Here is a 72,089-nt window from a genome sequence, read left to right on the forward strand (position 1 = left end):
CAGGGCACATCTGTGCTGTTGTTTTATGGACGGCCCAGGTTGTTCTGCCCTGTGCACCCACAACCATGGCACAAAGCCCACACCATTCCCCCAGGCTGCCACAGTGCAGCCATCCCCATCTACCACCCAGCTCGGGCAGCATGGCCCTGTCCTCAGTTTCCAGGCTACATCATTTGCTGGGCCTCACAGGGATCCTCTGTGACTGTTTATCATAGTTCTGTTAGTCAACTTATACTTTGTACAGGTCCAAGACTTGAATGCTCCCCCTCCATCCTACCGAAATCTCAGTTCTAGAGAGGAGACTTAGTGAATGAGCACCAGTCCTTCTTTGCTTCTCCCTCCCCGAGGTACCTGTCCCACTCTGTTTTGCCTTTTCTTCTTTCTTTCTTACTTTTCTACTGCCAGATTTTTTGCATCTTTATCTATTGAAGAGGACAATGTACTGTCAGAGTTCTGCAGGTTCTCTTGTTAGCTTAGTGGATCTGTGGATGTGAGTCTTGGTGCATTTGTGGGAAAGGGTGAGCTACAAGCATCTTTTTGCTCCACCATCTTTGCCTCCCCCCAAAAAATTCTCACTTTATGGTGGAAGATAAACATAGTCTGGAAATAAATGGAAAAGATATACCATGGAATTGACAAGAAAGTGCAGATAGCAATGCTCAAATCATACAAAATAAATTTTAAAATAAGGGCCAAAATGAAAGAGATATGAGATAATATAAAGAAATTTACATCAAGAAAAAAATTTGGGAATTACGTTCAGTAAATTATATATGGCCCAACAGCATAGATCCTAAATATAAAAAGAAATTTTAGTAGACATGAAAGAATTAATTCATTATAAAACAATAATAGTAGATGAGTTTAACACCTCACTCTTCTGATGATCAGATCATTCAGAAAGAATATCTGTTAGAAAACAGAGGTCTTAATTGCATATTAAATCATTTGAACCTAACTGAGCTATTGGACACTGCATCAGAAAAGCAGAACATATAAACTTTTCAAGTAAGCACAGGATTTTATCTAAGGAATTAACCACATATTAGGACATGATATAAGCCTCAGAAATTTTAAGCAATTATAGATTATATCAAGTATTTTTCCATACACAAAAGTATGAAGCTATGCATCAACTCTAGAAAGAAGAATAAGAAGACACAAACATGAGGTAAAACCACATCTTTTAAAAAAATACAATAAAACAAGTTCAATGGTGAAATCAAAGGGGAAATAAATTCATACCTGGAGACAAATTACAATGAAAACACAGCTACATAAAACATTTGGGATGCATCAAAGACAAATCTAAGAGGTAAGCTGAGAACAAATCAAGCCTTCTACAAGGAATAAGAAAAACCCCATACAAAAGTCCAAGCATACCACCCAAAACCACAAGAAATAAGAACAAACAAAACCCAAAGGCAGTAGAACGAGAAATCTTTAATGATTAGGTCGAAAATAAATAAAAAGTTGAAAAATAAATTACAAATCATAAAACCAACAGCTTTAATTTTTCTTAAAATGTTAACATACAGGAAAGCATTTAGCCAGGCTTATCAAGAAATACAGAGACTGCACCCAAACAAAATGAGTAATTAAAAAGTAGAAATAATATCTGATATTATAGAAATACAAAAAAAGATTATGAAAGCACTATAAGCTGTTACATGTCAACCAAATGGATGACCTAAAAGAAATGGACAAATTTATAAAAACGTACAGCCTGCCAAGACTGAATAGAGAAAACTGAGAACTTGAGTAGAGCAATCATTATAAGTTAAATAAAATTTATAATTTTAAAAACACCCTTTGAACAAAATGCCTGGATTCCTTCACTAAAACCCCTTTCCCCCTAACTAGTTTAACAAATGAAGGAGTAAGGACATTTCCCAATGTTATTCCATGAGGCCACCATTACCCTTATAACAAAACAACTCAAAGACAATCCCCCCAAAAATAAAAATGAAAATGAAAATCCAATACCATTGATGAATAGAGATTCAAAAATCCTCGAAAAATTTCAACAAATTAATCCAGCAATTCATATAAAGGATTATACATGATGATCAGATGGATTCCTTCCAGATTCACAAGGACGGTTCAAAATACACAAGTCAAGCAGCATGACACATATCTAATAAAAGAAGGACAAAATTCACAAAACCATGTCAATACACAAAGAAAAAGCATTTGACAAAATTCAACATACATTAATCATCAGAACTCTCATGAAAATGTGTACAATGGGAACATTTCTCAACATACTAAAGGACATTTATAACAATTTATAATATTCAGGGGAAAGGCAGAAAGCCTTCTGTGTAAATTCGGGAACAAGACAAGGATTCCTACTCTCACCACATCTGTTCAATTGTAATAGAAGAAAGGAAAAGGGAAAGAAAAAGAAGTAACAGAAACACAAAATTGAATGAAAGAGGTAAAATCGTCACCAGTACTGAAGTCATAAAAATCTACACAGAGAGTCCTAAGGGCTCCACACTGACTATTATGAACAAAAAATAATTTCATCAAGGGAGCAGAGTACAAGATTAATGTAAAGACGTCTCTTGCATTTGTCCACATTAATCATGAGATACCATAAATTGGACTTTGAAAGCAAAAACATTTAAAACCCCATTCCCCTGAATATCTTAAAATAAATGTAATCACATATGTGAAAGATCTACACACTGAAAATTATTAAACATTGACAAAGAAATTAAAAATGATTCAAAGAAATGGAAAGATGTCTTGTGCTCTTGGATTGAAAGAGGTCATATTGTTAACAAGACAGTACTACACAAAGAAACATAAGGATTTAGTGCAATTATTGTTACGAAGCTGTATTTTCCACATAAGAAGAAAATAAATACCTCTAAGTTTTACATGAAACCATTAAAAATTGCCAAAATGATCTTGAGAATAAACAACAAATCTCGAGGTATAAACCTCCTGGATACATTACCCTACTAAAAACTTACAGTAATAAAAACACTATGGCATTGGCACAGAGATATAATCAGTAAAAACAGATAGAGACCCTAGAAATAATTCCAAACTCCTATGAGCAATGAATCTATGATAAAAGAGGCAAGAGTTCACAATGGAGAAAAGACAAGTCTCGTCAATGGATAGTGTTGGGAAATCTGGACATTTACATGTAAAACAGTGAAATGAAAGCTTTCCCTGACATCATATACAAAAATAAACTCCAAGTGTATTAAGGACCTACATGTAAGACCTGATACTATAAAACTGCTAGAAGGGAGTATAGGTGATACACTTTAGGATATACATCATAGGAATATTTTCTTATATCAGTCTCCTAAGGTAAAAGAAATAAAAGCAAAAATAAGCAAGTGGGACCTAAACAAACTAGAAAATTTCTGCACAGCTAAGGACACTATCAATGAAATGAAAACACTGCCTATGTAATTGGAGAACATATTTGCAAACAATGCAAGTGACCAGGGGTTAATAAATGTAGGTTAATAGATATAACATGGATTTAGGTTACACAGCTCAAGATGAAAAACAAAAACCCAATCAAAAACCAAAGTAGAGTACCTGAGTTAATATTTTTCCAAAGAAAACATTCAGATGAGTAACAGGAAAGTGATAAAATTTCACATTACAAATTATTACATAATTGCATATCAAAACAACAATGAGGTATCACTTCACTCTGGTCAAACGGCTATTATCAAAAAGTCTACAAATAGTAAGTGTTGGAGACGATGTGGAGGTAAGAAATCTCTTGTATACTCTTGGTAGGAATGTAAATTTGTACAACTTCTAAGGAAAACAGTATTCAGATTTGTGTAAAAACTAAAATGTTTACTACCATATGATCCAGTAATAACTCTCCTAGGAAAAATCTGGGGAAAACCCCCTAAATTGAGAAGAACCAATGTTCACAACTGCACTGTTTATAATATGCAAGACAGGGAAGCAATCCAAAAGTGTACTGTAGACTATGGACTTAAGAAGATATGATGTTTCTATAAATAAATGATGGAATAATACCCAGCCATGAAAAAATATAACACATTGTTATTTCAGCATCATGAAAGGACTTAGTAAATATTGTGCTTAGTGAATTAACTTAGACAAAGACAAAAGTGTATAATTTAATTTATCTGTGGAATCTAAAGAATAACAAATATCTGTGTACATCTATCTATAGCTATTTATTGATATATGACAGATAAATAGTTAGAAGTATAGATATATACATACATGATAGATAGATATATAGATAAATGATAAATAGATAGATAGGTAGATAGATAGATAGATAGGTAGATAGAGCTATAGAGAGATAGATAGAGACATGATGGAGAGGTAAAGAGATTAGATAGACAAGACTTAAGCAGACTCTAAGATATGGGAAGAATTTATATTTACCAAAGTGGAAGGGAAAGAGAATTTAATGGTAGGAGATTGACAGATGCAAAGTAGTATATATTAAGTAGAGAAGCAACAACGATAATCTGTATAGATTAGGGAATTATACACAATAGCTTAAAATAATTTTATGTTACAATTATTGTAATAATTCATATTGCAATATAATCTACAAATTGGCTGGAATCATTATGCTATACATCTGAAACTATGCAATATTATACATCTACTGTACTTCAATAAAAAATAAAACATATCATATATAATTTAGTCCTTTCTCCATTGATAGAATCTTCCTTTAATATTGTTTTATTTCACTCTTTGCTTTTAATGATTACTGTTTCAAATTATTTCTTTTAAACTTCTAAACATGATACCAGTTTGAAGTATCTATATTTATTGCCCCTAATTCTTATTTTTCTCTCTTTAATCCATATAGTATAGTAGCATTTAATAACATAACCAAAGAAAAAGTTGCAACTTTCTCATGGTCTCTTCTTAGAATTTTGGTCAATGTTTTGCATATTTCTGCCATTTTATATTTCTTAGAAGACTTCTTTTCTACACCTCTTATAGGGTGTCTCGGTTTTGTTTTTTCATCTCATTCAGGTTTTGTTTGTCTGTTAAAGTCTTTACTTTCACTTTATATCTAAGAGATAACTGTGTAAGTATTATTGTGTGAGTGATTTCTTATTTCTGTAGTTTGAAAATACAATTTTATTTACCCTTGGCATATGTTTTCTGCTCAGAATTCTGCCGAAAATCTAATGGTGGTTCCTTTGTAGATTATCATATCTTTTCCTGGATGCCTTTAAAATTTTACTCTTTCATTGACTTGCCAATTTGCATATGACGTATCTTGAAGGAGGTCCCTTTGTCTTAAAGTTATTGGTGTTTTTTTGGCTCACAGACTTGTATATCAGTTCCTTACACAGGTTCAGGAAGTTATCGACAATTACTTCTTTAAATAAACCATCAGCTGCCTTCTAACTGTCTTCTCCCTCTAGGGTTACAGTCTAAAGTGCACTTCCTGAGGAAGTCTGATGGCTACTGTAGAATTTCCTCACTTTTTAATATCTTGAATCTCTGCCCTCTCCTATAATTTCTAGTTTTGTAATGGTGAGTTTGCTAATCTCTCTTCCACAAAGACAGTCTACATCCAATGCTTTCTGTTGTACACTTCATCTCATTTATTAAGTTCTCCTTGTCCTCCAGTAATGTTTGGTTATTTTATAGTTTCAGTCTCTTAGGTAATGTATTCCTTATCATCATTTCATTTATTCCTGAGCTCACTAAACTGCTTTCTCAGTTATGTATTTTGTATTGAGTTTCTGTATGACATCTATTTGGATTCTCTACTAGATTTATGGCAATATACCATGGCTTTAAGTTTGTTTGCTGCAGGGTTGTCATTGTGTGTGTGTGTGTGCAGGTGTGTGTGTGTGTTCATGTGTGTCTGTGTCTGTCTCAGTGTCTGTGTGTGTCTATCTGTGTGTTAGCATGCCCTATAATGTTACTGTGATTGGTCATGATCTTGATAAATTATTGCTCTGATGGCACTTAATAACAGATTGGGAGTTGGAGTCCTTGGTTATGTTTTCTGGTAGCTTGCACACTTTTTCGTTTTATTTACCTGAGCTACCTCTGATAATATTTCAAAATGGCACTTTCCAGTCGCTACTGTCTGGATAAAAGATGTGCTTCCATTGTCACTTCTTAGAATTCTCTGGTAGTTAATGCCTCTGTTGTCACGGGGCCTGTGAACCCTTCCTTTTATCTGATATCCCTTGAGAATCAGTGTACACATTGAGGAAATGTGTAAAAACAGGTGGGTATTTGGAATCAGACAAGTGCCTTTGCCATGTCCAGTGTTGCAAGATAACTTGTCTCCACCACTGTGAATGGGGAGTAGGGACAGTTTCATGAATGTCTGAGTGTCTGAAGGATGGAAATTCTGTCTCCAATGTTGGCTCCCTCCTAGTTACCAGTGATCATGATACTGGTACAGTTGGAGGCCGAAACTCTGTGAGCCACTGAGACTCTGTTTCTACTGGGTTCTATGAACTTGTGGACTCAGATATCCTGCTCTGGTGGCCTTGGTTGCAGACACCAACACTGATCTTTCCTCAGTTCAGCTTCCAATGTGTGTTTTAGTCCACCAAACTTCACCTGTTCACATGTGTTGTGGAGTATTTTTTTGTGTTGTAGTTATTTTTGTTCAGATGTCAATGTTTTACTGACTGTAGATGTAAGGGGAGAGTCAAAAATAGTTTAAACTTATGTCAGTTTTAAAAGTATATACCTTTTCAATTAAAAGCTTAAATTCTAATTAGTACATTATAAGAACACTAAATAAAGTGAACAAAACACCTCCCTTAATATCATAGTACTACAAAATATTTTGATTTTCCTGGGTTTTTTCTTCAATGTTTTTCCCACCTACATGCACATTTTACTAAAATATATCCCTATAATCTCTTTAAAATCAATTAAATTATTAAAATAATTCTCTGTGCTGCAAATATAGCCCTTTTGGTTCTCTAATTTATTATTTGTACCTTGCACATTTCTGTCTTCTCCATCCTTCTTCCCTTTCCCCACAGGAAACCACTATTTGTTACACTACACATATATATGTCATTCTTTTTCTGTTTTTTTATGATTATTTCTCTTATATCTTTATTTTCCTCATTTAAGTGACAACATAGAGTGTTTTCCTCTGTATGACTTATTTTCCTATATGCAACAATTTCTGGGTCCAGTCACATTGTTTCAAATGGCAGAATTTTACTTTTTAATATACAATGATGAAGTATTTATTATGTTATCAATATCTCACATCTATTTCAGTCTATCATCTGTTGATGGGCAGTTGAGTTGTGCTTCTACCCTTGGCTACTATAAATGATGATGTTAAAACATTTGGGGTAATATATCTTTTAAGATAATCTTTTCATTTTTTTCTCAGATTTATATTGAAAACAGGAATTGCTGCAACAGATAATGCTTATATTTCTAGTTTTCTGAGCACTGTCCACAGTTTTATAATAGTGAATGCATCAATTTATGTTTTCACAATCAGTGTACCTGGGTTCCCTCTTATCGACATTCTTATTAATGTTTGTCATTTGTAGACATTTTGTTAATTTCCATTTAGGTTGCTGTAAAATTATGTTTCATTCTGGTTTGGATTTATGTTTCCTAATTAATAGCAATGTTGTGTTTCTTTTTATGAGCATGAAAATCATCCACATGTCTGTTTTTGTAAAGTTTCCATAAAGATTGTTTAACTGTTTTTACTTTGGGGTCTTTATTTTTAAATATCGAGTCTAATATGCTATATATATATATATATATTATTGATATTAACATCTTGTTGGTCCCATTGTGTGAAATTCTTCCTTCTATTCTGTCTGTTATATGTCTTGTTGAAGGTTTCCTTTGCTCTGCAAAAGATTTTGTGCTTCACACTAATACAAGAAATAGAATCCCTGTATCGCATAGTACATCTATTTTTTCCTCAGTAAACTAAAAATTGTAACTATTAGTGTTTTTTTCTTTAATTTGGAGACAGATCAAAAATAAAGATTGCTATGATTTATCTCAAAGTCTGTTCTGCTCATGTTCTTGGTCAAAAATTGTAAATTTTCAGGCTTTACATTTAGGAAATTAATCCATTTCTATCTCATTTTTTATACTATGGAAGGAAGTGCTCTTACATCTACCAATTACATGTACTGTCCTGTTATCTCAGAACGACTTTTTGAAGAGACTGTCTTTTTTCCATTGTATACTCTTGCCTCCTTCTTTGTACACTAATTCACCATATTTTTGTGGGTTTATTTTCTGACACTTTATTTTGTTCCATTGATCTATGTGTTTCTTTAATTGCCATATTTTGATGTATTGATTACTGTAGCTTTGTATTATGTTCTAAATTCAGGGAGGATATTACCCACAGCTTTGCTTATTTTTTAAAATAATTTTGGAAAATTTGGATCTTTCAGATATATGTATAAATTTTATTATTTTTCTCCTTGTTTGGTGAAAAAACTTATGGATTCTGTGAGAATAGAAATTTACTAAAAGAAAAAACCTGAGAAAAATACTAAATTGTAGAGGATAAATTATTCAATATTAACAACAACTGGATTGCTGTATAAATCAAAGAAAATATATAAAGAAAAATGACAACAAAAACAAAATTCATGGGGTATAACAAAAGCAGTATTAGAAGGGATGCTTATAGCAAAATAATCCCACTTATACAAATAAGAACAATTTCTCTCTTATATTCTTACAACCAAAAGATGTCACATAATAATAAAAAAAAACTTGTTAGTAGAAGGAAAGACAGCTGAAAGGACAGAACATAATTAAATAAAATACGGATTAAAAATATAAATATTTGATCAATCTAAATAATGGCTTTTGAAAGATAAATAATGTTGGTACAGTTTAACCAGACACATGACCAAAAAAGAGAGTTACAGATAAATAAGCTGAGAAATAAATGAGGAGTTAGAGCTTATATCAAAGAAATACAAAGCATCATAAGATGATACAACAAATTATATGCCAATAAAATGGAAACCCTAGAAGAAATGGACAAATTCTTAGAAAGACTTAATCTCCAGAATGGAATGATAAATAAAATATGAACAGATTATCACTAATGAAATTGAATAAGTATTTAAACAAAATCTCCCAAGAAACAAAATTCCAGGCCTAACAGCTTCACAGGTGATTTCTCCCAAACATTTAAAGAAGAGCTATCATCTATATTTCTCAGAGAATTCCAAAAATTTCGAGAGGAAGGGAGGCTTTCTACCGGACATTTCTGTATCACATTGCTACTACAGCTGGAACAAATACCTCAAAAAATTACAGGTTAAATACTACTGATAAGCATAGATGCAAAAATCCCCACTAAATTGTTAGCAAATCAAACAATACATTAAGAAGATTATACATTATGATTAAGTCCACTTTATTCCAGGGATGCAAAAGTGATTGAATACCCAAAAATTAATCAGTATGATACACCACACAAACAACCTGAAGAATAAAAATTATATGGTCACCTCAATAGACTCATAAAGTGTTTTGACAAATTCAGTATCTATTTAAGATTATATTTCTCTTCAAAGTGGGCATGAGGAAACATACCTCAACACAGTTACGGTCTTATATGACAAGAACTCATCTAACATGGCACTCACTGATTAAAAGCTGAAAGCATTTCCAATAAGAGCAGGAGGAAGACAAGAATGCTGACTCTTACCACTATTATTCAGTATAGTATGGAAATTCTAGCCATAGCTATCCAAAATAAAAGTAAATAAAATTTAGCTAATTAAGAAAAGGAGTAAAAGTATCTGTTTGAAGATGACATACTTTAAACAGAAATCCTAAAAAGAGTGCCACAATACTACTAGGGCTTATCAATGCATTTGGTAAAATTTTCAAATGTAAAATTAACTTACAGAAATCTTGCATTTCTACACACTAACAAGAAGCTAAATGATACAGAAAGTGAGGGAACTGTCTCATTTACAGTTGCATTACAAAAAAAATCAAAAAATGTATCCAACCAAGGAGGTAAAAGACCTGTACTCAGAAAATTATAAAATATTTATAACAGAAATTGAAGGTAATGCAAACAGATGAAAGGATATAGTGTGTTCATAGATGAGGAAAAATATAGTTTTTAAATGACAGCATAAGCCAAGAAAATGCACAAATTAAATTCAGTGCCTATCAAAATACCAAGGGCATTTTCAGACACTTAAAATAAATAATTCTAAAATTTACATGTAAACACAGAAGAATTGAAATCACTAAAAAAAAGAAAGAAAAGAATACAAACAGACTGAAAACAGAAACAACTTTAACAAAGAACAAAGAGGATATATCACTGTCCCTCATTTTAAACTATATTACAAAGCTACAGTAATGAAAAGAATATGGTAGTGGCACAGAACAAACAGAATAATAGAACACAAAAATGCCTGAAATTGGAAACAGACACTTATGGTTATTTAGCCCATTACAAAAAATGAATATACAGTGGGGGAAAGGAAACCAACAGGCACATGAAACCGATCAACATCACTAACCATCAGAAAAATGCAAGTCCAAAAACCAATGAGATTTTATGTCACTCCTGTCAGAATGACTATTATCAAAAAGAAAGATAACAAACGTAAATATTGGTGAGGATTTAAGAAAAACAACCCTGATGCACTGCTGGAGTGAATGGAAATATATGCTGCCACTGTGGAAAGCAACATGGAGATTTATCTAAAAATAAAAAATGAAATATAATTCTACATTTAAATATCTGGATACTAATTCCAAGAAAATAAAGATACTAATTAGAAGAGATTAATTCAACCATATATTCACTGCAGCATTATTCACAAAAGACAGGATATACAAGCAAATTAATTGCTCAATAGATGATGGATAAAGAAGATAAGAGTTTATAAAATATGTATCTATCCATTTAACTACAGATTTACATATATATATATATATATATATATATATATATATATATATATATATATATACACACACACATAAAAATACAATGGGTTATTATTCAACTCCAAATAGATTAAGTTTTTGTCATTTGCAGAAAATGGGTAGACCAAGAGTGTAATATGCTAAGTGAAATAAGTCAGAAAGAGAATTACAAATACTGAATGATGTTATTCACATTTGGAATTTTAAACAAATGGACTTAACAACACAGAAAAGGAGTTATACATATAGAAAGAAAGAGTTTGTTCACAAGAAGGAGGGAAATGGGGTAAGGAAAAGAAAAAGTTGAGGAAAATTAAGAGAGAAATTTTTCCAGTTGCAAATTAAATGAAACACGGACAAGAAATATACTGTATGGGGAATAGTCAATAACTATGAAATATCTTTAAATAGCAACAAATCATAACTACATATATTCTGGAGAACAGTTTGAAATGTATTAAAAATAGTGAACAGTATGTTGTGTAGGGGAAACTAACGCAGTGTTATAGATTAAAGTACACTTCAAAAACAAACAAACATGCTTACGGTAAATGAAAATAGATTTCTAATTAACAAAGGCAGGGGTTGGAAAAGGAGAATTTGATTAATGCACTCAAAAGCTACAAACCTCCAGCCGTAAAATAATCGTGTTCTAGGGATGTCCCATATTAACTTGAAAATTACAAGCAATACTGATTTATGATCAATATAAATGTTGTTAAGAGAGTAGACCATAAGATTTCACATCACAACCAAAGACAAATTATATTTCTTTAAAATTGTATCTAAATGAGATAATGAATTCTCCCTAAAGTTGCTATGAAATTTATTACATGATAGTTGTATATCAAATCACTATCCTGTGCACCTAAACTTACACAATTTTTTATGCCAATTATATCTCAATAAAAGCAGAAGGAAAAATGGAAATTCAATGGTAATTTTTCCCATGTCATTTCTCATGTTCGTATTTGCAGCAAGTAAACTTATGTCATGATATACTTATCCTAGATAATGATACTAATAAATAGGTGATTCTAATAAGTTATAAATAAAGATAGTAATAAAATTAGTGTTTTACTATGCCTAAACTTTCTTCATTTTAACAGCCCACTGCTTCTGTAGGCATCAAAATTTCAATTTGTGTATTCATCTGAGATTAGGGAATGGATACAAATTTTAAACTGGATGCTCTTGCTGTGAGTGATAAAGTTCACTGTCTCTGACCGATGGTCTCATCTCCCCGACAGCATCTGTAAGAAATGAACATGCTAGGTTGCTAAAAATCTCAGCATGGTTAAATCTCAGAACTCCTACAATTCTTAACTGTTTTGCAATGGGAATGCAATACTGACAAAGACTTGATTTTGGATAACAATGTGGTGTTTTCTCATGGTTGCATTACGGAATGTGAGGATAATCCCTGAGATCCACAACAAATATTCTTGCTCAAGTGCTGGGCAAAGAAGTGTAAAACTTCTGCATTATTAGGACTGAGGACTGCTTTCAAAATGATGACTATGCTCACTCTATTCCAGGTAGTCCAAGGGAAGAAAAGTTATTGCAATTTCTGTGTGAACGGGAATAATTCAGTGGTTGAGACTCTACAAAGTATTCAACGTGTGTTCAAAGCCAAAATATGTTGTGTAAACAATGAGAATTAAAAGAAAAAAAGTTAGACATAAGCTTAAATTAAAAAGGTGATACAGTCCTGTGCTGGGCTCTGGGGACTGGAGAATATGTATGCCTCAATCCCATTCAAGGGTTCAGAGGCATGGCCCTAACATCAGCTCGGGATTCAATGAGCAGATAACAATTAGTATACTGGGAGAAATATAACCTACCTCTCCCTGATCGGAAGAAAATCTGGTGGCTCAATGAAAGTCTTAATTCAGAGAGATTCTGACAGATGCAGAGGAAAAATTCACTGATGACTCAACTAAGACAAACTTAGTTACTGCTTAACAATCCATCTTCACACACACACACACAGTGTTTGAGAGATTTGTAGTATTTTGTGGGAAGAATTCAATGGGCAGAGCTCAGAGAATAGATTTCATAGCAACAGCAAACTTTTGTACTTTGATCAAAACTCTAATTTTCCCAGGTAGAAAACTACAGATGGACAAACAAACAATATTCTTCTTTACGATATCTAATTTTGAATGTATACTGTAGCTTTTAACTTATCAGTATAGAACCTTGTTAAGATGATCACGGTAAGACCCACTGTCTTATAAGTGAGCTGGAAACTAGCTGCTCAACCAGCCCATCTGAACCCCAGACGACTAATGTAAGCAACAACATAGCCACCATCAGAGATCAGCAGACAAACTTAAAAGCTTGATGTATCTGTTGTAGGAAGAACCACGGCTGTCCTGACACAGTTCTCCAGCTGCAAGTGGTCTCTATTGTTCTCTTGGTATAGGTCATATTGGTGAGATGTTGCTAGAGTTCACCCTGGCCCATTTGCCCATTCTCCAGAATATCAAAAGCTTTCTTCACAACAGGTGACAAATTTTCAGTACACAATTCTGCCATTCTAGACTTATCAGCTGACACTGGCTGCATCATCGTGAGTAGAAGTCTTAGGGTCCCTGACCTTACCTACAATTTTCCAGTAATTCAGGGCATTTCACATTCTGAAAATGCTTCGTGTTTTTTTTTAAATTAATGGGAAAGAGTCAAAGACTTCCATGAATATTTTAAATATCCTAATATCTGCAGAAATTTGGTATTCTTGCAGTTGGACAAATTTTTAATTCTATTACCCTCACCTCCTTCTAGTCCATACATTTTACATCGCAATTTGATTACTGAATACCACCACCCCATCCAAGGGTCTAGTACATCTTAGAAATTTCCCGTGTGAAGGTAAGAAGGGGCAAATGTTATGTGGGGTATATAAACCTACATTAAATGTTTGCAATGGCACTGTCTCTTCTGGAAAAAGCTCTGATTCTAAGAAGTAAATTAATTTGGAGTCAGTATAGTTATTGGTATGGGGAAGAGAATCAGCTATTTTGGGATGGGTGGGTGATGAAAAGACAGGAAAATATCCAGAAAATGAGAAAGGAATGATTTAGACTTATGGAAGTATGAATTGAGAAGACAATGATACTTTGTCTTCTGTACCTACCTCCAATTACAGTCTTGAGTGACTAGTCCTTGCGCTGTGAAAAGAGCTAGTTTGTGGTATAGAGTAAAGACCATAACGAAATAGTTTGAAAACCATGACAGTTTTGATCTTTCAGGAAAGTAGATTTTGCTTAAAGTCAACATGTATTTTTCATTCACTAAATACTAAAATGCATCCTGTGGCATGTGCTGTGCTTACTGTGCTGGTATCCAAGGCCGACAAGGAAAGCGGGATAGACATAAAACATCTGGAGGAGGTGGTTTCTGTGCTGAGAGGAGGATAGTCTAAGTAGGTAAAAGGAGGACACCCAACGTCCAAGGATGAGCTGGAATAAAACTGTTGAGTTTGGAGCTAACATTGTTGAGAAACATTTGGCTGGATATATATCCAGATACAGTGAAACATAAAGATATGCCAAGGTAGTCAGATGCCAGATTTATAAAGAAATGACTAAACTAAATTGAGTTAATTTTGTGTGATTAGAGTTGGAAATGCATTAAATGCCATCCTGAGAACGTAAGCTTTTCTTTGGCTGGAAGATAATAGCAACATAAATTATTAACTAGAAAATATAGTGTAGACTGTTGAGGGCAGGAAATGAAAGCACCAACTGGAATGCTTTGAGAACAGCACAAAGAAGACCATAGATAAATTACTACTTAAATTCTACCACATGCTGAATGTGCCATCTGAGACTACATCATGTGACCTTTTTGATTCCAGGGATGACATATTAGAGAACATGATCCCTGGGTGGTTCCTGCATGTATCTCCTGTTCCAAACTATCCTAACTTAACACATTTAATACTTTCCAGGAAGAACCAAAAACCACTTATTACTTTTCCCTCTCTCCATGTTTTATTATTTTTCCAAATTCTTCCATTTTTTTCTTCTTCCTTACAAGAAATTATTTAAATTTACTCCCATATTGTTCCATCAAAAGATTTTATCAATCAAATATCTCTTTTTTTTAAATGGCAAGTTAGTCTCCTGTTTAAATCTTAACTCTATTAAGAAATATTAAGGAAAATACAGGTACACATCTATGTTTATTGTTCAAATAAGAAAATAGCAGATAGTTGTCGACATTTGCCAACATCATTTATAATTTTTGTTTCCTACATAATCTGGTAGTTCTCTGGTAGATCAGTTGTAATTAGGATGACATTCATAAACTGAAGATGGCTGATGAGTTGGCCTTGAAAGAGAGTTAGCTGATGTATCAGCTATCACTGGCACTGGAAAGCGTGGGTTGCACCCTGGTTGAAGTTTAGGAAAACGACCTTCATTTGCAGATATGTTGTGATATGTATTTGGAAAAGTAGAAGGCTCCAGCATCAGTCCATAATAATTGCCCTGTATGGGAGATAAGATACTCTACTGAGAAATAGAAGTTGTAGTTTAAATGGAGTTCACAACACGGCCATTTGTTTCATTGTAACTGCTTTGAGAGTGCCAGTGGAGAGTGGTCAACTTATTTAGAATAGCTCGTTGACCCACTGCAATTTGTTTTGGTGGTCTGACATTGATGATGGAGGAGAAAAATCACCTCTGATCGGGGTAGTTGTATCACCAATTATGTGGCTAGTAGAGGGCTTTCTTTTTAGAAATTTGCAGAAGGTAATCATGGACTTTCTCCAATAGTGTCAGCCACAAATCCAGAATTATTATTATCCACATTATACCCTGCTTTAAAGTGCTGCTCTTTGAAGTCTTCAGCCAATGAAGACACCAGAGAGGCATTTTTAATCCCAACTCTTCTTTTTATTCTCACTAAAAGCTGGGGACAGCCTCGTTTAAAATTTGGATTATGATAAAAGTGCAGCTACAACCAAAGGAGAAACATTTTAGTAATATTTATACCAAAATACAAGACTACAATAAGCCTAAAGTATAAAACCTGATTCCACGTTTACTATGTAAGGATAATATCATCAAAATATGAACATTGCTAACAATATTTTGAAGTTCCTTATTTGGAAAATACACATTTAAATATTATAGTCATCAAATTTAAATGTTAGCATTTGCGGTAACGGTGAATGACACTTTTGAAAAGCAGCTTTATTACCTTTATATGGATTTCTGGAATGATTCATAGTTGTAAGCAAAGTTTCTCATAATCTTGAATACTTAAGTCACTGTCCTCATTTTTTAGAATAAATAAAGAATTTTAGACTTAATAGTTTAATACAATTTTCAAAATCTTGCTTTACTTTTATATTACCATTGATTGATGTGCAAAATAAAATTTTATATATAAGTTACCAAGTGGTAACTAAAATTTTTTATATCTTTCTTAATACAGACACTTCTTTTTCTTCTGCTGGAAAGTCAGCTAGACAAGCACACATTTGAAAATTCTGCCTCACTTTCCTAAACCCATAAAAGTTAAGCTGTCTAAGTAAACTTTTCATGCTTCCAGTTTCAAATATTCTGAAAGGGGCCTTTCTTTCCAAAACTTCCTTCTTCAAGACATCTTCATCAATCACTACGGAAGACCCCATGATCACCCCACCAGATGGATTTAAATTGGTCACTCCAATCTATTTTCCAGAGTTTTCTTGGAAATGTCAGAGAACGAAAATCATTATCTTCTTCTGGTTCAGAGACACAATATGTGTAACATGGTGTTTTTATCAAGGATTCTTCAGACAAAGTCTGAAAGCATTTTCTTCAATCATAAAACTCATGTCCAAATCCCCAGAGAATGTTTGATCACACAATAGAGATCTACTGGAGTTTCCTGAGCCACTTGGTCCATCTTTATGAGACACATCTTGAATTTCTGAAGAAACATGTGCCATCTCAAATAACTTTTTCTACAGCTCCTTTTCTAATCTGCATGATTTTGACAACTGCAGTTTCATATGCTGCTTTGGCAGGCCTGCACAGATAAACTGCTAGGCCTTCAAAATGGTTCTCAACCTGAGTAGCTGTGACATCACAAAACGACTGGTATCCTAGCAACTCAAGTGTAACATTCAGCCAGTGTTTACTTGTCATTCATCCAGTTAAAATGAAACATATATGATCCTTATTTTTAAAGTGTGATTTGCAAATATTATCCCAACAAAATCTTTTTAAATAATTTAATTTTGGGGTCTATGAAATAAAACCAATCTCCATCCTTTTGTATTAAAATTTATACCAGATTTGTGAACAGAGTATAAATATTGCACAAAATATATAGAATAATTTTAAAGTTTTGGAATTTAAAGTGAAATTCGTGTAAAACATGTACAGAGAATATATATCTATTTCTATATCATTTGTAATTAAAGTGAAACATAATTTGATTAGGAAATTGAAATACGTATTTATCTGTGTACTATATAAGAAGTAATTCAATATTCAAAACATGAGCAGATTAAATGTCAGTTTATTTGTTTTGTATATAAATAAATGTTTAATAATTATGAAATAAAATAAGATAAAATAATGCATCAAATTAAGAAATCCCATAAGGCGGAATTTTTGTTTTAAATTGTAATTCATTTCTATAAGTAAAACAAATTTAATTTAATAATCTACTCTAAAATTACATAAGAGAAAATCTTATTGTATATTTACAAATGTTTATTTTTGCCATTCTTTCAATCAGAGGTTTTTCATTCCCTAGAAGCAATAAATTTTCTTTATATCTTTATAATCCATTCACTTGTGTCTTCTGTTAAGTGTTCCAAAATGATGTTGATAAGTACAATTATGCACAAGATCCTGGGTTCAATAAGCAGTGTCTCCATTAAGGGTCAAACAAACAAACAATCAAAAAACAAAGAAATAACACTATATGTGATTTGGGGTGGAAAAGGCCAGGTAATGCATTTTTGGAAGGAATATGTATCTCAGTCCTGAAACAGTTGACATTGTTAGTAAAATACGGCATTTTAAGGCAAGTGTTTTGTTCACTAAATGTAAATAATAGCTATGTTCTGTATCAGTAAACTGTAGTAAATCCAGTTCTACCAAAATTATATTCTTTATTTAAAAATAAATTCCATTAAACATAAGCCAAATTCAAAATGAGGGATAAATTTTTTAAATAAATAAATGTAAACTCAAGCTGTAATGTAAATTTTTCTTTCAGTATGTGAACATTCCATTCTAAATAAACACTAGCAACCTGAATTCATTACATATTACAAGTATTATAAACTATAGTTTAGAGGGATTTAGTCCTGATTCATAAATATTACTTATCAAATTCAAATCAATATATGTGATACAATCCCTTAAATAGCAGAGAATTCAAAAACATCAATCTCAAAAATTGTAGGAAATTTATTGACCGATCTGATCTTTACATTTTATAAAAATATTCTTAACAAATTCACTTTTAATACATTTCAACTAAACATAATAAAAGTCATATATGAAAAGCCCATGACTAACATCAAGTTCAATGTTAACATACAGGAAACTTTTCCTCTGGTCCACTAATAAGAAAAGGTAGCCCATTCTCACAAGTACTAAATTACACTATTTGAAGACCTAGCCAGAACAACTAGTCAAGAAAAAAATATAAAAGGCATATAACTTGTAAAAAAGCAGTAAAATTTTTAGAAATGGCATAATTATGCATAGATAGAAAACTCCATAGACTCCTCCAGTGACTGTTAGAAATAATGAACAAACTTAATAAACTTGCAGAATACAAAATCAATATACAAATATCCGTTGCATTTTTATATATTAAGAACAAATTATCAGCAAGAGAAATTAGGATAACAATTGTGTATATATTTATACCAAAAAGAATAAACTAGGAATACATTTGATAAGTGAAATAAAAGATCTAAATATAGATCTATAAATTACAGGTGCAAGAAATAAAAGTAAACCAAATAAATAGAAAGATATTCTCTGCTTATGGATTGTAAACAATGTGAGGATCTATTCTAATCAATCTTTTATATGTTCAATCTCCCTTGCACTAATTATTGAGGAGAATGTCTATTTTCATTTTATACTCTTGCTTCCTTTTTCATGGGTTAATTGATCATAGGTGTGAGGGATTATATCTGGTTGCTCTATCCTCTTCTATTGATTGGTGTCTGTTTTTGAGCTAGTTTCATGTTGTTTAAATTACTAAAGCTTTGTTGGACTGTTTAACTTCAGAGAACTATACACTATTAGATTTAATACACTTTTTCAAGATTATTTTTGCAACTCATGGTCTATGTGGTTACATAAAGATTTTGAAATTACCTGTTCTATTAAATGGAAAAATCTCATGGTTACTTTGACATGAAACACACTAAATGTAGATTGCTTTGTGTAGTATGTTTGTTTCAACCACATTGTATCACATCATTAACATAAGAGAAATTTTCATTTCTTTGGATCAGTTTTAATTTCCTTCATCAATGTTTTCTATTATTTAACGTATGGGTTTTCTCCTTATTTCCTAACTTCATTTCTATGTATTCTATTCATATATATGTAATTATATATATTATATTTGTAAACATGTTTCCTACACAAATACAACAGTCAGAAGACAGTGGCATGACATATTCAAAGTTCTGAAGGAAAGAAAGCTGTAATCTAAGATAATTTATCAAGCAAGGCTATTCTTTAGAATAGAAGGAGAGATAAATAACTTCCACTAAAGCAAGTACTAAAAGAATTTAGCAACAGAAAAAGAAATAATGTAAATCGACTCTAAAAAAAAAGAAGCAGGATTCTATAGAAAGGAGAAAGGCATAATTAGAAAGGCAATAGCTACAATGTCTTACAATAGAATAAACATGATGTTGCAGTACAGTACATCAAAAATTTTAAGAGTCAGTGAGTGAAACAGGACAATACAGAGTATTTTCTTCTTGTTTCTGTTCTCTATAGGAGGGGTTAGAATTTCTATTCTTATCAGTTAAAAGAAAAAGATATAGTAATGTGTCAATATACATACAAGACAGGGTGGCCATAAGTCAAAACTTACAATGAAGTAACAAAGCCAAAAAGAAACCAAGATAATAAAAGAAAACTTATCAAGCAACAGAAAGAAAATGAAATGAACAAAAAGGAAATACCAAATCAACTGGAAAATGAAGTTCAAAATGGAAATAAACACCAGTCTATCAATAATTATCATAAATGTTAATGGACTTAGTGCTTCAATCAAAAGATATATATTGTCAGATGGGATAATATAATGAGACCCTACATTATGAAGCATAAAAGAGTCCCACATTTGTAAGAGGAACACAAATTAATTGAAACTCAGAAGATGGAAAATATATTGCATGCAACTGGACATGACAAGAAAGCAGGACTAGCAGTACTGACTTCACACAAAATAGACTTTACAAGAAAGGTCATAGAGAAAGATAAACAAGGACATGAAATAATGATTAAAGGAGCAATAAAAAATGAGGGTATTAAACTCATTAATATATATGTACTCAATATAGGAGCACCTAAATACATATAGCAAATACTAATAGATGAAAAGGGAGAAATGGATGGGAACACAATCACATTCGGAGACTATATCTCCCCTTTACCATCACTAGACTGGTGTTTCAGGCAGAAAATTATTAAGAGAAGAAAGATACAAAAAGATACGATAAAATAATTAGAGTTGGTGATATTTTCAAAACAGTACTCTTCCCCAAAACAGAATATACATTCTTTTCCAGTTCACCTGGAATATTTTCTAGAAAAGATTATGTCCTCAGGCACAGAAGAAGCCTCAACAAATTTAAGAAAATAAAACTAATTTGAAGCAACTTTTCTGAGTATAATACTATGAAAATAGTAATCCTTCACAGAAAAACATTGTGAAAAAATGACAGCATGAAAATTAAACACCATGGTACTATAACAAGTAGGGGAGGTGAAGATGTAAAAGAATAAATTAAAAAATATCTTCAGAAATATGTCAAAATACTACACAAAATCTATTGAATACATTTAAAGCAGGCTTAAGAGGTAAGTTTATTGTGACAACACTCCTCAAAGTAGAAGAGCAATTTCAAATAACTAATCAAAGGTTCTATGTACACTAATCATGAAAAGAAGAGCAAACAAAACCAAAACTCAGCAGAAAGAGAGAAATAAGAATGATCAAGGAAGAAAGAATTGAAATACACATTAAAAAATAGAAAAAAAACAATCAAAGTCTTGTTTGAAATAGTAAACATAATTGACAAAACTCTGGACAGGCTCACCAACAAGAAAAGAGAGAGAACACAAATAATATAAGAAATGAAAATGGAGAAACTAAAAAGAGTACAACAAATTTGCATATTATCATAAGTGAATAACATGAGCAACAGTATGGAAACAAAATGGATAACCAGGAATAAATGGAGAAGTTTTTGAAAACATTCAGCCCACCAATATTGCATCAAGAAGAAATTAACCATTTGAACAGTCAGATCACCAGAAATTGAATAGAATTATCAATAAAATAAAAAATATCTGCAAACAAAATTGAAACCCAACTAGCTTCACTGGGGAATTATACCAAACATACAGAGAAAAATACATACCAGTCCTCCTCAAACTCTTCCAAAAGATTGATATGGAAAGAGTACACCCAAACTCACACTGTGAGGCCAACATCAACCTGATACAAAAACCAGACAAAGACACTACCCCAAGAGAAAACTATAGTCCAGTATCATTGATAAATATAGATGTAAATGTCCTTAAGAAAGTATTAACAAACAGAATCCAACAGCATGTAAAAAAAGATTATGCACCATGGTAATGTTACTTCATTCCAGGAAAACAAGGATGGATTAACTTATGCAAATAAATCAATTGTAATACACCATATCAATAACTGAGAGGACAAAATAACACATGATCATCTCAGTATATGCAGAAATAACATTTGAGAAAAATTAACACCTATTTGCAGTAAAAGTTCTTGTAACAGTGTGCATAGAGGGACCATATCTCAACATAATGAAAGCTATTTATGACAAACATATAGCCAGCAAAATACTCAATGGTGAAAAACTGAAACCCTTCCCACAAAAACCTGAGACAAGACAAGGTTGCCCATTCTCACAATTTCAATACAATATAGTCTTGGAATTCCTAGCCACAATGATCAGGCAAGGAAAATATATAAAAGGATTCAGACTGGAATAGAAGAGGTAAAATTGTCATGATAGGAAGACATGACACTATATATAGAAAACTGTAAAAGCTTCACAAAATATTACTTAGGCTGAAAAAGGAACTGGGCATGGTACCCAGAGCAATGTAAAAAAACCAATTACATTTCTTTACACTACCATTGAATCAACAGGAAAACAAATTATAGAGACAACCGCTTTTATAACTGCACCCAAAGCAAAAAAATGCTTAAGAAAAATTCTGACCAAGGAGGTGATGAAATATACATGGAGAACTAGAAAACATTGATTGAGGAAATCAAAAAAGAATGAAGAATAGGAAAGATGCCCAATGGTCTCGTAATGGAAGAAACAAAATTGTTAAAATGGTCATATTGCCCAAGGCAATCCACAGACTTAATGTGATTTCCTATCAAATTATGCCAAAATTTTCTTTTTGGGACTGAAACAACTGATTCTAAGATTTACATAGAGTCATAAAAGATCCATAATTTCCAAAGCAATATTAATGAAAAAGAAAGAGGCTGGAGGAATAAACTACCTGTTCTCCATACACTATTGCAGAGCCACAATGAACAAAATGACAAGATATTCATACAGAAAGAGGCATATGGACCAAAAGAACAGAATAGAAGGCCTAGGAATAAATTTACAGGCCTACGTTCTATTAATCTTTGACAGAGTAGCCAGGAATATGACAGAGAAAAGACCGTCTCTTCACCAACTGGTTTTGGGAATCTGGATAGCAGCATGCAGAGCAATGGAGTTAGAACACTCCTTCACTCCATACACAAGAATAAACTCAAAATGGCTTGAAGACTTAAATGTAAGGCAAGACACAGTAAATCTCCTAGAAGAAAATATTGGCAAAACACTTTGAAATAAATCTCAGGAATGATCTCTTAGAACAGACTACCCAGGTAATGAATGTAAGAATAAAATTAATAAATGGGACCTAATAAAACTTATAAGCTTTTGCACAGCAAAGGGAACCATAAACAAAGCAAAATGACAACCTGCAGTATTAAAGAAAATATGTAGAATTGTGCAACTGACAAAGGCTTAATTTCCAAAATATAAAGAGTTCATACAAACTAATAATAATACTTAATAAAAACAAGAAACCCAAATTGAAAATGGGCAGAAGCCCTGAACAAGCAATTCTCCAATAGAGACATACAAATGCCACATAGATATATGAAAAAAAAATTGCTCACTATCATTATCAGAGAAGGGCAATTCGAAACTCTAATGAAGTATCACCTCACAATAGTCACAATGGTCATCATTCAAAATTCCACAAACATTAAATCCTGGGGTATCTGTGGAGAAAGATGACCCTCTTTCACTGTTGGAAAGAATGTAGTTTGGTGCAGTCATTGCGAAAACCAGGGTGGGGATTCCTCAAAAGAATAAAAATAGGCTTAACATACGATCCAGCAATCACACTTCTGGGTATAAACCAAAGTGAACCCAAATTCAAAAAGACACCTGTACCCCAATGTTCTTTGCAGTGCTATATACAACAGCCACGACATGGAAGCAACCTAATTGTCCAACAACAGATAACAGTATTCAGAAGTTATCCCGTATTTACACAATGGAATACATTTCTGCAATAAAAAATGATAAAACAATGACATATGCAGCAAAATGGATGTCCCCAAAAAGTGTCATCTAATTGAAGTAAGCCAGAAAAATAAAGAAAAATAATACATGACATGACATATGGGGAACCTTAAAAAAAATTTGGATGAGAACACTATGATTTCATCTACAAAATTGAAAGAAACTCACAGATCTACTAAGCAATTATATGATTACAACGGAAAGGGGCTGTGAGAGGATATATTTGGGAGCTGTAGATTCATAAATTTTTTCCTCTATATATAAAAGTAAATTTTTTCAAAATTTCTCTTTATGACACAGGGCAGTAAGTTAAATATTGTGAAGTAATGTTTAATAGGCACATAAATATATGCATGTAGGGGGACACTGTGCTATATACCACAGATTGACACATTGTAAATGGCAATAATTCAATGATAAGTAAATGAATAAACATGTAAATAAATAAATAAATAAATAAATAAATAAATAAATAAATAATAACTAAATAAAAAATATTTAATAATAAATCAAATACAAAGATTCACACTACTTAACTTTACACCTTATGGATTTAGGAGAAATCAGAAAGAATAAAAAGAAAATTGAATGAATGAGAGTATGGCAAATAACAAGAGATGCAATTGGAAAGCTAGAAAAAAATATACCTAAGTCTGTTTCTTTTAAACATAAACTGGACAAATGTTTAGGTTGGCTAATAAAATACAGACTCAAATAAAATTAGAAATAAAAGATAAGATATTACCACTGATGTTGTAGAGATGCAAAGCATCATAAGAAATTACCACTAGCCAATGATTTGAATGACCTAGAACTAAAGACAAATACCCAGAAACATATGTCTTCCAATACTGAATCAAGAAGTAATTAGAAAGATAATAGAGCAAAAATGTGTTTGAGTAAGTCAATAATTCTAACTTCCAAAGCCAGAAAAAATTTACAAAACGACTTTACTGGTGAATTCTGTCATACATTTGAAGACAATTTTTCACCAATTCTTCCCCAAATCTTCCAAGAGTTTGAAGGGGGTGAAAGGTTCCAAACATATTTTATGATGCGAGCTTTATTTGCTTAACAAAACTAGAAAGGACATTATATGCAATAAATAGAATATTATCCCTGATGTACATATGTGCCAAAATTCTCAACAAAACACAAGCAAAATGAATTCAACAACACATTTAATGTATCATAAACATACATGAGTAAAGGTATATATCCCTGGGTTTAAGGATACTTCAAAATATTCAAATCGATAAAGATGACATGCCACACTAATTGAATGAGAAATAAAACTCACACAATCATCACAATAAGTGCGGAAAGAGCATTGTATATAATACAACATCCTTTTAAGATACTCACAACAAATTAAATTAACCCTGTCAGTGGCACGATATAATTTACACACAAACACTGTGTGGATAGAAGTGAAGCAGTTCTCTGTTTTTTGATTCTTAGAAGAAGGGTTTATATAGGACATGCACAATGCCACACATATAATCTAGGTTATAACAATGTTAATAATCTTAAGCTATTTATGTTCCCATGCTCCTGCAGTAAGCGCAGGATGTTAAATGATCAAGAATTGTTTTAAAGTTCACCACGGATCTTCATTAAGTAGGCCATCTCTTATCCAGCCGGCTTTGCCTGTCTTAGGTTGTCCTCCTCTGACGATCTTACCCAGCATAGGCTATCCAGCTTTCCATACTGGATACATTGAGTAGGCCATTACTTATCCAGCCTGGATACGTGACATTCCTCACAGCTTGTTTATCAGTTCAGCCCAAGGGCTTATTTTCTAGAGCCTTCAGACAGGGGCCTACAAACCCAACATCCCTTGACAGAAAACTGGATGAAGAAAATTTGATGTATATATGCAATGGAATCAATACTTTGCATTCCTATCAACAGTGTACACGCTGTTCCTTTTTCTCCACAATCTCACCAACATCTATTTGTTTTCTTTTTGATGAGAGCCTTCTGAAAAGTGTGAGGTCTTGTCTCATATTAGGTTTATGACTTTCCTAATAATTTGTAACTCTGAACACATTTTTATGTGTCATAAAGCCTACTCTATGTTTTCTACAGAAAATTGATTCAGATCTATCTATTTAGTTCCTATGGACTTTTTTTAAATTGGATTGTTTGCTCTTTTTTATGTTGTTTTGGGGTAAGAGTTTGCCATATATTTTGGATATTAACACTTGATTGTAAATTATCACTTAAAAATATATTCTACCATTGTGTTGGTTGACTGTTAATTTTATTGATCATTTCTTCTGCAGTGTAAATCTGTTTAGTGTGACACAATCATATTTTGTTAGTTTTATTTCTGCTTTCCTTGACAGAGGAGGCATATGCAGAATCAAATTAAGTCCAATATCAGAGTGTACTTCTTATGTTTTACCCTAGGATTCTTTAATTTCATGTTTTATGCTTTATGTGCCCATGAATGGGATTGCTGTGTCATATGATAGGTCTATTTTTATTATTCAAAGGAACTTCCATACTGTTTCCAAAGTTGTTTCACCAATTTTATTTCCCACCAACAGCATTGGAGAGTCCCTGTTTCTCCACAACCTTCCCCAGTCTTTATTATTTGTAGACATTTTAATGACAGCCCTTCTCGCTAGTGTGAGGTAAAACATTATTTTATTTTTGTCTTGTCTTTGTATAATGATTTGCATTGTGAGCACGTTTTTATATTCCTGTTTGTCATCTGTGTGTCTCTTTTTGAGAATTGTCTTCTGCTCATTTTCTGGCTGAGTTGTTTGTAGATTTTCAAAACGGTGTTGCATGAACATTCTGTGTATTTTAGAAATTAGCCTCTTGTTGATTGCAATGTTTCCTAATGTTTTCTCCCATTTGGAAGCTCATCTATTGATTCTGTTTATTTTTCTGTGTAGAAGTTTTAAGTTTAATTAGGACCTACTTGTTTATTTTAACTTTATTGTTTTCAGCTTGGGAGTGTGACATATGTAAATTTTGCTACAATTTTTGTTTTGTTTAACCTATGTTTGATTCCAGAAGTTTTATTGTGTCACACATTAGATTCATATATTTAAAACATTTTTAATTTATTCTTGTACAGTGTGAGGGATTGTTCTCATTTCATTGATTTTCATGTGGCTGTCTAGCTTTCTCAACATCACTTGCTGGAGACTGTCTTTAAGGCATTGTATATTTTTGTTTCCTTTGTCATATTTTAGTTGACCATAGTTGTGATGTTTTATTCCTGCATCTGTGTTCTTTTCCAGTGATATAGATGTTTGTTTCTTTTCCAGTATTGTGCTGTTTTGATTGCTGAATTTTTGTAATATAGTCTGAGATCTGGAAGGGTTATGGGTTATGAATCCAACTTTGTTCTTTTTCCTCATTGTTTCTTTTGCAGTTCTGGTCCTTTTTAAGATCCATTCAAATCATAGGACTGTTTTTAGTTCTGTGGAAAATATCATGTAGTTCGATCTGAATCAATTTGTATCTGTAGACATATTTTGTAGTATGTATATTTTAACAATATTAATTCCTCTAAACGAAGACCTTGAGATTTCTTTCCATTTCTTTGCATCATCTTCAAATTTCTTTATAAGTGTCCTATAGATTTTATTATGTTGGATTTTCCTGAGGTTTTTCATGTTTTGACCTGATTTCATATGGATTTTTTAAAATAATGGAATATTTTATTGTTAGTGTAAAGAAATGTGACAGTTTTTTATATTAATCATGAATCATGCTACTTTGCTAAATGTCTTTATTAGCTTTAGTTGTTCTGGTGTGGAGAATCTTTAGGGATCTCTATATAGATTATCATGTCATCTAAAATAATAACAGTTTTACTGCATTCAATTCAACTTGAATAACTTTTTTTCTTGTCCTATTGCTGTTACTTGGACTTCCCATACTGTGTATAATAGAAATGGTGAGATTGGGCATCCTTGTCTTATTCCTTAATTTGGCTTTCAGTTATTCACTTTTGTATACTATATTGTCTGTGGGTTTGTAAGTAATGACTTTAGTTATGTTGAGATATGTTTCCTGAATCCTACTTTGGTAAGAGGCTTCTGTTGTTGTTCCTATTGTTGTTGTTGTTGCTGTTTTAATGAATAAAATGTTCAATTTTCTGAAATACTTTTTATGTATTTTTTGAGATGACCACATCATTTTCTCTTTTCCTTTTGTTAGCGTGGTGTATCAAACTGATTGATTTGTGCATGTTGAACCTCTCTTGTGACCCTGCCATGAGTCCAAGTTGATCATGGTGTATGATTGATTTTTGGCATTGCTGGATTTAGTTTGCTAATAATATTTTGTAGAATTTTTGCATCAAAATCTGTCAAATTTATTGGCTTGAAGTTCCCTTTGCCTGTAGTTTGTTTGTTGGCTTTGCTATCAGGGTGATAAATTCTTCATAGGATTAATTTGGGAGTTTCCCACATCTTCACTATTTTTGAATAATTTGAAGAGTATAAGTTATGCTTTATATTTTTGTTCTCCACACAATTTGTTTAAATCTGCACTTCTATTTAACGATTTTTTAAATGCAGATACTTTCTTCTAGAAAATAGTTTGTTCAAATTATTTGTTTCTCCTTATTTCTGTCTCTTTCTAGACATTTGTCTATTTCTTCAAAGTTGTCAAGATTATTCGAATGTAAGTGTTGACAAAATGATCCCTTTTTTGTATATCTGAGGTAACAATTGTTATTTCTCTTCTTTTATTCCTTACTTAATTTCTTTGGGGTATCTCTTTATTCTTCATGATGCACCTACCTAGAGGTTTTTTTTATTTTGCTTATCTTAAAAAAAACAAAAATAATCTTTGGTTTTACTGCTCTTTTGCATAGTTTTCTTTTTGTCTCTAATGTATATTTACACCTGTAATATTTAGGATCATTTTTTTTTAATTTTTTTAAATTTTCATCGATTTACTGTCATTTTACAAAATTGTCTCCAATCCCAGTGTAGAGCACAGTTTTGCAGTTGCAATGAACAAAAATACATTTTTTGTCCCATTTTTTCCACTGTGGGCTTCCATAAGAACTTTTATATATTTCCCTGTGCTATAAAGTACAATCCTGTTTATCTATTATAAAATTTAGACCTCCTAGTCTATCCCTTCCCACACCCCGCCCCCTTGGCTAACAAAAGCTTGTATTCTACGTCTGCATGTCTATTTCTGTTCTGTATTTGTGCTTTTTTTGTTTTGTTTTGTTTGTTTTTTTGATTCCACTGATGAGCCATATCATATGGTATATTACTTTCTCTTTCTGGCTTACTTCACTTAGACTGATTTTCTCCTGGACCATCCATGTTGCTGAAAATGGCGTAATGTTTTCACTTTATATGGCTGACCAGTATTCCATTGTATAAATATACCACCTCTTCTTTATCTAGTCAACTGTCGATGGATATTTAGGCTGTTTCTATGTCTTGGCTATTGTAAATAGTGCTGGCTATAAATATTGGGGTACAGGTGTCATCCAGAACTAGGGTTCCTTCATGATTTATGGCCAGGAGTAGGTTTCCTGGGTCATATGGTAAGCCTATTCCTAGGTTTTTGAGGAATCTTCATCCTGTTTTCCACAGTGGCTGCACCAATCTGCATTGCCACCAGCAGTGAAGGAAGATTCCCTATTCTCCACAGAAACTCCAGCATTTGTCATTGTGATTTAAGAATGATGGCCATTCTGATTGGTGTGAGGTGATACCTCTTTGTAGTTTTGATTTGTATTTCTCTGATAATCAGTGATATTGAGCATTTTCTGATGTGTCTTTTGATCATTTGTATGTCTTCCTTGGAAAATTGCTTGTTTAGGTCTTCTGCCAATTTTTGCATTGGGTGATTTATGTTTTCTTATTCAGTTGGATGTGCTGCTTATATACTCTGGAGATCAAGCCTTTGTCGGTTTCATGTTCAGATATTTTCCCATTCCTTAATTTGTATTTTTGTTTTACTTCCAGTTTCTTTGCTGTGCAGAAGCTTGTAAGTTTCATTAGGTCTCATTTGTTTATCCTTGCTTTTATTTTTTCTAGAAGAAAATTTATGAGACGTATGTCAGATACTGTTTTGCCTATATTTTCCAATAGGAAGTTTATTGTATCTTGTCTTATGTATAAGTCTTTGATCCATTTTGAGTTTATTTTTGTGTATGGTGTTCTAGCTTCATTGGGAGTGTTCTACGTTCATTGATTTACATGCTGCTGTCCAGTTTTCCCAACATCAGTTGCTGAAGGGATTGTCTCTCTTCCATTGTATTTTCTTGTCTCCTTTGTCAAAGATTAATTGACCAAAAGTTTGTGGGATTATTTCTGGCTCTCAATTCTGTTCCGTTGGACTGTATGTATCATTTCCTACCAATACAATGCTGTCATGTTGACTGTAGTTCTGTAGTATTATCTGAATCATTAGCGTTAAGAAATGCCACTGATTTTTGAAACTTAATCTTGTAACCTGCTACATTGCTGAATTCTTCGATCAGCTGTAGTAGTTTTTGCCTGGATCTTGTACGGTTTTCTATATATAGTAACATATTTTCTGCATATAGTGAGACTTTTACCACTTACTTTCAAATTTGCAATCATTTTAACTCTTTCTCTTGTTTGATTACTGTGGCTAGGTCTTCCCAGACTATTTGAGTCAGAATGGTGATAGTGTGCATCCTTTTACTGTCCTAGATTTTAGTGTGAAGATTTTGACTTTCTCACCATTCAGTACAATGCTGGCTGTAGGTTTGTAATCTATAGCTTTTATGATGCAGAGATATGTTGCCTCTATGCCCAATTTGGTGAGATTTTTTATCATAAGTGTGTGTTGAATTTTATCAAATGCTTTTCCTGCATCTATTGAGATGATCATGCGGTTTTGGTCCTTTCTCTTGTTGACGTGCTGTATTACATTGATTAATTTGCCTATTTTGGACCACCCTTGTGTCCCTGGCATGATCCCCACTTGGTCATAATGTATAATTTTTTCTGTGTTTTTGGGTTCTTTTCGCTACTATTTTGGTGAGGATATTGGTGTCTGTATTCATCAGTGATATTGGCTAATAATTGTCTTGTTTGGTATTGTGTTTGCCTGGTTGTGGTATCAGGGTGATTGTGGCTTCATAGAATGACTTTGGGAGTATTCCTTCTTTTTCAATTTTCTGGAAGAGTTTGAGAAGGACAGGTATGAGTTCTTCTATGCATGTTTGGTAGAATTCCGTAGTGAAGCCGTCCGGTCCTGGACTGTTATTTGTAGGGAGGTTTTATATTGCTATTTTGATTTCATTTCTAGTGCTCTGCTTGTTCAAGGGGTCAGTTTCTTCTTGATTCAGTCTTGGTGCACAGTATGTTTCCAGAAACTTGTCCATCTCCTCTAGGTTATAAAGTTTGGTTCAATATACTTTTCATAATATTCTCATATGATATTCTGTATTTCTATTTTATTAGTTGTAAATTCTACATTCTCCTTTCATATTTTGGCAATTTGTGCTGTCTCTCTTTTCTTGTTTTTGAGTTTGGCCTGAGGTTTGTCCTTTTTACTTACTTTTTAGACAAACCAGCCTTTGGATTGGTTGAATTTTTTATTTGGTCATTTTAAACTCTATTTTATTTATTTCCTCCCCAATATTTATGATTTCCTTCCTTCTGCTGCCTTTGGGTATTTTTTTCTTCTTTTTCTAGTTCATTCTCCTGATAGGTTAAATTGTTTATTTGTGGTTGTTCTTCATTTCTGAGGTCTTTATTGCTATAAACTCCCCTCTCAACACTACTTTTGCTGTGTCCCATAAATTTTGTGTGGTTTTGCTTTCATTTTCTTTTGTCCCATGGTAAATTTTCATTTCAGCTTTGATTTCTTTTTTGACCCATAATTTTTTAATAACATATTGTTTAATCCCCATGTTTTCCTTTTGTTCTCCTTTGTTTCTCTGTTGTTGATTTCTAGCTTCATGGCATTCTGGTCAGTAAAGATGCTTGAGGTAATTTCTATCTTCTTAAAGTTGCTGAGGTTTCTTTTATGCCCAAGTATATGATGAATCATGGAAAAGTTCCACGTGCACTTGAAAAGAATGTTTGTACTATTTTGTGGGGGGTACAATGCTCTGAAAATATCCACCAAGTGTAATATTTCTATTGTATCATTTAACTTCATTGTTGCTTAAGTTATTTTTGATCTCGATGATCTGTCCAGTGATGTTAATGCAGTGTTGAAATCTCCAACAATAATTAGAATCCCATCACTATCCCCCTTTATATCTGTCATTAATTATTTCATGTACTTAGGTAGTCTTCTATTTGTTGCCTATGTATTAACGAGTGTGCTAGCCTCATCTTGTATCACTCCATCAATTATTATAAAATGTCCTTCTTTATCTTTCTTTATGACCTTTGTTTTAGAATGTTTTGTCTGAATTCAGTACTGCAACACCTGCTTTTTGGCTTTTCCATTTGTATGGAATACCCTTATCCATCCTTTCACTCTCAATCCATATGTTCCCTTCTCGCTGAAGTGGGTCCCTTGTATGCAGCATATTGAAGGTTCTTGCTTTATTATCCAGCCTGCAACTCAATGACATTGACTGGAGCATTTAGTCCATTAACATTTATAATAATCGATGATATGTTTGTGTTTATTGCCATTTTGACCTTATCTTTCCAGTTGATTTGTTGTTTCCTCTTTGTTCGTTTAATCTTCCTTTTCTGGTTTGGTCATTTTCCTTTGTATTATCATGAATTTTATTTAGTTTTAGTGACTCCCTGAATATGTTTTTGTCTTGTTTTTGCCCTTTTATACAGTCTATTAGACCATTACTATAACTGATTTTATTAAACTGATAGTAACATGATCTCAAAACCATCCTGCCAAGAACAAAATATTTTAAAATGAAAGACCCCCAGAAAAATTCTCTATTTTCCTGCCTTCCTCTCCCACTCTCAATGATTTCTATGTCTTGTTTTAAAATTTTGTGTTTATTTTATTAGTAGCTTATGAGTTATCTCTTTTCCAGCTGTGAGTTTCACATTTCTGTAGCATCCTGCTGCTTTTCTTTTTAGAGTAGAACTTTCAATATATCTTTTAGCATGGGTTTAGTGTTGCTAAACTCTTGTAGCTTTTTTTGTCTGTGAAATCTTTTATGTCTTCTTCTATCATACAGTATAGCCTTGATGGTTAAAGTATCCTAATGTATATAATTGTTTTCATTCAGGACTTTGAATTTATCTTGCCACTCCCTTCTGTTCTGTAGTATTTGTTTTGTGAAATCAGCTGTGAGCCTTATGGGGATTTCCTTGTAACTCTCTGTTTGAGATTCACTTGCTGCCTTTAGAATCATTTATTTATCCTTGAATCTGGCCATCTTTATTATATGTCTTGCTGTGGGTTTGAGTTCTTCCTGTCTGGGACACTCTGAGCTTCCTGTACGTGGATATCTGATTCCTTCTTTAAGTTTGGGAAGTTCTCAGTCATGATTTTTTCAAACACCTTTGCAATCTACTTTGATCTTCCCTCCTCTTCTGGGACTTCTACCACGCCAAGTTTGGCATGCTTTCTATTATCCCATAGGTCTCTTGTGCTTTTTTAATTTGATTCTTGTTGTTTCTCATGTAGCTGTTCTGATTGGGTGCTTTCTATTTTCCTGCCTTCTAGATCACTAATTCATTCCTCTGCATTATCTAGTCAGCTTTGCAACACCTTTAGATCATTCCTCATCTCAGTCAACGGGTTTTCCTATTCTACTCGGCTCTTCTTTATAGCTTCCATTTCATTTTTAACATATTTTACATCTCTAAACACTATCTTTTATTTCCTCCAGTAATTTGATCACTCCTCTTTTGAAATCTTGATCTAGTATGATATTGATGTCTATTTCACTGATCACACTTTCAGGGGATTTCTCTTGTTCTTTTAATTGGGAATGGTTTGTCTGCTTCTATATCTTGCTCCTACCTCTCTGACACTGTGGTTTATGGAGTATATGTTAACTACTGTGGTCCTAAAGGAGTTTATCTATCTAATGCCTATGTAGTAATACAACTAAGAAAGAGAAAAGAGAGAGAGGCAAAGAATTTTAAAGAAGTGGTAATAAATGTTTGAGAACATTGTATAATACATAATAGAAGAACAAGCTGAAACAGAGTTTTGAAAAATGATAATAATAATAAAATTATTTTTATAAATTTAACTGGGATTTAAAAGGGGGGGTATATACAAGTGCCCAAGAAATAATAATTAATAGGATAATAGAAAATGGAATAGGTAAAAACAGATTAAAACAAGGGGGTGGTCAGAGTGTCCTGGATACTGTGTACTGTTAATGTGAACTCTTTCTGTATTCATCCTGGTTTGGAAGCTCAGCTTGCTTTTTCCAGAAGCCCTCCATTGGAGCCCACATCTGTGCAGCTCCAGGGTCTGTCAACAAGCAGAACACTCCTACTCCCAACACTGGTTCCGGAGCAGCTCTCTTTACTCTGGGCTGTCTTGTCACTGCCCTGACTGATACCTCAGTCACATGTTTCAGACAGACCAGGCAGTAGTGGGCATCAAGCCCTCTCCCAGCCACATGGTCAGGGGCTGCATTACAGCCCAAAATTTGGCGGGCCATCAGCCCCCTCAGGGTGCCAGTCTCTCCACAGCTATGTGCCCTGTCACTGGTCTGGGTCAAAACCCAACTCCTTGTTTGCATTGTCAGAGCAAGTTCTCTGAGGGAATAGGACAGTAATATCTTATATGTCTCAGACTATAGACAAGTCCCCATTAGGCGCTTAAGGCTGCTAAGTCCTTAGGAGTGAATGGAGGTTTTGCTCTCGCTGCTGCCAGGGTGCAAAGCACCAGAGGCTATGGTGGCTGTGTCTGAACCCCAGGTCTCTTGTCCTAGATACTTTTGTGGATTTTCAGAGATTTTGAATGCACCTTTCCCCTCACAGGGCTAGTCTGCCTTGTTGTTTAATGGAGGGCCCAGGTTGTTTTCCCTTTGCAACCACAGAAATGGCACACAGCCCCCTCCATTCCCCTGGGCTGCCTCAGTGCAACCATCATCATCTTCCACCCAGGTCGGGCAGCATGGACCTGCCCCCAGCTGCCAGGTTGCCTCTTGGGCTTGGTGTCATAGGGATCCTCTGTGCCTGTTTAACTTAGTACTGTCAGTCAACTTATAACATATAGAGGTTCAATTCTTGGAGGCTCCTCCTCCATCCTGCCGACCTCTCAGTTGGAGAGGGGAAACTCAGTGAATGAGCACCAGTCCTTCTTTGCTGCTCCCTCACTGTGGGACCTGTCCCAATCTGTTTTGCCTTTTCTTCTTTCTTTCTTCATTGTCTTCTTCCAGATTTTTTGCATCTTTACCTTTTGCGACCTGTCCCAATCTGTTTTGCCTTTTCTTCTTAATTCATTTTTTTTACCAGATTTTTTGCATCTTTATCTTTGAAGAGGACAATGTTCTAACATAGTTCTGCAGGTTCTCTGGTTAGTTGAGTAGGTCTGTGGATGTGAGTCTTGATGAATTTGTGGGAAAGGGTGAGCTACAAGCATCATTCTTCTCAACCATCTTCGCATCCCCCCAAAAATTCTCACTTTATGGTGGAAGTTAAACACAATCAGTAAATAGATGGAAAAGATGTTTCATGGAAATGACAAGAAAGTGCAGTTTGCAGTGCTCAACTCATACAAAATACGTTTTAAAATAAGGGCCCCAGTGAAAGTGAAATATGAGATTATATAAAAAAAGAGATCAATATAAAAATACAGTATTACACTCATTAAATTATATATGGACCCAACACCGTAGATCCTAAGAATAAAAAGAAATATTAGACATGAAGGAATTAATTTATTATAAAACAATAATAGTAGATGTGTTGAACAACTCACTATTCTGATGGCCATATCATCACAAAAGAATATCTGTAAGGAAACAAAGGTATTAATGGCATATTAGATCATTTGAACCTAACTCAGGTATTGGACATTGCATCAGAAAAGGAGAACACATAAACTTCTCAAGTGTGCTCAGGATGTTATCTAAGGAATTAACCACATATTATGTCATAAATTGAGCCTCAGGAACTTTAAGCAAATACAGATTACAGCAAATATTTCTCCATACATAAAATTATGGAAATATGCATCAACTCTAGAAAGAAGAACAAGATAAGCACAAATATGAGATTAAACCTCATCCTTTAAAAAATAAAATAAAACAAGGTCAATGATGAAAACAAAGAGGTAATAAAATCATACCTGAAGACAAATTACAATGAAAACACAGCTTTATCAAATATATGGGATGCAGCAAAGCAAATCTAAGAAGGAAGTTTAGAAAAATTGAGGGCTTCTACAAGGAAAAAGAAAAACCTCACACAAAGGAAAATGTTAACCAGCCAAAATAAATAGATATAAGAATAAACAAAACACAAAGACAGTAGAGTGAGTAAAGTTTAATGATTAGGTTGAAAATAAATAAAATAAAAATTAAAAATTAAATAAAAATTCATAAAATCAACAGTTTTTTTCTTAAAAATATTAACAAATTGATAAGCATTTAGCCAGGATTATAAAGAAATACAGAGTCAACCCAAACAAAATAAGAAATGAAATGTTAGAAATAATTTCTGATAGTACAGAAATGCAAACAAAGATTATGAAATCACTCTGAGCAGTTACGTGACAACTAACTGGATGACCTTAAAGAAATGGACAAATTTCTTTAAAAGTACAGCCTGTCAACACTGAATAAAAAGAAAACTGAAAACTTGAAAAGAGCAATCAGCATAATTTAAATAAAATCTATAGTTTTAAAAACATCCTTTGAACAAAATGCCTGGATGTCTTCAATAAAACCTCTTTCCTCTAAACTATTTCAAAAAATGTATTAGGAAGGAAAATTCCCAAATTTATTCTATGAGGCCACTAATAACATGATAACAAAACCAGTCAAAGACACTACCAAAAAAAAGAAATGAAAATGTAAAGCCAATATCCTTGATGAATATACATTAAAAAATTCTCAACAAAACATCAACAAATTAATCCAGCAATACATAGAATTTATTATACACGATGATTAGTTGGACTCCGTCCAGAGTCACAGGGATGTTTCAACATACACAAGTAAATCAGCATGACACATATTTTATAAAGGAAGTACAAAATTCACAGGACCATGTCAATACACACAGAAAAAGCATTAGACAAATTTCAACATACATTCATAATCAGAACTCTCATGAAAGAGAGTATAATGGGAACATCTTTCAACATACTATAGGTCACTTATAACAATTTATAATACTTAGGGGAAAAGCTGAAAGTCTTCTGGGTAAATTCGGAAATAAGACAAGGATTCCTACTCTCAGCACTTCTGTTCCATAGTAAAAGAAGAAAGGAAAAGGGAAGAAAAAGAAATGCAAAGTGGAAAGAAAGAGCAAAGTTGGCACCAGTACTGATGACATAACAATTTACATTGAGTCCTAAGTTCTCCACACAGACTAATATCAACAATAAGTTATTTCAACAAGGGAGCAGGGTACAATATTAATGTAAAGTTGTCTCTTGCATTTCTACACGTTAATCATGAGATACCCTAAAATGGATGTTGAAAGCAATACTATTTAAAATCCCAGTCTCCCGAATATCTTGGAATAAATGTAACCACATATATGAAAGATCTAAACACTGAAAATTAAAAAACATTGACAAAGAAATTAAAAATGTTTCAATAAAATGGAATGATGTCTTGTGCTCTTGGATTGAAAGAGTTAATATTGTTAACATGGCCGAACTGCACAAAGAAACCTACAGATTTAGTGCAATTCCTGTTATGAAGCTGTAGTATTTCCCACAGAACCAGAAAATAAATAACTCTAAGTTTTACATGAAACCATTAAAAATTGTCAAAGTGATCTTGAGTAAAGACAACAAATCTGGAGGAATAAACCTCCCAGATTCCTTACTATAGTACAAAGCTACAGTAATAAAAACTGCATGGCATTGGCACAGAGGTATAATCAATAAAATCAGATAGAGAGCCTAGAAATAATTCCACACACCTATGAGCACTGAATAAATGATAAATGAGGCAAGAGTACACAATGGAGAAAAGACAGTCTTGTCAATGGATGGTGTTTGGAAACCTGGACGTCTACATGTAAAACAGTGAAATGAGAGCATTCCCTGACATCATATATAAAAATAAACTCCAAGTGTATTAAGGACCTAAATGTAAGACTTGATACTATAAAACTTCTAGAAGGGGATATAGGTGATACACTATAGGATATATATCACAGGAATATTTTCTTGTTTCAGTCTCCTAAGGCAAAAGAAATAAAAGCAAAAATAAGCAAGTGAGACCTAAATAAACTTGAAAACTTCTGCACAGATAAGGAAAATTTGAATGAAATGAAAACACTGCCTGTGTAATTGGAGAACATATTTGCAAATAATGCAAGTGACCAGGGGATAATAGATGCAAGTTAATAGATGTAACATGGATTTAGGTTACACAACTTAATGTGAAAAAGAAAAACCCAATCAAAAAAAGAGCAGAGTACCTGAGTTAATATTTTTCCAAAGCAAACCTACAGATAAGTAACATGCTAGTGATAAAAATGCTCAACATTACTAATTATTAGTTAATAGCAGTTCAAAACCACAATGAGGTATCACTTCACACTGGTCAAATGGCTATTATCAAAAAGTCATAAAATAGAAACTGTTGGAGATGACTTTGAAGAAACAAATCACTTGTATACACTTGGTAGGAATGTAAATTTGTACAACTTTTTTTAAAACAATATTCAGATTTTTTTAACACCTAAAACAGAACTACCATATGAAACACTAACACCTCTCCTTGGAAATATCTGGAGAAGAAACCCTAAATGAGTAAAACCAATGTTCACAACTGTACTGTTTATAATATGCAAGACAGGGAAGCAATCCAAGTGTCCACAGTAGACTATGGACTTAAGAAGATATGATGATTCTGGAAATATGCAATGGAATATTACTCAGCCATGAAAAAGTATAACACATGGCTATTTCAGCATCATGATTGGACCTAGTAAATATTGTTCTTAGTGAAGTAACTTAGACAAAGACAAAAGTATATAATATGATATATATGTGGAATCTAAAGAATAACAAATATATGTGTACATCTATATATAGATATCTGTTGATAGATGACAGATAAATAGATACATAGAAGGATAGATACATAGACACATGATAGATAGACATATAGCTAGACAGTTAGATTGATAGATAGATAGATAGATAGATAGAGACATCGTAGAGAAATAGAGAGATTAGATAGGCAAGACTGAAAGATATGGGAAATAATTTATATTTACCAAAGGGGAAGGGAAAGACAATTTAATGGTAGGACATTGAGAGATGAAAAGTAGTATACAAAAAGGAGATAAGCATCAAGGATAATCTGTATAGATCAGGGAATTACAAGCAATAACTTAAAATAATTGTATGTTACAATTATTGTAATAATTTATAATGCAATCTAATCTAAAAAGTGGTTGGAGTCACTATACTGTACATCAGAAACTACACAATATAGTATATCTACTGTTCTTCAATTAAAAATAAAACATCTCATGTATAATTTAGTCCTTTTTCTGCTGATAGCATCTTCCTTTAATATTGTTTCAATTTTAGTCTTTACCTTTTATGAATACTGACTCAAATTATTTCTATTTCTGTTTTGAACATGTTACCAGATTGATGTACCTATATTTATTGCAAGTGAATTACTATTTTTCTCTCTTTAAATCATATAAAATAGAAGCATTTAAAAACATACCTAAGGAAACAGTTGCAACATTCTCATGGTCTTTGCTTAGTATTTTGTTCAATATTTTGTGTATATTTGCCATTTTATTTTTCTTAGAATAGCTCTTTCCTGAACCTCTTGTAAGGTGTCTAGGTTTTGTTTTTTACATCTCATTCAGGTTTCTTTGTCTGGTAAAGTCTTTATTTTCACTTTACAAATAAGTGATAACTGTGCAAGTTAGAGTATTTTTGGGTGGGAGATTTCTTATTTCAGTAGTTTGAAAATGTCTTTATAATTACCCTCGGCGTATGTTTTCTGCTCAGCAAACTGCTGATAGCCTAATGGGGGTTTCTATGTAGATTAACATAACTTTTCTTGGCTGCTTTTAAAATTTTACTCTGTCATTGACTTGCCAATTTGCATATGACGTATCTTGAAGAAGGTCCCATTGTCTTAAAGTTATTGGTGTTTTGTTGGCTCACGGACTTGTATATCAGTTCCTTACCCAGGTTAAGGAAGTTATCAACTATATCAACTTTAAATAAACCATCAACTGCCTTCTAACTTTCTTCCCCCTCCAGGATTTCACTCTAATATGCACTTCCTGAAGAAGTCTGATGGCTATTGTAGAATATCCTCACTTTTTAATATCTTGAATCTCTGCCCTCTCCTATCATTTCTTGTTTTGTATTGGTGAGTTTGCTAATCTCTCTTCCACAAGAGAGTCTTCATCCAATACTTTCTGTTGCATTCTTCATATCACTTATTAAGTTCATGTGGTCCTCCAATAATGTTTGGTTTTTCATAGTTTCAGTCTCTTAGGTAATGTATACATTATCAACATTTATTTTATTCCTGAGCTCACTAAACTGCTTTCTGAGTTTTGTTTTTTGTATTGAGTTTTTGTATGGCATCTCTTTGGATTCTCTATTAGTTATACGGCAATATTCCATGACTTTAAATTTGTTTGCTGCAGTGTTGATGTTTGTGTGAGTGTGTGTGTGTGTGTGTATGCATTTGCCTGTGCATGTGTGTCTTTGTCTGTGTCAGTGTCTGTGTGTGTGTATCTGTGGGTGTGCGTGCCCTATAATGTTACTGTGATTGGTCATGGTCCTGGTAAATTATTGCTCTGATGACACTAAAAAGCAGATTGGGATTTGGAGTCCTTGCTTTTGTTTTCTGGTAGTTTGCAATATTGCACAATTTTTGGTTTTGCTTAACTGAGCTACCTCTGAAAATATTTCAAAATGGCACATTCTAGTCGCTACTGTCTGGATAAAAGATTGTTTACATTGTCACTTCTTAGACTTCTCTGGTAGTTAATGCCACCATAGTCACTTGGCCGGTGAACCCTTCCTTTTATCTGATATCCCTTAAGACACAGTGCACACATTGAGGAAAGGTGTAAAGACAGATGGGTAGTTGAACTCAGGCAACTGCCTTTGCCATGTCCAATGTTGCAAGGTACATTGTCTCCACCACTGTGAATGGGAAGTAGAGAGAGTGTCATGAATGTCTGAGTGTCAAAAGGTTCGAAATTCTGTCTCCATTTTGGCTCCCTCCAAGTTACCTGTGACCATGAGTACTGGTGCAGTTGGAGGCTGATGCTGTGTGAACCAATGAGACCCTGATTCTACTGAGAACTCTGAAACTCTGGGCTCAGAAACCCTAGTAAGTGGACCATGGTTGCAGGCACAAACTCTGCTCTTCCCTCAGTTCAGCCACCTTTATGTGTTTTAGCCCACCAAAATTCAGCTGTACACATGTGTTCTGGAGTATTGTTTTGTGTTGTAGTTATTTTTCTTGAGATGTGATCGTTTCACTGACTGTAGATTTAAGGGGAGAGGCAGAAATAGTTGAAACTTATGACACTCTTCTCAAAGAATATACTTTTACGTTTAAAATCTTAAATTCTAATAAGGACATTTTAAGAAGAGCAAAGAAAGTGAACTAATCACCTCCCTTAATATCAGAGTACTACAAAATACTTTGTTTTTCCTGGGTTTTTTCTTCAATATTTTCCCACATGCATGCACATTTTAGTATAATATATGCCTATAATCTCTTTAAAATCAATTAAATTATTAAAATATTTCTCTGTGCTGTAAATATAACCCTGTTGGTTCTCTAACTTATTATTAGTAGCTTGCATATTTCTGTATTCCCCATCCTTCTTCCCTGTCCCCAGTGTAAATCACTACTTGGTACACTACACATATATATATGATTCTGTTTCTGTTTTTTATGATAATTTCTCTTATACATTTAGTTTCATCATGAAAGTGGTAACATAGAGTGTTTTTCTCTGTATGACTTATTTTGCTATATGCAACACTATCTGGGTCCAGTCACATTGTTCCAAATGGCAGAATTTTATTTTTTGATATGACAATGACTAAGTTTTTATTATGTTATCTATATCTCACATCTATCTCTGTCAATCATCTGTTGATGGGCAGTTGATTTGTGCTTCTATCCTTGGCTATTATAAATAAAGATGTTAAGAACATTGGGGGTAATATATCCTTTAAATTTAATGTTTTCATTTTTATCAGATTTATAACAAAAACTGGAATTGTGGCTACATATAATGTTCCTATTTCTAGTTTCCTTAGCACTGTCCACAGTTTTTTAATAGTGGATGCATCAATTTATATTTCCACCAACAGTGTACCTCGGTTCCCTTTTATTGACATTCATATTAATGTTTGTCATTTGAAGACTTTTTTTAATAGCCATTTTGGTTGCTGTGAGATTATAATTCATTCTGGTATTGATTTATGGTTTCTTAATTAATAGCAACATTATGTTTCTTTTTATGTACATGAAAATCATCCACATGTCTGTTTTTGAAAAGTTTCCATGAAGATCCTTCAACTGTTTTTAAGTTGTGGTCTTTTTTTTTAATAATGAGTTTAATATGCTATATATACATAATGGATATTAACACCTTGTTGGTTTCATAGTATGAAACTTCCTTCTATTCTGTGTATTGTCGTAAGTCCTGCTGAAGGTTTCCTTTGCTCTGCAAATGGTTTTGCATTTCACAATTATACAAGAAGTGGAATCACTGTATCCCATATTACATCTATTTTTTCCTCAGTATAATTAAAAAGTTATTGTTAGTTTTCCTTTTTTTTTACTTAGTAGATAGATCAAAAATACATATTGCAAAGATTTATCACAAAGGCACTTCTGCTCCTGTTTTTTTCAGAGATTGTACAGTTTCAAGTTTTACATTTAGGAAATTAATCCATTTCTATTTTATTTTGTATTCTATGGAAAGAAGGGCTCTTCCATTTACCTTTTACTTGTAATTTCCAGTTTTCCCAAAACTACTTGTTGAAGAGACTGCCTTTTTTCCATTGTATACTCTTGCCTCCTTCATTGTAGACTAATTGACCATATGTGTGTGTGTTTATTTTAGGGCTCTTTATTTTGTTCCATTGATCTTTGTGACTCTATTAGTGACATATTTTGATGTTTTGATTACTGTAGCTTTGTAGTATGTTCTAAAGTCAGGGAGGATAATACTCACAGCTTTGTTCATTTTTCAAGGATAATTTTTGAAAATTTGTGCCTTTCAGAATTTAGTGTAAATTTTATTATTTTTCTCCTTGTTTTGTGAAGAAACATATGGATTCTGTGAGAATAGCAATTTACTAAAAAGAAAAACATGAGAAAAATTTTAAAGTGTGGAGGATAAATCATACAACATTAAACGAGCAATGGATTGCTGCATAAATAAAAAAATACAAAAAGAAATATAACAACAAAAACAAAGACCTTGAGATATAGCAAAAGCAGTATTAATAGGGATGCTTATAGGAAAACAATCCCACTTATACAAATAAGAAATATCTATCTCTTATAACATAATCTTACAAACAAAAGATGAAGCAAAATAATAAACAAACTTGTTAGTAGAAAGAAAGAAAGCTGATAGTTTGGAACATAAATACATAAAATAAAGATTAAAAGTAGAAATATCTAAAGAAACTACATAATGGCCTTTGAAAGATAAATAAAACTGATAAACTTTAATGAGACTCATGAGCAAAAAAGAGAATGCAGGTTAAAAAGCTGCAAAATATATGAGAAGTTACAGCTTATGTCAACGGAAAAGAAAGCATCATAAGATGATACAACAAATTATATGCCAATTAAAATGGAATCCCTAGAAGAAATGGACAATTTCCTAGAAAGATCTAATCTCCAAAATGGAATGAGAAATAGAAAATATTAACTGATTATCACTAATGAAATTGAATAAGTAATTAAACAAAATCTCCCAAGAAACAAAATTCCAGGACTTGACAGTTTCACAGGTGACTTCTGCCAAACATATACAGAAGAGTTATCACCTTTACTTCTCAGAGAATTCAAAAAATTTGCAAAGGAAAGAAGGTTTCCTACCCCACCTTTCTGTATCACACTATTACTAAAACAGGAACAAATATCTCATAAAATTACAGTTTAAATACTACTGATAAGCATACATGAAAAAACATCAATAAATATTAGCAAAGCAAACAAAACATTAAAAGAATTATATAGTATGATTAAGTCCCTTTTATCCCACTGATGCAAAAGTGATTCATCACCCAGAAATTAATCAATATGATACACCAAACTAACAAATTGAAAAATAAAAATTATATGGTAACCTCAAAAGTCTCATAAAATGTTTTGACAAATTCAGTATCTATTTATGATTATATTTCTCCTCAAAAAGGGTATGAGGAAACATACCTCAACACATTTAAGGTCGCATATGACAAGAACTCAGCTAACATGACACTCACTGATTAAAAGCTGAAAGCATCTACTGTAATAGCAGGAAGAAGACAAGAATGTTCAAACTTGCCACTGTTATTCAGTATAGTATTGGAAATTCTAGCCATAGCTATCCAAAATAAAAGTGAATAAAATATAGGTATTTCTGAAAAGGAGTATAAGAATCTGTTTGCAGATGAAATACTTAAACAGAAATCGTAAAAAAGACACCACAATGCTATGAGTGCTTTTCAATGCATTTGGTAAAATTTCAGAATGTAAAATTAACATACAGAAATCTTGCATTTCTACACACTAACAACAAGTTAACAGATACAGAAAGTGAGGGAACTGTCTCATTTACAGTTGCATTCCAAAAAAAAATCAAGAAATGTATACAAAAAAGGAGGTAAAAAACCTGTACTCAAAAAACTATAATATATTTATAACAGAAATTGAAGATAATGAAAACAGATGAAAGGATATACAGTGTTCATAGATTAGGAGAAAAATATTGTTTAAATGACAATACTAGCCAAGAAAATACACAAATTAAATTCAGTGCTTTTCAAAATAAAAATGGCATTTTCAGACACTTTTAAAAAATAATTATTACATTTACATGTAAACACAAAAGAGTTGAAATCACAAAAAAAACAAAAGTAAAGATAACAAACTAAAAACACAAACAACTTTGACAAAGGACAAACAGGATGCAACACTTTCCCTGATTTTTAACTTTAATTCAAAGATACAGTAATGAATATGGTAGTGGCATAAAACAAACAGAATAATGGAACACAACAGAATGCCTAAAAATGAAATCAGACAGTTGTGGTCATTTAGCCCATTACAAAAAAATGAATATACAGTGGGGGAAAGGTAATCAAAAGACACATGAAAATGGTCAACATGACTAATCATGAGAAAAAAGCAAGACCGTAACTCAATGAGATATTATGTCACTCCTGTCAGAATGCCTATGATCAAAAATGAAACAAATATAAATATTGTTGAGGATGTAAGAAAAAGCACCCTGCTGCACTGCTTGAGTGAATGTAAATTTGTGCTGCTTCTGTGGAAAAGAGTATGGAGTTTTATCTAAAAATTAAAAATGAACCAACATTTCCATAACTAAATACTTATCCCAAGAAAACATAAACACAAATTTGAAAAGATAAATTCACCCCTATATTCACTGTGGCATTATTTAAAATAGCCAGGCTATAGAAGCAAATTAATTGCTTTTCAATAGATGATGGATAAAGAAATGTGTGTTTATAGTATATATATCTACCCATCTATTAACTACAGATTTATCTATATTTATATATATATATGCACACTAAACATATATATATATATATATATATATATATATATATGCACACACACACATAAAAATACAATGGGTTATCACTCAGCTATAAAAATAATAAGTTTTTGTCATTTGCAAAAAATGGGTAGAACAAGAGGGTAATATGTTAGGTGAAAAATGTCAGACAGAGAATGACAAATTTAGAATAGTTTTACTCATATTTGGAATTTAAAGAAATGAACATAACAAAACAGAAAAGAAGTTATATATATAGAAAATAAAATGTTGCTCACATGAAGGAGGGAAATGTGGTGAAGAAAAACAAATAGTTGAGGAAAATTAAGAGAGAAAATTATCCAGTTGCAAATTAAAAGATCAGGGACAAGAAATTTACTATGTGGGGAATAGTCAATAACTATGAATTATCTTTAAATAGCAACTATCAAAACTATATTTATTGTTGTGATCAGTTTGACATGTATTAAAAATAGCAAACATTATGTTATGTAAGAGAAACTAACACAGAGTTATAGATTAAAGTGCACTTCAAAAACAAACAAACACACTTATAGAAAAAATAATTTGATTTGTACATAACAGAGGCAGTGGTTGGGAAAGGAGAATTTGATTAATGCACTCAAAAGCCAAAAACCTCCAGCAGTAAAATAAACCTGTTCTAGGGATGCCCTGTAAAAACATGAAAATTACAATTATTACTGCTTTATGTTCTATATGAATGTTGTTAAGGGGATAGACCATAAGATTTCTCATCACAACCAAAAGACAAATTGTATTTCTTTAAAATTGTATCTAAATTAGATAATGAATTCTCCCTAAACTTGCTATGATATTTATTTCTTAATACTTATAAATCAAATCCCTATCCTGTGCACCTAAACTCACACAATCTTTTATGCCAATTATATGTCAATAAAAGCGTTAGTAAAAATGGAAATTTAATGATCATGGTTTCCCATGTCATTTTTCATGATTTGTTTTGCAGCAAGAAAACTTGAGTCAAGATATACTTATCATAGGTAAATATACTAATAAATAAATGATTCAAATAAATTATACATAAAGATACTAATAAAATTAGGGTCTTACCATGCTTTAAGTTTTCTTCATCTTAGCCCACTGCTTCTGTAGGCATCAAAATTTCACTCTGTGTATTCATCTGAGATTAGGGAATGGATACAAATTTAAAACTGGCTGCTCTTGTTGTGAGTGATAAAGTTCAATGTCTGTGACCAATGGTCTCAACTCCCCGACAGCATCTGTAGGAAATGAACATGCTAGGTTGCAAAAAATCTCAGCATGGTTAAATCTCATAACTCCTACAATTCTTAACTGTTTTGCAATGGGAATGCAATACTGACAAAGTCTTGATTTTCAATAACAATGTGGTGTTTTCTCATGGTTGCATTAGGGTATGTGAGGATAATCCCTCAGATACACAACAAATATTCTTGCTCAAGTGCTGGGCAAAGAAGTGCAAATTTCTGCATTATTAGGACTGAGGACTGCTCTCAAAATGATGACTATGCTCACTCTATTCCAGGTAATACAAAGAAAAAAGTTTATTGCAATTTCAAGGTGAACGGGAATAAGTCAGTGTTCCAGTCCCTATAAATTAGTCAACGGGTGTTCAAAGCCAAAGTAAGTTGTGTCAACAATGAGAATTAAAAGAAAAAAACTTAGACATAAGTTTAAATTAAAAAGAAGACACAGTCCAGTGCTGGGCTCTGGGGACTGCAGAATGTATATGCCTCAGTCCAATTCAAGGATTCAGTGGCTTGGCCCTTGCATCAGCTCTGGATTCAATGAACAGGTAACAATTAGTATACAGGGAAAAATATAATCTACCTCTCCCTAATCTGAAGAAAATCTGGTGGCTCAATGAAACTCTTAATTCACAGACATTCTGACAGGTGCAGAGGAAAAATTCACTGATGACTCAACTAAGACAAACGTAGTTACTGCTTAACAATCCATCTTCACACAGACACACACAGTGATAGAGAGATTTGTAGTATTTAGTGGGAAGAATTCAGTGGGCAGAGCTCAGAGTATAATTTTCAAAGCATCAGCCAACTTTTGTACTTTTGCCAATAGTCTAGCTTTTCCCAGGTAGAAAACTACAGATGGACAAACAAATAATATTCTTCCTTAGAATTTCTAATTTTGAAAGTAAACTGTAGCTTTTGACTTATCAGTATAGAACCTTGTTAAGATGATCACGGTAAGACCCACTGTGTGATAAGAGAGCTGGAAACAAGCTGCTGAACCAGCCCATCTGAACCCCAGACTGCTAATGTAAGCAACAACATAGCCACAATCAGATTTGAGCTGACAAACTTAAAAACTTGATGTTTCTGTTGTAGGAAACACCACTGCTGTCCAGACACAATTCTCCTGCTGCAAGTGGGCTCTTTTATTCTCTTGGTGAAGGTCATATTTATGGGATGTTGTTAGAGGTTACACTGGTCAATTTGCCCATTCTCCAGATTATCAAAGGCTTTCTTCACAAATGGAGACACATTTTCAGGACTCAATGTTGCCATTACGGTCTTATCAGATGACACTAGCTGCATCATTGTGAGTAGAAGCCTTAGGGTCCCTGAAATTGCCTACTATTTTCCCAGCATTTCAGGGTATTTCACATTCTGTATATGCTTCACCTTTTATTTTAAATTAATGGGAAACCATCAAAGACGTCCATGAATATTTTATATTTCTTAATATCTGTATAAATTTGGTATTCTTGCAGTTGGACAAATTTTTAATTCCACCACCCTCACCTCCTTCTAGTCCACATATTTTAGATTGCAATTTGGTTACTGAATACGAGAACCCCAACCAAGGGGATAGTACCACTTAGATACTTCCTTTGTGAAGGTTAGAAGGGGCACAAGTTATGTAGGGTGTATAAACCTACATTAAATGTTTGCAACGTCACTGTCTCTTCTGGACAAAGCTCTCATTCTAAGATGTAAATTAATCATAAGTCAGTATAGTTATTGGTATGGGGAAGAGAATCAGCTGTTATGTGTTGGGTGGGTGATGAAGAGACAGGAAAAACTCCAGCAAATGAGAACGGATTGCTTTATGCCTCTGGAGGCATGAATTAAGAAGTAAATATTACTTTGTCTCCTGTACCTACCTCCACTTACTGTCTTGAGTGACTAGTCCTTGGGATATGAAAGATCTAGTTTGCGGTGAAGAGTAAAGACCATAATGAAATAGTTTGAAAACCATGAGAGTTTTGTTGTTTCAATAAAGTAGATTTTGCTTAAAGTCAACATGTGTTTTTCATTCACTTAATACAAAAATGCATCCTGTGACATGTGCTGGGCATACTGTACTGGTATCCAAGTTAGACAAGGAAAGGGGGATAGACAGAAAACATCAGGAGGAGGTGGTTTCTGTGCTGAGACTGGGAAAGTCTAAGTAGATGAAAGGAGGACACCCAAAGTCCAAGGATGAGCTGGAGTATATGTGGTGAGGTTGAAGCTAACATAGTTGACAATCGTTTTCCTGGATATATTTCCACATACAGTGAAACATAAAGATATACCAAGGTAGTGAGATGCCAGATTTATAAAGAAATGACTAAACCAAGATGATTCGTGGGCTTAGATTTGGAAAGGCATTAAGTGCCACCCTGAGGATGTAAGCTTGTCTTTGGCTTGAACATAAAAGCAACATAAAGTATTGACTTGAAAATATAATGTAGACTCTTGAGGGCAGGAAATGAAAGTACCAATTTTAATGCTTTGAAAACAGCACAAAGAAGACCATAGATAAAATTACTTCTTAAATTCTACCACATGCTGAATGTGCCATCTGAGACTACATCATGTGACCTTCATGATTCCAGGAATGACATAATAGAGACCATGATCCCTGGGCCGGTTCCTGCATTTATCTCCTGTTCCAGCTTATCCTAACAACACTTTTAATACTTTTCAGGGTGAACAAGAAACTACTTAGTGCTTTACCCCCTCTCCATGTTTTAGTCTTTTTCCAAATTCTTCCATTTTCTCTTCCTCCTTACAAGACAGTATTTAAATTTTTCTCCCATATTGTTCCATCAAATGATCATATCAAGTATCTCATTTTAACTGTAAATGTTAACTTTGTCTCCCATTTAACACTTAACCTAATTTAAAAAAATATAAGGTAAATACAGGTACACATCTATGTTTCTTGTTCAAATAAGAAAATTGCAGATATTTGTCGACATTTGCCAACATCAATTTTAATATTTGTAATCCTGCATAAACTGGTAGTCCTCTGGTAGATCCCTTGTAATTAGGATGACGTTCATAAAGTGAAGTTGGCTGATGAGTTGGCCTTGTAAGAGAGGTAGCTGATGTATCAGCTGTCACTCTCACTGGAAACCGTGCGTTGCTCCCTGGTTGAAGTTTAGAAGAACGACCTTCTTTGGCAGATATGTTGTGATATCCATTTGGAAAAACAGAAGTCTCCACCATCAGTCAAAAATAATTACTCTGCATGGGAGACAAGATGCTGTACTGAGATGTAGAATTTGTAGTTTTAATGAGTTCATAATATGGTCATTTGCTTCAGTGTATCTGCTTTGAGTGTGCCTGTGGACAAGGTTCAACTGATTTAAAATAGCATGCTGATCCACTGCAATTTGTTCTGGTGGTCTAACTGACCTTGATGATGGAGCAGAAAAATCACCGCTGATCGGGGTATTTTTATCACCATTTATTTGTCTAGTAGGGGGCTTTCTAATTAGAGGCATATTTAATTTTGCAACAGGTAAAAATGCACTTTCTCCACTAGTGTCAGTCACAAAAGCAGAATTATGTTTATCCACATTACCCCCTGCTATAAAGTGCTTATTGTTGAAATCTTCAGCCAATGAAGATAACAGAGAGGCATTTTTAATCCCAACTCTTCTTCTTATTCTGATTAAAAGCTGGGGAAAGTCTCGTTTAAAATTTGAATTATGGTAGAACTGCTGCTACAAAAATAGAGAAAAATTTTAGTAATATTTTAAACCAAAATACAAGACTACAATAAGCCTAACGTATAAAACATCAGATATCACGTTTACAATTGAAAGAAAATATCAGCAAAATATGAACATTGCTGACTATTTTTTAAATTTCCTTATTTGTAAAATACACATTTAAGTAGTATAGTCATCAAATTAAAGAAGTTACCATTTGCAGTAACGGTGAATGCCACTTTTCACAAGCAGCTTTAAATACCTTTATATATATTTCTGATAAGATTCATAATTGCAAGCAAAGTTTCTCTGAATCTTGAATACTTATGGCACTGTCCCCAATTTTAGAAAAAAATAAAGAATTTAAGACTTGGTAATTTTATTCAATTTTCAAAATCTAGCTTTAAATATATATTACCATTGATGGATGTACAACATAAACTTTCGTATATGTTACCAAGTGGTTACTAAAATTTCTGAATACCTTGCTTAAAACAGAGACTTCTTTTTCTTCTGCCAGAAAGTCAGCTAGACAAGCAGATCTTTGAAATTCTGCCGCAATTTACTAAACCCATAAAGGTTAAGCTGTCTAACTAAACTTTTCATACTTCCAGTTTCAAATATTCTGAAAGAGGCCTTTCTTTCCAAAACTACCTTCTTAAAGATATCTTCATCAATCACGATGGAAGATCCATTATCATCCCACCAGATGGATTTATATTGGTTACTCCTAGCCATTTTCCAGAGATTTCTTGGAAATGTCAGAGAACGAAAATAATTATCTTCATCTGGTTCAGAGACACAATGTGTGTAACATGGTCTTTTTATCAAAGATTCTTCAGACAAACTCTGAAAAGCATTTTCTTCAATCACAGACCTCAAGTCCAAGTCCTCAGAGAATGTTTGATCACACAATAGACATCTACCAGAGTTACCTGAAACAGTTGGTCCATCTTTATGAGACACATCTTGAAATTCTGAAGAAACATGTGTCATCTCAAATAACTTTTTCTACAGTTACTTTTCTAATCTGCATGATTTTGAGAACTGCAACTTCAAATGCTGCTTTGGCAGGACTGCACAGATAAACTGCTAGGCCATCACAATTGTTCTCAACCTGAGTAGCTGTGGCATCATAAAACGACTGGTCTCCTAGCAACCCAAGTGTAACATTCCGCCTGTGTTTACTTCTCATTCATCCAGTTAAAATGAAACATAAATGTTGCTTATTTTTATAGTGTGATGTGGAAATATTTTCCCCACAAAATCTTTTTAAATAATTTAATTTTGGGGTCTATGAAATAAAACCAATCTCCATACTTTTGTACACAAATTTATACTTGATTTGTGAACATGGAATCAATAATGCAAAAAAAAATAAAATAATTTTAAAGTTTTGGAATTTAAAGTGAAATTTGTGTAAAACCTCTACAGAAAAAGTATAACAATTTCATGATCATTTTATACTCTAGATTTCTTTTTCATGGGTTAATTGATCATAGGTGTGAGGGATTATATCTGGGTGCTCTATTCTCTTCTATTGATTTGTGTCTGTTTCTGAGCCAGTATCATGTTGTTTTATTTACTAAAGCTTTGTAGGAGTGTTTAACATCAGAGAACTTTACACCATTACATTTAATACTCTTTTTCAAGATTATTTTGGCAACTCATGATCTTTGTGGTTACATATAAATTTTGATATTATTTGTTCTATATAATGGAAAAATCTCATAGTTATTTTGACATGAATCACACTAAACATAGATTCCATTGGGTTGAAAGGTTGTTTCAACCACATAGTTTCACATCATTAACATAAGAGTTCTTTTCATTTCTTTGGATCAGTTTTAATTTCCTTCACCAATATTTTCAGTTTTTTAACGTATATGCTTTCAACTTATGTGTTAACTTCATTTCTAGGTGTTCTTTACATATATATATATATATATATATATATATATATATATATAATTATATACATAATAAATGTAAACTCGTTTCCTACACAAATACAGCCGGCAGAAGGCAGTGGCAAGACATATTGAAATTCCTGAATGAAAGAAAGCTGTAATCAAAGATACTATATCAAGCAAGTCTATCTTTGAGAATAGAAGGAGAGGTAAATAACTTCCACACAAGCAAATACTTAAAGAATTTGGCAAGAGAAAATGAAATAATGAAAGATCTACTCAAAATACAAAAGAAGCAGGATTCTATAGAAAAGAGAAAGGCATAATTATAAAGGCAATATCTACAATGACTTACAACAGAATAAATATGATGTTGTAAAAGAGAACATCAAAATTTTTAAGGGTCACAGAATGAAACAGGACAATACAGAGTATTTTCTTCTTGTTTCTCTTCTCTGTAGGATGGGTAAGAGTTTGTATTATTATCAGTTAAAATAAATAGATACATTATGGGTCAATATAAATACACAACAAGGTAAACATAAGTCAAAACCTTACAATGAAATTGCAAAGCCATAAAGAAACCAAGATAATAAAAGAAAACTATCAAGCCACAAAAAGAAAAAGAAATGAACAAAAAGGAAATACCACATCAACTGGAAAATGAAGTTCCAAATGGAAATAAACACCAGTCTATCAATAATTCTCACAAATGATAATGGACTTAGTGCTTCAATTAAAAGATATATATTGTCAGATGGGATAATATAACAAGACCCTACATAATGAAGCATACAAGAGACCCAATTTAGTAAGTGGAAAACACAGTTGAAAGTGAGAAGATGGAAGAATATATTGCATGCAAATACACATGACCAGAAAGCAGGACTAGCAGTACTGACTTCACACAAATAGACTTTACAAGAAAGGTCATAGAGAAAGATAAACAAGGACATGATATGATGATTAAAGGAGCAATACAAAATGAGGGTTTTATACCCATTAATACTTATGCACTCAATATAGCAGCACCTAAATACATAAAGCAAATACTAATAGATACAAAGAGAGAAATCGCTGGGAACAAAATCACAATAGGATACTATAACACCCTATTACCATCACTGGACTGCTCTTTCACACAGAAAATTAATAAGGGAACAAAGATACTAAAACATGATAAAATAATTGGAGATGGTTGATACTTCCAAAAGAGTACTTCTCCCAAAAACAGAATATACATTCTTTTCCAATACACATGGAACATTTTCAAGGAAAGATTATAAACTCAGGCACAGAAGAAGCCTCAACAATTTAAGAAGGTAAATATTATTTCAAGCATCTTTTCTAAGTATAATACCATGAAACTAGAAATAAATCATAGAAAAACAGGGAGAAGAAATGACAGCATCCAGATTAAAAAACATGGTACTATAACAAAGGAGGGAGTTGATGAATTAAAAGAAGAAATTAAAAAATATCTTAAGAAATATGACAAAACACTTCAAGAAGTCTATGGAATACAGTGAAAGCAGGTTTAAGAGGGAAGTTCATAGTGACAAAGCCCTCCACAAAGGAGAAGTACAATTTCAAATAAATAATCTGACATTCTATGTAAACTAATCATGAAGAGTAGAGCAAACAAAACCAAAAGTCAACAGAAAGGGGGAAAAAGTAAAGATCAAGGAGGAAAGAATTGAAATAGGGTTTAAAAAATAGAAAAAAATTAATCAAATTCTTTTTTGAAACTTTAAACAAAATTGACAAATCTCTGGGCAGGATCACCAACAAGAAAAGAAAGAGAACTCAAATAATATAAGAAATGAAAATGGAGAAAATACGAAGAGCACAACAAATTTACAAAATATCATAAGGAAATATCAAGAGCAACTGTACGGAAACAAACTGGATAACCAGGAAGTAATTGAGAAGTTTTTGGAAACATTCAGCCCACCAATATTGCATCAAGAAGAAACTAACCATTTGAACAGACAGATCAACAGAAATGGAATACCATTATCAATACAATAAAAAATCTCTGCAAACAAAATTCAGACCCAAATATCTTCACTGGGGAATTTGACCAAACATACAAAGAAAAATCCATACCGGTCCTCCTAAAACACTTCCAAAAGATTAATATGGAGAGAGTACTCCCAAACTCACACCATAAGGCCAACATCAACCTGATACCAAAACCAGACAAAGACAATACCCCAAAAAGAAAACTATAGGCCAATATCATTGATAAACATTGATGTAAATGTCCTCAAGAATTAATTAACAAACAGAATCAAACATCATGTAAAAAAAAGATCATGCACCATGGTCAAGTTAGGTTCATCCCAGGAACACAAGGATGGTTGAACTTATGCAAATCAATCAATCAATTGTGATACACCATATCAACAAAAGAGAAGACAAAAACGATATGATCATCTCAGTAGATGCAGAAAAAGCATTTGATAAAATTTAACATCTATTTGCCATAAAAGTTCTTATCACAGTGGGCATAGAGGGACCATATCTCAACATAATGAAAGCTATTTATGACAAGTATATAGCCAGCAAAATACTCAATGGTGAAAAACTGGAACCCTTCCCACAAAAACCTGAGACAAGGCTAGGATGCCCATTCTCACAATTTCAATTCAATATAGTCTTGGAATTCCTAGCCACAACGATCAGGCAAGGAAAATAAACAAAACTTTTCAGACTGGGAAAGAAGAGGTAAAATTGTCATGTTATGCAGACATGACACTGTTTATAGAAAACTGTAAAAGCTTCACAAAAAATTACTTAGGCTAAAAAAGGAACTGGGCTAGGTAGTCAGATTAATCTACAAAAACCAATTACATTTCTTTACATTATCATTGAATCATCAGGAAAACAAATTATGGAAACAACCACTTTAATAACTGCACCCAAAACTATAAAATGCTTAAGAATAACTCTGACCAAGGTGGCAAATGACTTATACATGGAGAAAAAGGAAATATTGATTGAGGAAATCAAGAAAGATTTTAAGAATTGAAAACATACCCAATGGTCTCGTAATGGAAGCAATAATATTGTTAAAATGGCCATAATGCCCAAGGTAATTCACAAACTAACTGAATTCCTATCAACTTATGCAAAACATTTATTTTTAGGACTGAAACAAATGATCATAAGATTTACACAGAATCAGAAAAGATCCATAATTTCCATAACAATATTGAAGACAAAGAGGCTGGAGCAATAACCCGCCTGGTCTCCATACACTATTGCAGAGCTACAATAGTTAAAACGACATGATATTGGTACAGAAACAGGCATATGGATCAATAGAAGAGAATAGAGAGCCTAGGAATAAATCTACAGGCCTATGTTCAATTAATATTTGACATAGTAGCCAAGAATATGACAGAGAAAAGGCCATCTCCTCACCAACTGGTGTTGGGAAAACTGGAGAGCAGCATCAGAGCAATGGAGTTAGAACAATCCTTCAATCCAGACACAAGAATAAGCTCAAAATGGCTTGAAGACTGAAATGTAAGGCAAGACACAATATATCTCTTAGAAGAAATTATAGGCAAAACACTCTGAGATAAATCTCAGCAATGATCTCCTAGAACAGCCTATCCAGTTAATGGGTGTAAGAGCAAAATTAATAAATGGGACCTAATTAAACTTATAAGCTTTTGCACAGAAAATGGAACCATAAACAAAGCAAAATGACAACCTACAGGATTAAAGAAAATATTTAGAAATGATGCAACTTACAAAGGCTAAATTTCCAAAATATAAAGACTTCATACAACCTAACAATAATAAAAAAACAAACAAGAAACCCAATCTGAAAGTGGGCAGAAGCCCTAAACAAGCATTTCTCCAATAGAGACATACAAATGCCACACAGATATATGAAAAAAAAAAAATTGCTCACTATCATTATCAGAGAAGGGCAATTCAAAACTATAATAAAGTATCACTTCACAATAGTCACAATGGCCATCATTCAAAAGTCCACAAACAATAAATGCTGGGGAAGCTGTGGAGAATGGGAACCCTCCTACACTGTTGGTAGGAATGATGTTGGTGCAGTAACTGTGGAAAACAGGATGGGGATTCCTCTAAAGTATAAAAATAGACTCAGCATATGATCCAGCAATCCCACTTCAGGGTATACATCAAAGGGAACCCTATTTCAAAAAGACACCTGCACCCCAATTTTCTTAGAAGTGCTATATACAACAGCCACGAAATGGAAGCAACCTAACTGTCCAACAACAGATGACAGTATTCAAAATTATGCTGTATTTACAGAATGGAATAATATTCTGCAAAAAAAATGATAAAACAGTAACATTTGCAGCAAAATGGATGTCCCCAAAAAGTGTCATCGTAATTGAAATAAGCCAGAAAGAGAAAGAAAAATAACACATGACATGACGTATGTAGAACCTTAAAAAAAAATTTGGATATGGACACTATGATTTCGTCTACAAAACTGAAACACAGTAGCAGATCTACTTAATAATCTTATGATTACTGCAGAAAGGGACTGGTAGACGATATATTTGGGAGATGTAGATTTATAAATGTTATCCATTATATATAAAAATAGATGTTTCCAAAATTTTTTTTGTATGACACTGGGCAGTAAGTTAAATAACGTGAAGTAATGTTTAATAGGCACAGAAATATATGCATGTACGGGAACTCTGTGCTATACACCACAGATTGACACATTGTAAATGGCATACTTCAATGATATATAAATGAATAAATATGTAAATAAATAAATAAATAAATAAATAAATATTTAATAATAAAAGAAATACAAATATTCACACTTCTTATATTTACACATCAAGATTCTAGGAGTAAACACAAAGTATAAAGAAGAAAATTGAATGAATGAGAGCAAGGCAAATAACAAGAGAAACAATTGAAAAGATAAAAAAAATCCTAAGTCTGTTTCTTTTCAACATAAAGTAGACAAATTTTACGTTGGTTAAGAAAATAATGACTCAAATTAAATTAGAAATAAAAGAGCAGATATTACCACTGATGTAGAGGTGCATAGCATCATAAAAGTTTACCACTAGCCAACGATTTGAATGACCTAGAACAAAAGACAGATTCCCAGAAACATATGTCTTCCCATACTGAATCAAGAAGAAATTAGGAAGTTAAATTCAGCAAAAGTGTTTAATAGTAAATCAGTAATCCAAACCTCCCAAACCAGAAAAAATTTACAAGATGACATTACTGATTAAATCTGTCATATATTTGAAGACAATTATTCACCAATTCTTCCCTAAAACTTTCAAGAATTTGAAGGGGGTGAAAGATTCCAAAGAAGTTTTATGATGCCAGCTTTATTTGCACAACCAAGCTAAAAAGGACATTAGATGCAAAATATAGAACATTATCCCTGATGAACATATGTGCCAAAATTCTCAACAAAACACAAGCAAAATGATTTCAACAACACATTTAATATATCATACACATATACGAGTTAAGGGATTTATCCCTGGGTTTAAGGATACGTCAAAATATTCAAATCAATAATGGTGACATGCCTCACTAATAAAATGAGAAATAAAACTCACATAATCATCTCAATAGGTGCAGAAATAGCATTATATATAATGCAACAGCCTTTAAATATACTCCAAACTAATTAAATTAACCCTTCAGTGGCACAATATCATATACACACAAACACTGTGTGGAGAGAAGCAAAGCAGATCTCTGTTTATTGATTCATAGAAAAAGAGCTTGTATAGGACATGAACAATGCCTCACATATTATCTAAGTTATAACAATGTTAATAATGTTAAACTGTTTATGTCCCCACGCTCCTGCAGTAAGCACAGGATGTTAAATGATCAAGGATTGTTTTAAATTTCATCATGGAATTTCATTAAGAAGGTCATCTCTTATCCAGCCGGCTTGCCTGTCTTAGGTTGTCCTCCTCTGACGATCTTACCCATCATAGGCTATCCAGCCATCCGTACTGGATACATTGAGTAGGCCATTACTTATCCAGCCTGGATACGTGACATTCCTCACAGCTTGTTTGTCAGTTCAGCCCAAGGGCTTATTCTCTAGAGCCTTCAGACAGGGGCCTACAAACCCAACATCCCTTGACAGAAAAATGGATGAAGGAAATTTGATGTATATATGCAATGCAATCAATACTTTGCATTCCTATCAACAGTGTTCACGGTGTTCCTTTTTCTACACAATCTCACCAACATCTATTCCTTTTTTTGATGAGAGCCTTATGACAAGTGTGAGGTCTTGTCTCATTTTTGGTTTATGACTTTCCTTATAATTTATAGCTCTGAACATATTTTCATGTGTCATTTTGCAAACTCTATGTTTTCTACAGAAAATTGATTCAGATCTTTCTATTCAGTTCCTAAGGACACATTTTTTAACTGGATTGTTTGGTCTTTTTTTTGTATTTGTGGTGTATGAGTTTCCAATATAGTTGCATATTAACTCTTGATTGGAAAATATCACTTGCAAATATATTCTCCCATTGTGTTCATTGACTTTTCATTTTATTGATCATTTCTTCTGCATTGTAAATCTGTTTAGAGTGATACAAACATATTTTGTTTGTTTTCCATCTGCTTCCCTTGCCAGAGGAGACATATTTAGAATCAAACTAAGTCCAATGTCAGAGTGTACTTCTTATGTTTTCCATCTTCTTCCCTTGCCAGAGGAGACATATTTAGAATAAAATTAAGTCCAATGTCAGAGTGTACTTCTTATATTTTACACAAGGATTCTTTGTTTTCAGATTTTATGCTTTATATGCCCAGGAGTGGGATTGCTGGGTCATATGATAGGTCTATAGAAAATTGCCTTCTGCTCACTTTCTGGCTGAGTTGTTTGTAGATTTTTGAAATGGAGTTGTATGAACGATGTGTGTAATTTAGGAATTAGCCTCTTGTTGATTGCATTGTTTCCAAATGTTTTCTCCCATTTGGAAGTTCATCTTTTCATTCTGTTTATTTTGCTATATAGACTCTTTTCAGTTTAATTTGGATCTATTTGATTATTTTGCCTTTGTTGTTTTCAGCTTGGGAGAGTGACATAAGAAAATTTCACTACAATTTATGTCTTGTTTTTCCTATGTTAGTTTCCAGGAGCTTTATTGTTTCATGTATTAGATTCAGATATTTAAAACATTTTGAGTTTATATTTGTACAGTGTGATGGAGTGTTCTAATTTCATTGATTTACATGTAGATGTCTAGCTTTCTCAACATCACTTGCTGAAGACTGTCTTTTAGGCATTGTATATTTTTGTTTCTTTGTCATAGTTTAGTTGACCATAGGTGTGATATTTTATTTCAGCCTCTGTGTTCTGTTCCAGTGATATAGATGTTTGTTTGTTTTCCAGCATTGTGCTGTTTTGATTACAGTTTTTGTAATATAGTCTGAGATCTGGGAGGTATACGCGTTATGCAACAAAGTTTGTTCTTTTCCCTCATTGTTTCTTTTGCATTTCTAGTTCTTTTGCATTTCCATACAAATCTTAGGACTGTTTTAAGTTCTGTGGAAAATATCAAGTAGTTCGATCTGAATCACTTTATATCCGTAGACATTTTTAGTAGTATACATATTTTAACAATATTAATTCCTGTAAAATAAGACCTTGAAATTTCTTTCCATTTCTTTACATCAACTACAAATTTCTTTATCAGTGTCCTATTGATTTTGTTATCTTGAATTTTTCATACGTTTTTCATTTTTGATCTGATTTCATATGGATTTTTTAAAATAATGGAATATTTCTTGTTAATATAAAGAAATGTGACAGTTTTTGTATATTAATCATCAATCATCCTACTTTGCTAAATGTCTTTAATAGTTTTAATTGTTTTCATGTGGAGAATCTTTAGGGTTCTCTATATAGATTATCCTGTCATCTAAAATAATACCAGATTTACTTCATTCAATCCAACTTGAATAACTTTTTTTCTTGTCTGATTGATGTTGCAATGACTTCCCATACTGTGTTTAACAGAAATGTTGAGATTGGGCATCCTTGTCTTATTCCTTAATTTGGCTTTCAGTTATTCACCTTTGCATATTATGTTGTCTGTGGGTCTGTAATTAATGACTTTAGTTATGTTCAGATATATTTCCTGAATCCTACTTTGGTAAGAAGTTTCTGTTTTTGTTGATTCTACTGTTCTTGTTGTTGTTGTTGTTGCTGCTGCTGTTTTAATGAATGAAAGTTGAAGTTTGTGAAATGCTGTTTATCGATTTATTGGGATGACCAAGTCATTTTCCCTTTTTCTTTTGTTAATGTGGTGTATCAAACTGATTGATTTCATGTAATTTCAACCTCTCTTATGATCCTGCAATGAATTAACGTTGATCATGTTGTATGATTCATTTTAGATATTGCTGGATTTAGTTTATTAATAGTACTTATTTTGAATTTTTGCATCTATTTCAATCAAAGTTATTGGCTTCAAATTCTCTTTGCTTGTACTTTGTTTGCTGGCTTTGCTATCAGGGTAATGAAAACTTCATAGAATTAATATGGGAGTTCCCCACATCTTCACTATTTTTGAATAGTTTGAAGAGTATAAGTCCTGCTTTGTATTTTTGTGCAATTCTCCATGGGAGCAGTTTAAATCTGCACCAATGTTTAATGATTTTTTAAAATGCAGATTCTATCTTTCTTCTAGTAATCAGTTTGTTCAAATTATTTGTTTCTCCTTATCTCTGTCTATTTCTAGGCATTTGTCTATTTCTTCTAAGTTGTCCAGTTTATTGGCATGTAATTGGTGACAAAATGTTCCCTTTTCTGTATATCTGAGGGAACAATTGTTATTTCTCCAATTTTATTTCTGAATTTATTTCTTTGGAACATCTCTCTTTTCTTCATGATACACCTGGATAGAGGTTTTTTGATTTTGCTTATCTTAAAAAGAAAACAAAAAACAAAATCTTTGGCTTTACTACTTTTTGAATAGTTGTTTTTGCTCTTTACTTTATATTAACACCTGTAATATTTAGGATCATGTTTTTCCTTTTTTTTAACTTTTTTTAATTGTTTTTTAATCATTTTACAAAGTTGTCTCAAAGTCCATTTTAGAGCACAATTTTTTAGGTACAATGAACATATATACATTTTTTGTCCCATTTTTTCCCCTATGAGCTGCCGTTAAGATCTTTTATATATTTCCCTGTGCTATAGAGTACAATCCTGTTTATCTATTTTACAATTTTGACCTCCCAGCCTATCTCTTCCCACACCACACCCCTTGGCAACCAACACTTTGTATTCTCTGCTTGCGAGTATATTTCTGTTTTGTATTTATGCATTTTTTCTTGATTTTGTTTTGTTTTTTGATTCCACACATGAGCCATCTCACATGGTATTTTTCTTTCTCTTTCTGGCTTACTTCACTTAGACAGATTTTCTCCTGGACCATCCATGTTGCTGAAAATGGCATTATGTTGTCAGTTTATAAGAATGACTACTATTCCATTGTATAAATATAACACCTCTTCTTTATCCAGTCAACTGTCGATAGACATTTAGGCTGTTTCCATGTCTTGGCTATTATAAATAGTGCTGGCTATGAACATTGGGGTGCAGGTGTCTTCCTGAAGTAGGGTTCCTTCTGGATTTATGCCCATGAGTGGGATTCTTGGGTCATATGGTAAGTCTATTCCAAAGCTTTTGAGGAATCTCCATCCTGTTTTCCACAGTGGCTTCACCAACCTGCATTGCCCCCAGCAGTGAAGGACGGTTCCCTTTATTCCACAGGCTCTCCAGCATTTGTCATTTGTGGGTTTTTGAATGATGGCCATTCTGACTGGTGTGAGGTGATATCTAATTGCAGTTTTGATTTGCATTTCTCTGATAATCAGTGATTTTGAGCATTTTCTGATGTTCCTTTTGATCATTTGTATGTCTTCCTTGGAGAATTGCTTGTATAGGTCTTCTGCCCAATTTTGGATTGGGTTGTTTATTTTTTCTTATTCAGTTGGATGATCTGATTATATACTCTGGAGATCAAGCCTTTGATGGTTTCATATGCAAATTTTTCCCATTCCGTAAGTTGTCTTCTTGTTTTACTTCCGGTGTCTTTACTGTGCAGAAGCTTATAAGTTTCATTAGGTCTCATTTGTTTATTCTTGCTTTTATTTCTTCTACGAGAAAATTTTCGAAACGTATGTCAGATAACATTTTGTCTGTATTTTCCTCTTGGAGGTTTATTGTATCTTGTCTTATGTTTAAGTGTTTTATCTGTTTTGAGTTTATTTTTTTTCTATGGTGTTCTAGCTTCTTTTGGAGTGTTCTAGCTTCATTGAATTACATGCTGCTGTCCAGTTTTCCCAACACGAGTTGCTGAAGACACTATCTCTATTCCATTGTAATTTCTTGCATCCTTTGTCTAAGATAAATTTACCAAACTTTCGTGGGTTCATTTCTGGGATTTCTTTTCTGTTCCATTGACATATATGTTTTTTTTTCTACCAATACACTGTTGTCATGTTGACTATAGCTCTATAGTATTATCTGAATTGTTAGCGTAAAGAAATGCCACTGATATTTGAAGCATAATCTTGTAACCTGCTACCTTGCTGAATCTTTTGATCAGCTGCAGTAAATTTTGTCTGGATCTTGTAGGGTTTTCTATATATTGTTACATATTCTCTGTATATAGTGAGACTTTTACCTCTTCCTTTCCAATTTGCATCCACTTTACTTCTCTCTCTTGTTTGATTGCTGTGGCTAGGACTTCCAAGACTATCTTGAGTAGGAGTCGTGATAGTGTACATCCTTTTACTGTCCTAGATTTTAGTGGGCAGGATTTCACTTTCTCACCGTTGAGTATTATGCTGGCCGTAGGTTTGTTATCAATAGCTTTCATGATGTTAAGATATATTCCCTCTATGCCCACTTTGGTGAGAGTTTTTATCATACGTGGGTGTTGAATTTTATCAAATGCTTTCCTGCATCTATTGAGATGATCATGTGGTTTTGGTTCTTTCTCTTGTTGATGTGCTGTATTACATTAATTGATTTGCATATGTTGAACCACCCCTGTGTCCCTGGCATGATCCCCAATTGGTCATGATGTATAATCTTTTTTCTGTGTTGTTGGATTCTATCTGCTACTATTTTGGTGAGGATTTTGGTGTCTGTGTTCATCAATGATATTGGTCTATAATACTCTTTTTTGGTAGTGACTTTGCCTGGTTGTAGTATCAGGGTGATTGTGGTTTCATAGAATGACTTTGGGAGTATTCCTTCCTTTTCAAACATCTGGAAGAGTTTGAGAAGGACTGGTATGAGTTCTTCTGTTATGTTTGGTAGAATTCCTCAGTGAATCCATCCGGTCATGGACTGCTATTTGTAGGGAAGTTTTATATTGCTATTTTAATTTCATTTCTGGTGCTCTGCTTTTTCAAGGGTTCAGTTACATCTTGATTCAGTCTTGGTGGACAGTATGATTACAGAAACTTGTCCATCTATTGTAGATTACACAGTTTGGTTCAATATATTTTCATACTATTCTCATATGATATTCTGTATTTCTAATTTTTTGTGGTAATTTCTGCATTCTCATTTCTTATTTGGTAATTTGTGCTCTCTCTCTTTTCTTCTTTTTGAGTTTGGACAGAGGTTTGTCGATTTTACTTACTTTTTGGAAAAACCAGCTTTTGAATTGGTTGATTTCTTCCTGTGTTCTTTCTGATCTCTGTTTTATTTATTTCCTCCACAATATTTATGATTTCCTTCCTTCCGCTGTCTTTTGGGTATTTTTGTTCTTCTATTTCTAGTTAATTCTGCTGGTGGGTTAAATTGTTTATTTGTGGTTGTTCTTCATTTTTGAGGAAGGCCTGTATCACTATAAACTCCCCTCTCAGCACTGCTTTGTCTGTGTCCCATAAATATTGTGTGGTTTTGCTTTCATTTTCTTTTGTCTCAAGGTACATTTTCATTTCAGCTTTGATTTCTTCATTGACCCATTTGTTTATTAATAACATATTATTTAATCCCTATGCTTTCCTTTTTTTCCCTTTGTTTCTCTGTTGTTGATTTCTAGCCTCATGACATTGTGGTCAGTAAAGATACTTGAGGTAATTTCTAACATCTTAAAACTGCTGAGGTTTCTTTTGTGCCAAAGTGCATCATGAATCCTGGAAAATATTCCACGTGAACTTGAAAAGAATGTATATCCTATTTTTGGGGGGTGCAATGTTCTGAAAATATTCACGAAGAGTAATATTTCTATTGTATTATATAAATTCTCTGTTGCCTAATTTATTTTCTGTCTCGATGATCTGTCTAGTTATGTTAATGCAGTGTTGAAATCTCCAAATATGAATCCCCCTTTATATCTGTTAGTAATTATTTTATGTACTTAGGTGCTCCGATATTTGGTGCATATGTATTAACGAGTGTGCTAGCCTCATATTGTATCACTCCTTCAATCATTATAAATTGTCCTTCTTTTTCTTTCTTTATGGCCTTTATTTTAAAGACTATTCTGTCTGAAGTCAGTACTGCAACACCTGCTTTTATGGTTTTTCCAATTATATGAAATGCCCTTTTTCTATCCTTTCACTATCAATCTATATGTGCCCTTCTCTCTGATGTGGGTCTCTTGCATGCCACATTTTAAAGGTTCTTGCTTTATCATCCAGCCTGCCACTCTATGACTTTCGACTGGAGCATTTAGTCAAATAACATTTACAATAATTGATGATAGGTTTGTGTTTATTGACAATTTGACCTTATATTTGCAGTTGATTTGGTATTTCCTCTTTGTTCCTTTCATCTTCCTTTTATGGTTTGGTAATTTTGCTTTGTATTATCATAAATTTTTTTAGTTTCAGTGACACCCTGATAAATTTTTGTCTTCTAGTTACCCTTTTATATAAGTCCATTAGACCATTAATATAACTGTTTTTATTAATCAGATAGTAACATGATCTCAAACCCATCCTACCGAGAACAAAAAATTTTAAAAAGAAAGACCAAAAAATAAATTCTCTATTTTCCTGTCTCCCTCTCCCACTCTCAGTGATTTGTATGTGTTGTTTTAAAATTTTGTGTGTATTTTATTTGTAATTCATGGGTTATCACCTTTCCAGCTGTGAGTTTCACATTTCTGTAGCATCCTGCTACTTTTCTTTTTAGAGAAGACCTTTCAATAATCCTTTAAGCTTGGGTCAAGTTTTGCTGAACTTTTGAATCTTTTTCATGTCTTAGAAAATCTTTATGTCTCCTTCTACCAAAAAGGATAGCCTTGCTGGTTAAAGTATCCTAGGATATAATATTTTTTTCATTCAGGACTTTGAATACCACTCCCTTCTGGTCTGTAGTAATTTTGTAGTGAAATCACCTGGGAGCCTAATGGGGATTCCCTTGTACTCACTCTTTGCTCTTCTCATGCTGTCTTTAGGATCAGTTTTTATCCGTGACTCTGGCCTTCTTAATTATATGTCTTGGTTTGGGTGTATTTGTGTTCTTCCTGTTTCGTACACTGTGAGCTTCCCGTATCGGATATCTGATTCCTTCTTTAAGTTTGGGAAGTTCTCAGTCATGATTTCTACAAAAATATTTGTAATCCCCTTTGATATTTCTTCCCCTTCTGGGACATTTATCATGCCAAATTTGGCATACTTTCTATTATCCCATAGGTGCCTTATGCTTTTTTCATTACTTTCCCATTGTTTCTCTTGTAGCTCTACTGATTGGGTGCTTTCTATTGTCCTGTCTTCTCAGTCACTATTTTGTTCCTCTGCGTTATATAGTCAGCTTTGCTATGCCTTTAAATCATTCCTCATCTCAGTCAACAGGTTTACCTATTCTACTCGGCTCTCCTTTATAGCTTCCATTTCATTTTTGACATATTTTATATGTCTAAACACTAACTCTTTTATTTCCTTCAGTACTTAGATCACTCCAATTTTGAAATCTTCATCTAGTAGGATATCGATGTCTATTTCACAGATCATTATTTCAGGGAATTTCTCTTGTTCTTTTAATTAGGGATAGTTTCTCTGCTTCTTCATCTTTCTACTATCTCTCTGGTACTGATTTTTATGGAGTATTTGTTATATACTGTGGTCCTAAAGGAGTAGATCTACCTAATGACAATGTAGTAATACAACTTAGAAAACAGAAAAAAGAGGGAGAGAGATAAAGAATTTTAAAGAAGGGAGAAATAAAGCTTTGAAGACATTGCATAAAGAATAATATTAAAGCAAATTGAAGCAGAGTTTGAAAAATAATAATAATAAAAATATTTTTAAAAATTTCAAAGGGATTAAAATGGGGGTATATATAATTGAATAAGAAGTATAAATTAAGAGGTTAATAGAAAATGGAACAGCTAAAAACAGATTAAAACAAGGGGGTGGTCTGTGTCCTCCTGGGGACTGTGTAATTTTAATGTGAAATCTTTCTGTATTCATCCTGTTTTGGAAGCTCAGCTTGCTGTTTCCAGAGGCCCTCCATTGAAGCCCTCATCTGTGCTGTTCCCAGGACATTTGGAAAGCAGATCCCTTCTACACTAAACACTGGTTCAGGTGCAGCTCCCTTTACTCTGGGCTGGTTTGTCACTGCCCTGCCCGATGCTGCAGACAGATGTTGCAGACTGACAAGGAAGGATTGGGCATTATGCCCTTTCCCAGCACCATGGTCAGGGGCTGCATTCCAGCTCAAAACTTGAGGGGCAACCCGCCCTCTCAGGTTGCCAATCACTCTGCTGCTCTGTGCCTCTGTACGCTCTGCCTCGGGTTTGCACACCAGACGTGGGCTCAGGGAAGACTGAGGAATAGCCCTGTCTCTGGTCTGGGCCAAAATCGAGCTCCTTGTTTGTCTTGGCAGACATGTTCTCTAAGGAACCAGACTGTAGTATCATATTTGCCTCATGCTGTCGACAAGTCTCAGTCTGGCCCTTGATGCTGCTAAGCCCCTAGGTGTAGATGCAGGTTTTGCCCCCACTGCCACCTGGGGGCAAAGCACCAGAGTGTATGGTGGCTGTGTCTGAGCCCCAGCTCTCTTCACCTAGAAACTTTTGTGGATTTTCAGAGATGGGGATGGCACCCTTCCACCAATAGGGCACATCTGCCCTGTTGTTTTATGGGGGGCCCAGGTTGTTCTGCCCTGTGCACCCACAGCAATGGCTAAAGCACACTCCATTCCCCCAGGCCACCACAGTGCACCGATTCCCATCTACCACCCAGCGCGGGCAGCATGGCCCTGCCCCCAGCTTCCGGGCTGCATCTTCGGCTGGGTGTCACAGGGATTCTCTGTGCCTGTTTAATTTAGTTCTGTCATTCAACTTATACTATGTACAGGGCCAAGCCTCGGAGGCTCCCCCTCCGTCCTGCCGATCTCTCAGTTGGAGAGGGGAGACATAGTGAATGAGCACCAATCCTTCTTTGCTTCTCCCTCCCCGTGGGGCCTGTCCCTTTCTGTTTTACCTTTTATTCTTTCTTTCTTCCTTTTCTCCTACCAGATTTTTCACATCTTTATCTACTGAAGAGGACAATGATCTGTCAGATTTCTGCAGGTTCTCTGGTTAGCTGAGTGGGTCTGTGGATATGAGTCTTGGTGCATTTGTGGAAAGGGTGAGCTACAAGCATCTTTCTACTCCTCCATCTTTGCCTCCCCCAAAGAAACTCTCACTTTATTGTGGAAGATAAACATAGTCTGGAAAAAATGGAAAAGATATTCTATGGAAATGACAATAAAGTACAGATTGCAATGTTCAACTCATAGAAAATACGTTTTAAAAAAAGGGCCAAAATGAAAAAAAATATGAGATTATATAAAGAAAAAAGGATCAATAAAAAATAGGATATTACACTCATTAAATTATATATGGACCAAACACCGTAGATCCTAGATATAAAAAGAAATTTTAGTAGACAAGAAAAAATTAATTCATTATAAAACAATAATAGTAAATGAGTTTAACTCCTCACTATTCTCATGGCCAGATCATCCAGAAAGAATATTTGTAAGGAAACAGAGGTCTTAATAGCATATTAGATCATTTGAACCTAAGTGAGGTATTGGACACTACACCAGAAAAGCAGAACACATAAATTTTTCAAGTGTGCACAGGATGCTGCCTAAGGAATTAACCACATATTATGTCATGAAATGAGCCTCAGGGAGTTTAAGCAAATATAGATTACAGCAAGTAGTTTTCCATACACAAAAGTATGATACTGTGCATCAACACTAGAAAGAAGAATAGGAAAAGCACAAACATAAAGCCAAATCACATCCTTTAAAAAAAATAAAGAAAGGTCAATGATGAAATCAAAGAGGTGATGAAATCAAAGAGGTTATAAAATCATACCTGGAGACAAATTACAATGAAAACACAGCTACATAAAATGTATGGGATACAGCAAAAACAAATCTAAGAGGGTAGATGAGAACAAATCATGACTTCCACAAGGAACAAGAAAAACCTCATAGAAAGTACCAAGCATACTACACAAAATAGAGAGAAATAAGAACAAACAAAACACAAAGGTAGTAGAATGACAAATCTTTAATGATTATGTTGAAAATAAATAGAATAAAAGTTGAAAATTAAATAACAAATCATATAATCAACAGCTTTAATTTCCTTAAAAATATTAACAAACAGGTATACATTTAGCCAGCCTTATCAAGAAATACAGAGACTGTACCCTAACAAAATAAGAAATGAAACAATAGAAATAACATCTGATATTACAGAAATACAAAAAATGATTATGTAAGCACTATGAGCTGTTACATGACAACCAACTGGACGACCTAAAGGAAATGGACAAATTTCTAGAAATGTACAGCCTGCCAACACTGAATAAAAAGAAAACTGAGAACTTGAAAAGAGTAATCAGTATAAGTTAAATTAAATCTATAATTTAAAAACACCCCTTGAACAAAATGCCGAGATGCTTTCAGTAAAACCTCTTTTCCCCCAGCTATTTTAAAAATGAAGGAGGAAGGAAAATTCCCAAAGTTATTCTATGAGGCTACCATTACCCTGATAACAAAACCAGTCAAAGACACTAACAAAAAAAAATGAAAATGAAAATCCAATATCCTTGATGAATATACATTCATAAATCCTCAAAAAACATCAACAAATGAATCCAGCAATACATAGAAAAGATTATACATGATGATCAGTTGGACTCCTTCCAGAGTCAAAAGGATGGTTCAACATACACAAGTCAATCAGCGTGACATATCTCTAATAAGGGAAGGACAAAATACACAATACCATGTCAATACATTAAGAAAAAACATTTGACAAAATTCAACATACGTTCATAATCAGAACTCTCATGAAAGTGAGTACAATGGAAACATCTCTCAACATAATAAAGGCCATTTATAATCATATATAATTCTCAGGGAAAAGGCTGAAAGCCTTATGGGTAAATTCGGGAACAAAACAAGGATTCCTACTCTCACCACATCTGTTCAATAATAATAGAAGAAAGGAAAAGGAAAAGAAAAAGAAATGAAAGAAATGCAAAATGGAAAGAAATAGGTAAAATTGTTACTAGTACTAATGGCATAACAATCTACATAGAGAGTCCTAAGGGCTTCACACTGACTATTATGAACAACAAATAATTTCATCAAGGGAGCAGGGTACAAGATTAATGTAAAGAAGTCTCTTGCATTTCTACACATTAATCATGAGATACCATAAAATGGACGTTGAAAGCAATAATAATTAAAACCCCATACCCCCGAATATCTTGGAATAAATGTAACCACATACGTGAAAGATCTAAACACTGAAAATAATAAAACATTGACAAAGAAACTAAAGATGATTCAAACAAATGGAAAGATGTGGTCTTGGATTGAAAGACTTCATATTGCAAACATGGCCGTACTACACAAAGAAACCTAATGATTTAGTGCAATTCCTGTTATGAAGCTGTAGTATTTTCCACAGAACCAGAAAATAAATATCTCTAAGTTTTACATGAAACCATTAAAAATTGCCAAAATGTTGAGGAAAAACAACAAATCTGGAGGTATATCCCTCCCAGATACCTTACTATACTACAAAGCTTAAGTAATACAAGCAGCATGGCATTGGCACAGAGATATAATTGAAAAAAAAAACAGATAGAGAGCCTAGAAATAATTCCACACACCTATGAGAAATGAAACTATGATAAAAGAGGCAAGAGTACACAATGGAGAAAAGACAGTCTCATCAATGAATGGTGTAGTGAAAGCTGGACATCTACATGTAAAACAGTGAAATGAGAGCATTCCCTGACATCATATACAAAAATAAACTCCAAGTTTATTAAGGACCTAAATGAAAGGCCTGATACTATAAAACTGCTAGAAGGGAATATAGGTGATTCACTTTTGGTTGTATATCATAGGAATACTTTCTTATATCAGTCTCCTAAGGCAAAAGAAATAAAAGGAAAAATAAGCAAGTGGGACCTAAAAAAACTTGAAAATTTCTGCACAGTTAAGGACACTATAAATGAAATGAAAACACTGCCTGTGCAATTGGAGAACATATTTGCAAACAATGCATGTGACCAGGGGTTAATAGATGTAGGTTAATAGATGTAACATGGATTTAGGTTACACAACTCAAGGTGGAAAGCAAAAATCCAATCAAAAACTAGAGCAGAGTACCTGAGTTAATATTTTTCCAAAGAAAACTTACAGATGAGTAACTGGCAAGTGATAAAATTGCTCAACATTACTAATTATTAGATAATTGCAAATCAAAATCAAAATGAGGTATCACTGAAAACTGGTCAAATGGCTATTATCAAAAATTCTACAAATAGAAAGTGTTGGAGACAATGTGGAGGTAACAGATATTTTGTTTTCTCTTCGTAGGAAAGTAAATTGTTGGAACTTATATGGAAAACAGTATTTAGATTTGTTTAAAAACTAAAAAGTTAACTACCATATGACTCAGAAGTAACTCTCCAAGAAAAAATCTGGGGAAAAAAACCTAAATTGAGAAGAACCAATGTTCAGAACAGCACTGTTTATAATATGCAAGACATGGAAGCAATCAAAGGGTCCACAGTAGACTATGGACTTAAGAATATATGATGTTTCTATAAATATACAATGGAATATTACTCAGCCATGAAAAGTATAATACATTGCTATTTCAGCATCATAAAAGGACCTACTAAATATTGTGCTTAGTGAAGTAACTAAGACAAAGACCAAACTATATTATGTAATTTATATGTGGAATCTAAAGTATAACAAATAACTGTGTATATCTATCTATAGCTATCTATTGATAGATGACAGATAAATAGATAGAAGGATAATACATGATAGATAAATAGACAAACAGACAGATAAATAGATAAATAGATAGATAGATAGATAGATAGATAGATAGATAGATAGATAGATAGATAGATAGAGAAATGATGGATAGGTAAAGAGATTAGATAGACAAGACTTAAGCAGACTCAAAGATATGGGAAAAATTAATGTTTAA

General features: G+C 33.2%; 1 long non-coding RNA gene across 2 annotated transcripts; it reads right to left on the bottom strand.

The window, feature by feature from the left end:
- Nucleotides 1-15,117: 15,117 nt before the first annotated feature.
- LOC140693825 (uncharacterized) lies at nucleotides 15,118-51,756 on the bottom strand. Of its 2 annotated transcripts, XR_012069526.1 has the most exons (4): nucleotides 51,589-51,756; nucleotides 46,777-46,946; nucleotides 35,657-35,689; nucleotides 15,118-15,437 (listed from the first exon to the last, which is right to left on the bottom strand). It is a non-coding gene; the product is annotated as an uncharacterized lncRNA (long non-coding RNA). The 2 variants fall into 2 exon arrangements; XR_012069525.1 differs by lacking the exon at nucleotides 15,118-15,437 and having other exon boundaries at nucleotides 35,596-35,689.
- Nucleotides 51,757-72,089: the final 20,333 nt, after the last annotated feature.

Source organism: Vicugna pacos, unplaced genomic scaffold, assembly GCF_048564905.1.
Source record: "Vicugna pacos unplaced genomic scaffold, VicPac4 scaffold_20, whole genome shotgun sequence".
NCBI classification, from domain to species: domain Eukaryota; kingdom Metazoa; phylum Chordata; class Mammalia; order Artiodactyla; family Camelidae; genus Vicugna; species Vicugna pacos.